The 70,663-nt window shown below is 55.0% G+C and overlaps 1 protein-coding gene across 1 annotated transcript; it reads right to left on the bottom strand.

Annotated features, from left to right (window-relative positions):
- Positions 1 to 12,942: 12,942 nt before the first annotated feature.
- Positions 12,943 to 52,629, bottom strand: HS6ST1 (heparan sulfate 6-O-sulfotransferase 1). The gene is made up of 2 exons (XM_068967894.1): positions 52,103 to 52,629; positions 12,943 to 16,345 (listed from the first exon to the last, which is right to left on the bottom strand). Exons 1-2 carry the CDS (start codon positions 52,627 to 52,629, stop codon positions 15,637 to 15,639), a joined length of 1,236 nt encoding a protein of 411 aa, XP_068823995.1. The 3' UTR covers positions 12,943 to 15,636.
- Positions 52,630 to 70,663: the final 18,034 nt, after the last annotated feature.

The following is a 70,663-nucleotide window of genomic DNA, read 5'->3' as shown; positions in this document are numbered from 1 at the left end:
TGCTCTAACAGAAGGTTTCACAGAGATTTCTACAGGATACCATTGAGTGAGAAAAATCAAGATGCAGCAAGCAGCAGAGTGTGAAACCAGATCCCTCTTTGTAAAAGAAATTTACCAAAATCCTCTACCATTGGAAAAGACCTTGATGCTGGGAAAGGTTGAAGGCAGGAGAAGAAGGGGACGACAGAGGATGAGATGGTTGGATGGCATCACCGACTTGATGGACGTGAGTCTGAGTAAGCTCTGGGAGTTGATGATAGACAGGGAGGCCTGGCATGTTGCAGTCCGTGGGGATCCAGAGAGTAGGACATGAACTGTACAGATATACAGATGTCTATATGTATGAAAATGTGTAAGTATGCTTGATTATTATTACACACAAACAAGGGGGGAATATGGAGACTAGATGGAATCAAATTATAATATAGGACAGGTGGGAGATGAGATGGGACAAGAGGGCCATATGTGGAGTCAAGCAAAGAAGAAAAATGATTAAATTAAAAGAAACCCTGTCATGCATTTCTGTAAAGTGTTTTAAATACACACACACATATATATTTACACACACACATACATATAGACTTTTTATGTAATTCAAGGTGTGCTTACCATATGATCATGGCAGAATGGCAGATGGGACTATCAACAAGCCTGATGTAAGTGGTGTAAAACAACTGTATTTCATGCTCACAGACTCTGTGCATCAGGTATTTGGGGAAGGCTCAGCTGGGTAGTTTCCACCTGATGTCAGCAGACAGCTGGGGCCACAGTCATCTGCAGGCTACCTGGGCTGGAGGATCCCCATTGCACATGGTGACCTCAAACGGCTGGAAGTGTGGGGCTGGCTGTTGGCTGGGAGTCTTGGTCCTTCTGAGTGTGCTTCTCCATGGGGCTAATTGAGTGTCTTCATGACAACATTTAGGGTGACCCCAGATGACCTGTGCCCAAATTGTTGGGCATGAATGAGGCTATGCTCTGGGGACGCCTCACTCACTGCCATGCCGGCCACCCCAGCAGTTCAGAGCTCAGGCTGCACAGGCACTGCCTCAGTCTGCGAGGGTTGGCAGCAAAATGCTACAGACTGTGACTTGAGCAGTAGAAACTTCTTTCTCACAGTTCCAGGGGTTAGAAGTCCAAGATCAAGGTGTGTGCAGGTTTGGTTTGTCCTGAGGCCTCTCTCCGTGACTTGCAGACGGCCGTCTTCTCACTGTTTCTGGTGTGGGCCTTTGCTCTGCGGGTGCGCATCCCTGGTGTGTCTTCCTTTCTTCAAGGACACGAGTTCTATTGGGTTAGGGCCCCATGTGTGTGACCTCATTTCCCCTTAGTTATCTCCTTAAAGACCCTTTCCCAAATACAGTGTGGGGCTTACGGTTTCAACATACAAGCTCCAGGTGGTGAGGGGGCCTCGGCCTTGATCTGGGCTCAGTGTGAGGCTCCGAGGGCCAGGGCTGTGCATCTGGCCTTGAGAGGGGACAGAATCCCCATGCTGTGCCACAGCGATGCCCGAAGTGTGGCTGGATGCAAGGGTCAGTCCCTTTGAAGTCCATGGTCTTAGTTGGTTCTCACAACAATTTGGGGACGAGGGAGGTGTTATTTGACAAGAGCGTTTTGCAGAAAGTTTTCACTTTCATCTCATGCTCAAAGGATTTGTTAACAAAATAAGCCACTTGTTATGTACAAATAAATAATACCAATATTTACTAGAGAATTATTTAGCTTACTTCCAATATACTAACATTAAAAGAAAAGGTAAGTAGAAACAGCAGAGGATACATCAGCAAATTTTTGACCAGCATCCAGACTTCAACAGTGCTGGGAAGTCTGGTGTCCTGGTACAACTGGAGGAACATCCTAGGCAGCACGTCCACTCTCAGCACGTCTCTTTTGAAGACACTTCAGAAATTACGGTTCAGGCTTCCTCTTATAATTCTAGGACCAGGACTCAAACTGATATCATCATCAATCTGTGAGCAAATTGCTGCTCTGGTTTCACGTTAATGCTGCTTGTTTTGTCATGTACAACTTGGAATGTTGTTAAGCCTGGGTTGGTTGGCCTGACCTCCCCCAGGGGCTCAACAGTCTCAAGAATCTTCCCCTATCTTATCTTTTCCAGTAGTCATGTATGGTGAGAGTTGGACCATAAAGAAGGTTGAGTGACAAACAATCGATGCTTTTGAACTGTGGCGCTGGAGAAGACTCTTGAGAGTTTCTCAGACAGCAAGGAGATCCAACCAGTCCATCCTAAAGGAAATCAGTCCTGAATGTTCACTGGAAGGACTGATGCTGAAGCTGAAGCTCCAGTACTTTGGCCACCTGATGTGAAAAGCCAATTCGTTGGAAAAGACTCTGATGCAGGGAAAGATTGAGGCCAAGAAGAGCAGGGGGTGACAGAGGATGAGATGGTTGGATGATATCACTGACTCAATGGACATGAGTTTGAGCAAACTCCAGGAGACGGTGAAGGACAGGGAAGCCTGTCATGTTGCAGTGCATGGGGTTGCAAAGAGTCGGACACAACGGAGCAACTCAACAACAAAATCATATCTATGGTGCTTCAAGGTTTGCTCTCCTAGCAGACAGTCAGGACACTCACAGTCTATCTCATACAGAAGTCAGGAAGCAGACAGGTTTAGGGCCAGTGTGGTGCTTTCGTGGTGTCTCAGGCTCCGTCTCTCTGTGGCTCCTATTCTCAAAATCACTTCATTGTCTGAGATGGCGGCTGGGGCTCCAGCCATCACATTTGTGTTCTAGATACAACCTTTCTAGAGGAAAGAAAGATGAAGGGCTCTGTCCTTTTAAAGGAGGCTTCCTGGAAGTCATGTATAACATTTATGCTTACATTTATTTGGCCAAAAGACAAAAAATCACTAACCACAAAACCGACAAAAATTTAATGATTTAGACTTCATTAAAATTGAGATGTTGTTGTCAGCAAAAGAGTGAACAGTCAAGCCAAAGGCTTAGAGAAGATATCCAGAATTCATACATCTGGCAAAGGATTCCTATCAAGAAGACATAAATAATTCTGACAGATTAAAAAGAAAAAGGCAACACAAATTTTAAAAATGAGCAAAAGAGACATTTTACAAAAGAAGATTCCCATCCCACAAGCATATGAAAAGGTACTCCACATCATTTCTTATCTGGGTAATAAAAATTAAAAGCCACATGAGATATCACTATTCCGCTGCTAAAATGATCAAAATGGAAATGATTGACATCAACAAAGGTTGGCAAGATGTGGAATGTGTGGGGGAAATTAGTTCAAAAATTTTGAAAACTGAAAGCTTTTTTAAGAAAAGAAACTGGAAGTTTGTTATAAAGTTAAAATGCACTTTTATATGGCTCAGAAATACCACTCTTTGGTATTTACCCAAGAGAAATAGAAACATTTTTCACGTAAGTAATTTAACAGCAAGTGCATTTATAAATAATTAAAGCTTAGAAACAACTCAGTGTTCTAAAACAGGAGAATGGATAAAGAAATGATGTACTTTCCTTTGTCACTGATCTACAAAAACAGAGCGGGGACTTGCTGTGGGCCGGGTTCTCCCCAGGCCCAGCTAGGAGCAGGCGGCCCCTGTGGGCCTGATCGGTTGTCATGTGACAGTACTTTGGCCGGCGGAGTTGGGAGTAAAGGGATCTCAGCGTCAGGGAGGGCACGGTAGGCAGCAGCCTGTGGCCCCTCCTCCGGGGAGACTGGAGGACACTACCAGTGTCTGTGAGGAGTTGCATATTAACACACATGGTGTATAATGTGCATAACACACAGCACACGTCACATATAACACACAGTGAAAACATGCAGAGCCGCACATATGTAAGACATAACATGCCCCTACTGTATGTAAAATAGGTGACTGATAAGGACCTACTGTAGAGCACAGGGAACTCTACTTAATATTATGTAATGACCTGCATGGGAAGAGAACCTGAAAGAGAATGGATATATACATACGCATAACTGATTCACCTTGCTGTACACCTGAAGCTAACAGAACATTATAAATCAGCTATGCTCCAACAAAAACCAAAGAAGTACGTGACATGCAACACATACTGTAATCATGCATAATGTGCGGCTCAGTGTGTGCATATGTGTAGCACACAACACAGAACATGTAGCAGGGTGTGGTGTATAGCATGTGACATGTAGGATGGAACACAGTGAGCAACACACAGCAGGAAACACGCAGAGCAGTCACGTGTGGGGCTCCCCTGCGGCTCAGGTGGTAACGAACCTGCCTGCAGTGCAGGAGTCCTGGGTTCAGTCCCTGGATTGGGAAGATCCTCTGGAGACGGGAACGGCAGCCTAATCCGGTATTCTTGCCTGGAGAATTCCATGGACAGAGGAGCCTGGGGGCTACAGTCCATGGGGCCAAAAAAAGTCAGGCAGGGCTGAGCGACTAACATTGTTACTTTTCATAACATGTAACATATATAGCCGGAGAAGGCAATGGCACCCCTCTCCAGTGCTCCTGGCTGGAAAATCCCATGGCGGAGGAGCCTGGTGGGCTGCAGTCCATGGGGTCGCACAGAGTCAGACACGACTGAGCGACTTCACTTTCACTTTTCACTTTCATGTGTTGGAGAAGGAAATGGCAACCCACTCCAGTGTTCTTGCCTGGAGAATCCCAGGGATGGTGGACCCTGGTAGGCTGCCTTCTACGAGGTTGCACAGAGTCGGACACGACTGAGAGACTCAGCAGCAGCAGCAACATCTATAGCACATAGGGCATAGTACACAGCACATACAGTACACGACACATTACCGTACCTGCTGCACAGCACACACGGTGTACAACATGCCTAGGGTGTAACGCATGGCATGCGACAAACACACACAGCATGCAGCAAACACATGTGCTCACGTTTAACATGTAACAGAGGGCATCCAGTATGCATGGCATATGCCACGTACAGCATGTAACGTACGTGGCATGAACCACTTGGCCTATAGCAGAAACCGCATGTGCACACACATGGCGTGCAAGGCACCTATCACAGCCCCCTCATGTGGCTTGCCCCCCACGAGGTACCTCCCTAGGGGTCTGGCCTAAGGCAGAGTCACTTTTCTGTTGGGGGTAACTAGGCTTGTTTTGCCCCACTGCTCACCCTCTACCCTTTATTTTGCCCTGGCCCGAATAAGCTGGGATAAAGAAGGGGGCATCTGTAACGTGGCTACAAGCAAGGGAGGCACGTCTGTCCTAGTCCCTGAAGCCGCGTGAGGTGGTCACTCTCAGAAGTGCCAGACCTCTGGCTGCCTTGCAGACCACACCCCCGGGCTGGCCTCCTCCCCCCAGCCCCCTTGGGGTTCCACCCAGGGAGAAGCAACGTGGAGAGAGGCCTTTGGTGGATGGCCCTGGAAGCAGGGTCTCGGCATGAATAGGCAGGCCCGAAGCAAGGATTCCAGTGCAAGCAGCGTGGTCAGCAGGTGCTTCCAGGAAGCTCCAGTATGTGGAGGAGGACGTGGCCTGGACAGAGAATGGGGTATGGGCCCGCTGGGACCTCGGGGCTGATCTTCTCTGTCCCAGAGCTACTGGTTCTCCAGTTGCAAACAGCATCTCACAGGGAGCTCCGGACAGCCACTGCCTACCTGCGTCTCAGCGCCAGTCTGAGCCTTCATCTTAGAGCAGAAGGACAGGCACAGTGAAAGCTTCAGTCATGTCTGCTTCTTTGTGACCCTGTGGACTCCGATGTCCATGGGGTTCTCCAGGCAAGAATACTGGAGTGGGTTGCCATGCCCTCCTCCAGGGGATCTTCCCGACCCAGGGATTGAACCTGGGTCTTTATGTCCCCGGCTTCGGCGGGCAGGTTCTTTGCCACCAGTGCTTCCTTGGAAGCCCAGTGAGAGCAGCGTTCTGCCCCAAAGCTGGCAGGCAGAGGGTCTGGGGGTCCAATGTCTACACTGTTTCCTAGGCTGGTGGGTTCAGAACCAGAGTCATGGGCAAGGCGTGGAAGGGGAGCGTGTGAGGAATGGCTGGGGGTGGGAGGATAGGGGCACACTCAGGGGAGCCCCTTTCTTACCAACCTACAAGCAGGTGAGTTGAGCTGGAGCTGAGGGGTGAGCCTATCATGCCCACGTCCTGGCTTAGTGCCCTCTCCCTTCACTTGGTCCTGCCCAGCCCTGAAGGGGAGCCAGGGCCTCTGCAGGGAGGCCCGGCATGTGCAGCTCCCCTAGTCAGGGACGGGCAGCCAAACCAGCGAGAAGCAGAGGTAACTGGACAGATTCTGCTTCTCACCTGGGCCTGCTGAGGGCGGAGCTGACTTGGGAGGGAGTCAGGTCTCTCTTGTGCTTGGGAAAGTGAAAAACACTCAGCTCAGGAGAGCCTGAGCCAAGCTTGCTCCCGGCGCCGACCTAAGTCCGGGCAGCAAGTGTGCCAGGTGGTCACTGCTCTACCCTCATACCCACGTTCTCAGGGCCCGAGGCCCTCCTTGTGGAGCCCCTCTGAACACTGGCCAGAGGAAATACCGATGCCTGTTCTGGGTTAAAAATAATCACTCCCAAAGGCAGCTTGGTTATGGTTATGTCTTCTAGACAGGAAGCTTCTGCTCTGGGAGTATGGAGTAGACATGCTTTCCCCTATTCTTCCTGCTAAGTTAAACCATATCTATGTATATATATAGAAAAATCTATCTATAATATATATTATACATAACATACATCATCTATATATCTTTCTATTATATCTAGCTATCATGCATGCATGCTAAGTTGCTTTTTGTGACCCCATGGACTGTAGCCTGCCAGGCTCCTCTGTCCATGGAATTCTCCAGGCAAGAATACTGGAGTTGGTTGCCTTGTCCCCTGCAGGGGATCTTCTCAACCCAGGGATTAAACCTGCATCGCCTGTGGCTCCTGCTTTGCAGGCAGATTCTTTACCACTGAGCCAGTGGGGAAGCGCGTCTGTCTCTCACATGTATCTATATATCGAGGCTCTAAATGGCAAATAAAAGAAGACACAAGAGCTAAGGACTTTGAAACCCAAGGAGTGATATGGTAGTGAGTTCCTGAATTTCCTTTTTGCCTCGCATATCCCAGAGTTGGAGCAGAAACAGCCAGGAACCCAGAAATACCACTAGGCATAGGCAGCAAAGTCCTAAGGAAACCTGCTGTCATAGTCAAAAGGCCAGGAAAGGGGCAGCCTAGCAGAAGGGAAAACCCTCAGGCGATAACCACCCCGTTCCAGCCAATCCTCACGGAAGAACCTGTGGCCCTGCCCCCGCCACCACTGGCCAAGGCCAAGTGGGGATCCTAGTTTACTCACGGCCCCTGCCAGGAGGCAGGAGAAAAGGAAGGCCAAGCAGGGAGCCAGGACTTTTTTTATCCCCATAGGCTGGTTGATAGGCCCCCTCACGAGGGTCAGTAGTGAGGAGCCCCCTGACTCCAAGTGTCAAGAGAGGCCAGCGGGGAGACAATTGGCGCTTCAGTGAAAGGGACAAACGGATGTGTGGGCAGGCTGGGCCCACACCAGGGGCCATCGCGACCGCTCCGTGAATCATCCAGCAAGACGATGTGAAGCAAAGTTTCCAAACCCCACATCCCTCAGCCCCACATCTCAGCTGGGAGTCCTCGGCCTTGCCTGTCTCCCTGGCTCCTTCCTGCATCAGGAGTCTGAAGCCTGAGTTCCCTGAGCTCGGTGCCTGCCTGAGTGCAGGCTTTTCACGATGATGATTTCATTTTGAGACATAAATCATTCAGAGAATACAGGGAATAACTTGACAACCTCCCTGCCCTGTGCCCACCACCCAGAAGTGACAATTGGTATTCTTTGATGAGCCTTGTTTTCTATCTGTAACACATAAAATCTTATAGACAAACTTGAAATTCCCTTATTCCTCCAGCCAGAGTCCCACCTGCTCCCTGCTCTGTCAACTCTGAGAAAATCACAGTTTTGAATTGTGTTTATCTCTCATTTCACTTTTGTTTTTATCTCAGCCATCTATATTTTGAATAGGTAATTCATTCACACATTTCAAAATTCAGAAGGTACCAAAGTATATACAGGAAAGAGGCCCGCTCCACCTGCGGAACAGATCCACGTGGGTGAAGGCAGGGCAGCCTTGGGGTGGCACACTCTCAGCTGCCGGTGAAGTGGCTGTGTTGCCCCTGGCTGGTGCCTTCAGCTGGCTCCCTCTGCAGGAATACCACCTTCAGTGGTCATGCCATGTGGCCCGCTGTAGATAGGACCAGGTTCAGTTGAGGGTGGAGGAAGTTCCATCTCTCTCTTACATGAAGCGGACAGCTCAGAGCTTGTAGGGCAGTTCTGTAATCATCAGAGACCAGCCTTGTTGCTCTTTTATCTTCAGCACAGGCTTCTCCCTCATGGGCTAAGATGGCTGCTTGACCTCCAGACATTGTATCTTCATCGTAGCCAATCTGTAGGAGGAAGGGTCCACTGCTTCCTCCAGTATTATTTCCTAAAACTGCACACGTCGTCTGCTCTTGCATACCGTCAGTCAGCGTGACGTGGTAGAGCCACGTGTCATTGTAAGGGGCTGGGAGGTGTAGTCTTGACCCTGGCTGGTTATGCTCCCACTGATCCATGGAGGCTGTCTTGCTTAGGAAGGAGGGGAGGAGCACAAATATTAAGGGGTAACCAGCAGGCTCTGATGACCGTGTCTGAAAATCTTATGGTGTGGAGATCACTTCCTGTGTGGAGTGCCAGCTGACAAGGGGCAAAGTCCAGGCCGTGGCAGGTGTAGGAAGCACAAGGGCACACTGCACCTTAAAGTCCTTCTTAGAGAGCAATGTGTGAGTTGTACAAGCCAGCTTCCACTGCACGGGAAGCCCTCTGGCCAGAGCCCCCTTGAGGCACCCCTCTGGAGACGGCATTGAGAAAGTGCCAAGCTGACGCTTCAGCACACAATATCATCTGGAGCCCTGAGTCCTGAATCTGGGCCTGTGGCTTCTGGGGAAGGGCATGTGCCACACAGAACAAAGGGACCCGCGGAGCCCCAGCCACGAGGCTCCAGGCCGGCTCCCTCGAGTCTCAGAGAGGCTGTGCCTTGAATGCTTGGCTTTTTGTTTGTTAAAGAAGTGTTTTACAGTCTCTTCTTTTCACAGAGAAATCTCAGGGTCCCATGACAGGTCGAAGAGGGGTGGGGTGTAAGGTGGGGTGGGGTGGCGGGGCAGGTGAGGACAGGCCCTTCAAAGGGAGAAGCTGCTGGGGCCTGGGGTGGGGGTCCTCTTAGGTGGAGATAAAGGGGAGGCCCAGCGGGCCTCAGTGCCCCACGCCCGTGGCCTAGGCCGGGCCAGGTACTGGAGACGGAGTGGCCGGGCTGAGAGGGAGGAGAAGGAAAGGGGGCGTTGTGTGACCTGTCTGGGGCCTTGGAGCTGTGTGTTTGCTGGACGGGTCAGCTGAGGTGGCCTGGCGGGATAGCCAGGGCAGTGAGCTGATCTCCCATGACTGGTGGGCTGGGGATACCTGTCTGGGGGAGTTTAAGAACCCTGTGCCTGCTGGTGTAGGGGTCCCTGTGGCAGGGGGGAGGGGCTAGAGGGCCAGACTTGGGGGAGATCTCTGTGCCTTGTCCAAGCTAAGGGGATCACCCCAAGTTCAGGCTGCTCTGGACACCTCAGAGTGGAGCTGGTGAGGACAGAAGCTGGTGGTCCTGGCCTGGCCCCGATGGCCTTCTTGACAAGGTGTTGTGGGGACAGCAGGGGGCATGCGTGAGCACCTTGCCACCCATCACTGGGGGATAGGAAAGTCCCCTGTGCCTAGACGCTTCCCAGAAGGGCGGGAAAGCAGGAGAGGATCCCTACACACTGGTTCTAACTGGGAGAGTCTGTTAACTTGAATGGACATATTTAAAAAATTCAATCATACTTCGAAGGGAATGGAAATTTAAAGTGAGTATATGAACAATTTCTTTAAAAAGGGCCTGTTTGGGAGCAAGTTGGGCAATGCTGTGTATTCAGACCCCTCCTCTGGGCTTACCAGGAAACTGGGTCCCACCTGCAGCCTGAGCAGAGGAGCCCAGGGGCTGGGTGGGCTGGGCTGGAGGTGCAGGAAGTGGGGTGCCCAGCAGGGGTGGGGCCAGGAGTCCAGGTGGCGCTGACAAGGTACAGATGGATGGTGCTGTGGGCAGGGGACCTGGAAACTCATCTTGGTCCTTTGAGGGGAAGAAAGCAAGAGGACCATCCTTGGATGTTTCTGCAGCAGACCCTCAGCCCACGTGGCTTCACTCCTTGTGGGGGCAGTGTAGTGGGTGAGACTGAGTTGGTCCTGGGGAGGGTCAGGAGTCCCCAGTGGCTGGCCGCTGGTCAGGGCTGACTTGTGGTTCGGCATGGCCCCACTCTGGTGTCTTCTCTTCCAGAAGCAGGTGAGCCCTTTCAGCAACCCTCCCTGTCATAGAGAGTGGCCGATAGTGGGCCACTTGAATCTAAACCTGACCTGACAACAGGCTGCTGCAGCACGGAGGGGAGCCAGACCCAGCCCCCATGCCAAGGGCAGACCCTCTGAGCCACACCTGCTAGGGCAGGAGCTTGTGTGTAGGGGGCCTGGCCTACAAAAGTGTTAGTCAGGGGTGCTGGCCAAGGCTCCCTGTGATCTTCCCAAGGCCTCTGGTCTTGGAGGTTCCCAAGACCAGGTGTGCGCTCTGGGAGGGGTCTCTCAGGGTTGGTGATGGCTCCCAAGGACCCCCTGTGCTCTGGGCTGGGAGGAAGTGAAGTGAAGTGAAGTCACTCAGTCATGTCCGGCTCTTTGCGACCCCATGGAGTGTAGCCCACCAGGCTCCTCCGTCCATGGGATTCTCCAGGCAAGAGCACTGGAGTGGGGTGCCACTCTCATTCCCATGCAAATTGCCTGGGCAGGTCAGTCAGCACTTCCTCCCCAGCAGGAACCTCGCTCGGAGTGCCGAGAGTCTGTGAGCTTGCCCCGAGGTTGGGGCTGAGGACCACCGCTGGGGTGTCTGATGTGAAGAGGAAACAGCAAGGGATGCAGGGGTGGGAGGCTGGGCTGGGGGGCAGTGGGCTGTGGGGGTGAGGGAAGGGGAGAGTGTCGGGGGTGAGATTGAGGAGCAGCAAGGTCAGAGGGCAGGGTTGGGGGGCCAGAGAGGTGGATGGACTCGCAGGCTGCAGCCAGTGCAGGAAGACCTGGGCGTGGCCTTCACCTTCAAACAGAAAGTGAAGATACCTCTGTGGGGAGGTGTCTTCAGGACTGATCCGGCCTCTGTCTTTTCACACTCTGGCCCTGCGGGGCTGCGTGGAGCTGCCGCAGTAGGAGGAGCCCCTTGGGTTTGCTGAGGGAGGTATCCGGGTGGGCTGAAGCTGGGGCTACACAGGGAATCCACTCTGGGCTCCCTATGGGCGGGCGGGGGGCGGCAGGCTCTGCCCCTCCCCAACACTCTGTGCTTTGCTCCCAGAGGACTTCCTCGCAGGCTCAGGTGGCTGAGAGCACACGCTGTATTTGGGTCTTAAGGCACAGCTGTGTCTGCTCCCCTCTCTGCCTCTCCCATGTAGGAGAGGGAGCTCGGGGGACCAGGAGGTGGCCACCTGTGCCCACTGGCACCTCCGTGGTCTCAGCTGTGACTGTCTTGTTCTCCTTGCTGCAGGCAGGGGTGGGGAGGAAGCCTGGGCCACCGGCCTTTCTCCTGCACGCACAAGGCAGGAGTACCCAGATACAGCCTGGGGGAAGGGGAGGGAGGGGGGTCCTGGCCAGTTGTCAGGACACAGCCCTTCTAGAGTCTGCATGTGGTTACGCCTGCAGGGGAAAGTGCAGGGGCTGGTTTCCTGGCCCTACGCCCTCCGGCAACAGCCAGACCCACATCCAAACCCAACGGATCCATGTCCATGGAGAAAAAGCCAGTGGGGCCTGTGAGCACATTGGGACCCAGAGATGCAGCAAGGGCCTTCCTCCCCATCCTGTGGGATTGAGAACGGAAATTCACCCGTGCTGGCAGCCAGGGAGTCACCAAGTCTGTGCAGCAGTGATGCCCCAAACCTTTCACTCAATCTGATCGTGAGAAAACACGCTCAGACCTTGGAAGAGACAACTGGCCTATGTTAAAACGTCAAGGCTGAGACAGATGCAGAAGAGGGCTGGGTGGGACTCTGCCCAGCTTAAGGACACAGGAGAGGCAAGACAGACAGCGCCATAAGGATCACACAAACATTCTGGACACAGTGTGGGGATAATCAGAAAATCTGGATGTTGCCTGCATATCAGCTAATATTCCTGTATGTTCAATTTTAGGAATATGATGTCTGTGTATGTGTGGAAGAATGTCATTTTTAGGAGGTACATACTGAAGAATTTAGAAATATTCTGGGGGTATTTTATAATGTTAAAGTGTATTTTATAATGTTATATTTTATTTTCTAATGTTTTGAAAAAACGTCCCTGTGAATGTGTGTGATGCATGTCACACAGGTGAGTGGGAGTGCAGGGTAATAAAACATGACACAGTGTTAACCCAGGTGAATCTCGGGCAAGGCTTCATGATGTCCATGAACCACTTTTTCAATCTGTCATTTGCAATCTTTTAAAATTAAAAGTTGAGGGGAAATAGGTACTGAGAAATAAACACACGGGGAAATAAACAGAGGGGAAATAAAGACACCGTGCGGGCCTTCCTTTAAGCTGGGCTCATCTTTTCAATGGAGAAGGAAATGGCAACCCACCCCAGTATTCTTGCCTGGAGAATCCCAGGGGCAGAGGAGCCTGGTGGGCTGCCGTCGCAGAATTGGACATGACTGAAGCGACTTAGCAGCAGCAGCTTTTCAAGTCCTATAATTAATGAGCTTTTTTTGGCCATGTTGCGAGGCTTGTGGAATCTTAGTTCCCCAACCAGAGAACAACTCCGAGCCCTTGGCAGTGAGAGTGTTGAGTCCTAACCACTGGACCACCAGGGAATTCCCCAAGTTATTCTTTGCGGTGATGACAGTCACCTCTCTTACTTTCACAAAGTGAGGCGTCGTGACGCAGTGTGTTAACTCCTTTTCCTGGGCCTCCTGCCCCCGAGGGAAGCCCGTCTGCTCCTGCGATTCCTGGCTCACAGACACATTTCAAAAATCAAACTGGGACGGGCACCACGCCATGTGGGCGGCTATGTGACCACAGACCACACATACCGTGCTCCTTTTCAGGGTTTATTTCATCTGCTAACATTCATCTTGACCTAGACAAAAACAGTTAGATGATTATGACTTGCGTTTCCATCAACTCATTGTTTTGTATGAGTCACCAAAAGGCTTCTTCTCAACACTTTTTTTTTTTTAATAAGAAGCTATAAATAAATAAAGCTTTAAACGCTCCTGGGTTCAAGTTAAAGACTTCCAGTTCCCAAAAGAGTTCACAGACTCACTGCTTGGACAGTACTGCTGTCCCTGAGTCCTCCTCCGAGAAAGGGTGCTGCAGGCTGGCACGGGGGAGCTGTCCGCGCACTGCACGCTTGCCTCTGTCCCTCGGCCCTGGGAAGAGGCCAGGGGCCACCCTTTCCTGAAGCCCCAGCCCATGGCGTCGGAGGAGATGCTGCAGGCATGAGAAGCCTTCACCTCAGAGCGGGTGTCCTGAGCAGGCAGCGATGGATGGGAGACCCCAGCAGCTGAGGGTGATGCCAGCTGGGACCCTCACTGGCACCCATCAGGGTGTTGGCCGGAGCTGGGACCGCCTCCTGGATGCAGCGGGGAAGCCGAGGAGACCGTGTGACTTGGGACAACAGGCCATAAGCTACAACGTTCCATTATGTACAAACAGATCCTGCACTCAGGCCCTCACACTCAGGAGCCCCCCTTGAGGAGGGTTGATGCAGCCAGGTTACTGGCTGGGTGCCAGGGGCTCAGGCAGAACAGCGCTGAGGTCTCCTCCTAGTGGGAGGCCACTGCGCAGGCTTGTGTGAGCCTCAGGGCGCTTGTGAACCTGGAGCAGGCCCACCGCATGTACGTATCAGCAGATCCCCACGCTGACCTCACATCCCTTCAGAAGAGCCACTGAGTCACCTGGCGCTCACCTCCTCAGCATGATGTGTCCACTCTGGGGGGCTGCTGACTGCTCTGCCCTTGAACCGCAGGACAAAGTGGCCAGTGGCATAGGAAGCCCCTGTGCCAGACAAGCGGTAACGATTCTGCCTCCTGGTAGCCACCTCATTTGACAACACCCTAACTTTCCCGGTACTGTGGAAGGGTCCCTGCTCCCACTCTCTCACTCCACAGAAGGGCGGCTAGAGGAGCCTGGGGTGGAGAACCCCAGGGGATCTGCCAAGGAGGCTGCGGTGGCCCGTGGCCCTCACCTCCTCGAGTCACGTATGAGTCCTCTATTGGACAGAAGAGGAGCCTGTCCGCCTCAGGTGTGGGGCTCACACTCAGCTCCCCAGACCTCAGGTCTTACATGGACAGGGGTACATCCAGAGGTGACGCTGGCCTGGCCCCCTCAAGTATCGGAGGGATGGGAATGGGGCAAGCATTTGCAACGGACTGAACATGGCTTCTCCAATCGGCAGGGCCGCGGGGACGGGCCTGACCAGCTGGTGTGGGCAAGGGCGCAGGAAAATGCGGGGAGAGGCTGGGATGGGGGTTTGTGTATCCGGGCACAAGGAAGCCACCCAGAACTTTCTTCCAGCTCTTAGCTGAGAATCTGGAAGAACTATGTACCCTATCCTGGCTGTGCTGAGCCACCATGGCCCCAAGCTAGTGCTTGTGGGGACGGCCACTGCTTGCAGTGTTCTAGCCAACGGAGCTCTGAGTGAACTTTACACACAGGGTTGCAGGGGCGATGGGGTGTAACCTCAAATAAATGTCCAAGTGGTGGGCTTGGAGCCAGGGGCAGTCCACTAACAAAGCCCAGAGGGTAGGAGGGAGACCGGGGTCAGGTGGATCTCCGGATTTCCACCCGCTTCCTGTCTGAGCTGCAGGCTGGGTGGTCTGCTCGGTCACAGGCTGCACCGTCCTTAGCCACGGCCTTTCTATTCCTGGGATGCCCTCTGCCCGTGGGAAGGGGCACTGCAGTGTGGGGCTATCTCCCCGCAGCTCCCCTCAGTCTAGGGATTGTGGACAGTGGGGTAGGGGACCCCAGGCGATGTGCTTTGATCTCCTCACTCAAAGCATGAGGCCACACTGGGTTTTGACCTTGGGCTAGAGAGGGGAGAGGGCTGCCCAGGGGCTAGACTAGAAATGTCTTGGCTTTACACGAGGTGGGCCCTGACCTTGAAGACAGGTGAGCTGAGAGCTCCATTCCTGAGGCCACTTCAGAGGGCTGCCTGTGTCCCTTGAAGGCCCTCGGGCAAGGGTTTCCCTGGAGGCTGAGGGGCTGCTGGGTGGCCTGAGGCTGGGGGAGGCGGCTGTGTGCCTGGTGGGCATGCCACACATCTGACCTAGCAGGGCCGCCTTCCACCACTACACGGGCCTTTTCTAGTCTTCAAACCTGTGGCTTTTGTCACTATGAGGTGGGGGCCAGGAGAGTGGGTCCCCGCTTGCTCCCAGCCCTGCAGGCCAGGTGGGGTATCCTTCAACACACTTCCCATGCTGATTTCGCCGACCCCAGCCTGGCAGAGCGGGAAGAACCCGCCCTCCTGGCTTACCCCGCTGCCACTCAGGGCGCCTCTGCCTTCCGGCTAGCGGATGGGGGTCCTCCTCCTTGAGTTCTGGGGGCCGTGTGTGCTGGCCAGTCTGCCCAGCCCCGCTGCCCCCGCCAGCCGCCACTACCACTTCTCCAGGATGTGGCTCATGTAGTCCTCCGTGGGCACGCGGCCGGGTTCCTCGGAGTCCCCCCGCGGCGGCGCCTCCTTGGCCCGGTGCAGCAGGCGCTCCTCGCGGCTGCGGAGGCGCTGCTGCCGGCGCTCCAGCTGCCGCTTGTACTGGTAACGCTGCTGGAAGAGGTCCCGGGCATAGTCGTACAGCTGCATGTCCAGGTCGTTGAGCTCCTCGATGCGCCGGATGGTGTCCTCGCCCACCTCCACGCCGCCCGCCCGCGTGCTGTTGTACTGCATGAAGGGCCGGATGAACTTGAGGTTGAACGTCCGCTCGAACAGGTACTGCGTCTTGCGCTGGAACTCAGTCAGGCCGAAGAAGGCCATGCCCCGCAGGTTCTTCTTGGCGCTGTCCAGCAGCAGCTGGGCCCGCTTGCCCTCAGGGATGAAGGACAGGTTGTAGCAGCCCACCAGGCTCAGGTCGGCCAGCATGCGCACTTGGCGGTTGTTGGCCAGGTTGTAGGGGCAGTCCATGAACTCCTGCAGCGTGCAGCCCGACCAGTCCGTGCCCTCGTAGCAGGGCGGCAGCTCCTCCGGCGTGGGCGTGCGCCCGTCGCACATGTGCAGCGACGTCTTCCACGTGGCCCCCCGCTGCACGTGCCGCCACTCGCTCAGGTAGCGCGACACAGGGTCACGCAGCAAGGTGATGTAGTAGAACTTCCTGCAACGAGACGGGGACGGGGAGGTGAGGCTGGCGTGCCCAGCAGGGGCTGGAAACACAGACACCGTCTGGGGGTGAAAGAGGGGGCAGGCTGCGGTCCTAAGTCTGACTGCTCGGCGTCTATACTGTAGGACCTCCAGGGAGTGCTGGCCCCCACATCTCACTTCTCTAACGGCCACGGCCAGATGAGAAACCCAGGTGTGAAATGTGGCATGACCTGGAAAGATTATGGACCACCACCTCTGATGCAGAGTGTGACCACCGCAGCGTCTTGTAGAGCCCAGCCCTGGTGCCCTCTTGAACCCTGGTCCCGGGTCCTCTCTAGGACCTTCTCCTGAGCCCCAGGCATCATGCCTTGCTAGGGACAACCTGACTCTGCCCCCCAGGGGGTGGAGCGTGATCCCAAAGCCATGTGGATCCAGCAGTTTAAAGGAGCTGTTCATGGGGGCAGGCTTGGTGCCACACGGAGGGCCACTCAGAAGTCACTCACAGACCCCCTAGGTCAGGGGCTCCCATTGTGCCCACTCCATTTGGCTCCTGCAGCGGTCCAGTGGGGGAGGGTTACCAGGAGATCACCCAGCTCAGGACCCACTGGGTGAGCCATAACTTATTTGTATCATCTCCCAGCAACTGTTGCAACCCCCACGTCCTTCAAGATGCCATCTGCCCAAACTGGAAGGAAGGGGCATCTGTGCCACAGGCCCGTGCCTGGCCACCTGCTGTCCTGAGCCCCCACTCCCATCGCTGCCCTCCTTTGCCCATTATACATATCAGCAGACACGTCAGCCATTTATGTGCTGGCTTACCATCTTCGGAAAGGGAGAGCGAGGGCACTGATCAAAGTGAGCAGAGGGCAGAAGACCCCCAGATGACCCACCCCCCACATCCAGGCAGCTGCCTGACCAGGATGAGACTGGATGTGTGTTTTCTGGAGGTGCTCATGGCTCAGAGACACGAGGAACTGGGCAGGCCACACGTTCATGGGAGGCCAGCCCCTGCCGCTGAGTGCCCAGGCTAAGCCGGCCCTGCCCCAGCCCCACACCGGAGGAAACTGCGGAGTCTCTGCCCAGAGCAAAGCTCCTCTTGCACTCACATCTGGGGTCCCTCACAAACAGGGGGCATCCTGCCTCTCACCCGCCAGCAGGATATGCCCATCCAGGCCGTCCAAGCGCTAGCCTGTAAGAGTCCAGAGGAGGGGAGAAAGGACACAGGGGAGGAGGTGACGAGAGGAACAGCGAGAAGTAGAGCACTCAATTCATCTGGAGAGAAATGGCTCACCCGCCGCCTAGCGAATGAATGTGGAGACCAGACCCAGGATCACAGAGACGACCCATGAAGCATGTGTTCAGAAAACCAGAATACGTAGAGAGGACTGGCTGTCAGAATGGCACTCAGTTTCTCTGTGGACCACCAGATGCTGAGTCAACGGAACAATGGCTTCAAAATGCTGGCAGGAAATGACCAAATGGATCTCAGGTCTAGCCAAGCCATTTTCACACCAATGAAGGCTTGGGAAATGTATTTTCTGTGACTCCTGCTCTAGGAAGACACTGGAATGAGTACTTCATTTAGCAAATTAAAAAAAAAGTGTAGAAGACAGGAGCTGGAACCCAGGGAGACCCTAGATATCCCCTGGGCGTCCCACTCGGCCTGTCAGGAGTAGAGGGACGGGGTTCTAGAAACAGGGGCATGGACAGATTGCCTCACACCACAGAGCACTTGTGGAAAAAAACACATGGTATGGTAGATACACGGCAGGTCTTTGAGATCATTCAGACAAAACCCAGTCTATGAAGATGGAAGACAAACTAGGTAAAAAGTAGGGCAATCATTACATCCAGGAAAAATGAAAAGTTACATAAAAAAGAAAACTAAGTGTACTACTGGACTCAGAAGAAAAACACTGGTTTTTGAGATATCAGGATGAAAACGGTGGTTACTAATAAAAACTTGAGCTTTAACTCTCCTTGGAGGATTGGGGGTGTGGAGAAGGATAAGGGCGTAAGAACCTACCTCATTCACCAGAACAGAAAGCGCACTGATAGTGTCTAAAGTAACCAATCAAGAAACAGCATTACAGGACTTCCTGGGCGGTCCAGTGGCGAAGACGCCGAACTCCCAATGCGGGAGGCCTGGGTTTGATCTCTGGCCAGGGAACTAGATCCCACGTGCCACAACTAAAGATTTTACATGCTGCGACAAAGATTCTGCATGCTGCAACTAAACATTCTGCGTGCCGCAATGAACATGGAAGGTCCTGCGACCAAGAGCAGCTAAACAAATAAATATTAAAAAAAAGAAACCGCACTAAACATTATTTAGAAGCATGAGAGTAAAAACATGCAGGCCATCCTCCGTCTATTCATTTATTTTCGGTTGCACTTGGTCTTCGCTGCTGTGCTCAGGTTGAAGGGGTGGGGCTCCTCTTGCACGGCAGTGCGCACGCTTCTCATTACAGTCGCTTCTCTCGCTGTGGAGCACAGGCTCTCGGCGCGTGGGCTGGCACCTGTGGCGAATGGGCTCAGCTACCCTGTGGCATGTGCAATCTTCCCAGACGGGGAATCAAACTTGTGTCCCCTGCATCGGCAGGTGGATGTCTAACCTCTCTACCACAAGGGGAGTCTGACAGGAGACTAGTGAAGAGAGCTGCAAGAGGTCCTTTGGGGAAGGTGGAAAAGAAAAGCAGACCTGCTGGTTTTTATCATAAACCTCCTGGAGCTATTTGTCTTTAAGCATGTGTGTGAATTCTTATAACTAAAACCATTAAAAGTAAAACAATGAGGAAACTGGCTATAAAGACATATGGAGAGATGCTCCCCTTCATTAGGCATCGAGGAAACAGCACCCTCAACCACAGTGGGGTACCTGCTGGAATGGCACATCAGAAGTGGGGCAATGACAGCTTTCAACAACTGCTTCTGGGATGTTTACTGGGGACAGCGGACACGGAGTGACTTCACAGGAAGGCTGATGGCACACACAACTACCCCATGACCCTCAAGTCCCCTCCTAGGCACACATGCTGGGCAACCCTTGTTCGTGAGCTCTGGGAGACGTGGACAAGACCATCACAGCACACTGCTGCTGACGGCCCCAAACATCCCCCGCAGAGGCATGCATCCACAAACGGGGTGCATTCTTCCGACAGAGCATGGCTCAGTGACAGAAGGAACAAACTGCGGCTACTCACAGCAGCGCGGGTCAATGTGATGAGTAAGATGTCGCAGGAAAAAAAGCAAATTAAGAAAACACAGAAGAGTACTACCGTCTGAGCCACCAGAGAAGCCCTGTGGTTTATCAAGCTTCTAAAGGTAAAACCAAAGAAAATACTGTTTAGTGGCACAGGAAAAGGTGATGCTAAAATATTAACAAGATGAGATGATGTGAGACACAGGAAAGCTCAAGCCAGAGGTCAGCTTTGGTCTGCTGGGGGGAGGTGGGCACGGTGGCTCCCACGGCACTGCTCACATCCTCGGGCTTAAGACAGGCAGCGAGGGGCTTATCTTTATACGTTATTCCTTACATACATTCAGGCAACGTATGTTTGGGACATATTTCTTTTGTGTGTCCCAAACACTTTATGATAAGGAAAGCTGTTTTAAAACCAAAGTTCTCCAGGGCAGCCTGCGAAGGCCCTAGAGGGCTTTGTCAGCGTGCTGGTTCCCCTCCACTCCTGTGCCAGCCAACTCCAGGAGTCTGCGGCTCCTCCCTCACCCACTCTGCCACACCTGCTAACGGGGACAGGCAGAGGCGCCACAGGGAGGGGAGGACCCCTCAGGGCACCACCTCTGGGGACCGTGAGGGTGGCCAGCATTCTGGGTCAGTCGGGGCTGCCCTGAGGCTTGTGAACTAACTACACGGTCAGCCAGCTGCTCCTGACTCGGGGAGGAACCACAGCTCCTCTGGAGCTGAGGGTGTGGGCTGCTGGCCGGCTTCCCGTCAAAGAGGGCTTTGGGGGTGCAAACAGGGCCGGCAAACAGTGCACTCTACTCCCTCGAGCAAAGGGAGAGGGCCTCACGCTCAGCCTCTCTGCCTCCAACACTGAAGCTGCCCATGGAACTCAGTGGGCCGGGGCTGGTCTTCTGGGAACTGGGAGGATCCACAGTGGGCATGACTGCAGCTGGGTGGGGAAGTGAGGAAGAGGAGGCGGTGGAAGCCCGTGGCCCTGCCCTGGCACTCAGGCCCCAAGGCACTCCATCAATGCGCGGCAAAGGGGATGAACCAGCAGCGTCCCCAGGGTCCCAACGGCCATGGCCGCCATGCCCACCACAAGCCAGGCACAGCCCAAACCCAGACACTTTCCCCCTTTCAGGCTCAGAGTGGGCAGGGCTCTCAGAGTGCTCTGGACTGGGAGGGGCAGAACCAACAAGCATGGGAGGAAGTAATGAAAGGCGCGGCTCACCAAGGGGGAGGTCAGGAGGGCTTCTCAGAGACGGTGGGGACATGGCCTTTCGTGACTTGAGAAGGGGGCAGTACAGGCTTGAGGCGCAGGCAGGGCCAGACAGAGAAGGGTCTTGTTCATTTACAGGAAAACAAGCTCAGATGGGAAATGGCACAGCGTGCAAAATTCACATGGACTTCAAAGACAGAACATGGGACTTCAGAGAAACTTCAGGCTGTGAAATAATTCTAGCTTGCATGGGCTGCAAGCAGCCGACAGCCTGAACACGAACCTCCTGTGTCATGCTTCCTTGCGTTTAATTACGCTTTGTTTAATGCTTTCTGCAACCCTGGCTGTTCTGACATTTTTGTGTGCCCTGGTTCAGTGCATCCCACAGTCACAGACGTCCTAGTGGACAAGCAGTGTGTTTTCGTGGGTGCAAACACCGCTAACAAGGATGGGCCAGCTCTACAATTTTAAGAGTCTGAGTTCTGGGACTGCCCTGGAGGTCTGCTGGTTAAGACTCTGCTTCCACTGCAGAGGGCGTGGGTTCAATTCTTGGTGGGGGGACTAAGACATCTCTTGCTGCTCGGTTCAACAACAACAAAGCCTGAGTGATGGGCTCTGGGAAAATTCTGCAAGATGCAGCTTTGTGATCCTTCCTTGGAAGGTGACAGCTTCAAAGTGGCTGAATGGCAGGGGCTGGGGAGCCGACCCAGCTGCAGGGCTGGGATCAGGGAGTGGACCTTTTTCAGTCTGTCCTCATAAGCCTGCTCCCTCCTGCACCTGCAGCGGGCATCAGGCAAGCTGGAGCCCACATCCCAATTGGGAGGTTGGCTTTGTATCCCTTGCACTTTATCAATGAGGAGGAAACCAGAGCCAGCACCTGTGCTCTGAAGCAGAAACAGCCCCTCCCCTTCCACAGGTCATACCTGCAGTGAAGGGGCTTTATTTTCTCTCGTCTGTCCAAGTGTGGGTTTGACCCAAACCCCACTCCTGACCCTCCTTCTGGGAGCCCAGAGCCGATGTGGGTACACAATTCTGTGGCTGGGTGAGTAATTACACTTCTAGAAGGCAATCTGCCCTAAAGAGAAAGGCTGAGTAATGGGGAGGTTGTTGCATGTTGGTGACATGTTGGCATCATGGGAGATATGGATGCATAAGTTGAGGGCAGACACACATGGCAGACAGTCCCGCAGCCAAGGGCACAAGGCACAAGGCTGCTGGCATGGAGCAGGGCCTGTGCCCACCTGTGTGGTGACACCTGTGACCCGTGACCCCCACCCAGGATGGGAAGGCACTGCAAAGAGGCTCTCAGGATGGTGAGACTATGGATATTTTCTAACATTTTATAATGAAAAACTTCAAACTTAAAGAAAAGTGAACACTCATATGCCCAAATAGGTGATTTAAAAATTTTCTTTCTTATACTTTGGCATTGCCTGCAGTGAGCACACATTACTTAAGTAGCTGAAACAAGTAATAAAGGTTATAAAACATCTCTATTGCTTGGGGTGCAAAGAGGCCATCAAAAAGGGCCAGCTTTGCAAGGGCTGTGCTTCTGTGTGCTCTGTGACAGGATGCCAGCCACCCTCTCCCCTCCTGGGTGGTGGGCTCTGCGGGCAGGCATTTGTGAACAAGGTCTAACTCACAGAAACAAACTCGGACCCTGAAACAAAGGTGGATTTTTCTACCTGTACTAACAGAGCTGTAGCTCCCTAATTGCAGGTGAGGACACTGTTATTTAGAATTAGAATGATAACAGCCCCCCCCTTAAAAAAAAACAAAAACAAATCTGCGTATTACTTCCAGATACACAGTCAGTGAAAAAAAAAAATTAATGTATAGGGGGAATGGCTTCACTGCCACTCCCCCCCCACCCCAGGACAGGCTTTGGGGTTCCAGAGCAGCAAGGGAACTCTGTGAGGGGCACCCAGCTGCATATTGTGGTCTTTCAGGGCCCAGAAGTCTCTTCATGAGGACAAAGGCCACACCGTGAAGCCAGGATCCAGACGGTTAGTTGTTTTTAAACCACACTCTGGGAAGTCTCTGGAACTTCAGAGGGAGGATCCAGGGGAGAATTTGCCATGGGGCCTGCTTGGGGGAGCTCCCAGCAAGAAAACGACAACCTTCAGGGGATCATGGCATGAACCACCTGAGTTAATTAGCTCACCGAGCTGAGCTCCGGCTGGCAGTCAGCACTGCTGACCTCAGGCCAGGCGCTCCCCAGGGCTTGTGCCTGGCAGTACCCCACCCCCTGCAGTCCCCTGGCTTTGGAAAATGCCGCATGTGCGTCCAGCCAGCTCCAAGGAGTGCATTCATGCCGTAAAACAATGCAGTGCAGAACTCACGAGGGGTTTGGTGCCTTAAAAAAAGCCCAAGCCTGACCTAGCTCTGATTTCCATGGTCAGGTGGAAGCAGCTGAGGTGCGGGGCTGGCTGCCCCCTCCCCTTCTTGTCACAGGAAGGGGCCACGGGCATAGCTCCCTGGGGGCATGTCACCTCCCTCTCCTCACCACGACTGAGCAGGCAGCACGGGCTCAAGCGAGTGGAGTTTGGTGGGAGAAGCGGTGGGCCCCACTCTGATCAGAGTGGCAAGGATTGGGCACTGGACCATTCCCAGGAGCACAAGAGTGAACCAGCTGATGGGTGAACGGCCAGCCCCCACTGGCTCGGACTAGCACTCACCTCCCTGCACCAAAGCATGCCCCCGCCCTAAGTGCTGGGCTGGCAGCACAGGTGGGGAGCCCCCTTCCATATGCAGGAAAGGCTGGTCCAAGGCCGTCCTTCCTGGCCCATGTGTCTGCACAGCAGCTGTGAACTCACAGCTGTTATTTTAGTCAGTTCACTGACTCTGCTTCCCAAAATACCTGGGGTGGGAGAGTGGCCCCACAGCATCAGTGGCTGGGTGCTGTGTGCAGGCAGGCGGGCCAGTTCCTGCCCTCCTTCCAGAGCCCCTATGCCCTGGATGCCCAGGGCAGACAGAACCTAAAGCTGACACCATCTATGGCAGAATCAGAATGGAAGCTCTGAGACAGGCCTGGCCCTTCACTGATCATCCTAGCTGGATGGGTGGGGAGGTAAATGATGGCCCAAGGCCACCTGGGCATGGGAGCCCACGTCTTCCTTCTCCAGCAGCAGGGACACCTGGAGGCACATGGCCTCCTGCAGGCTGGTGCTCAGCCGGTCTCACAACTCTGCTCCCTGCCCCACCTACCTCCAGCAAAGTGGGGAAGCCCTCCTCGGTTCACCCAGTGAGCTGAATTCTTACAGACAATGGGGAAAGTCCAGCTATAGGGAGTGGTGCTCACGTGGGCCTGCAGATGACTCCACAGGCTTTGGAAACAACATGGAAATCCCTGAGGAGGAAGACACTCACGAAGTGTCTTGTAGCCAGGTGTGGCTGTGTGACTCAGCCTGGCCATCAGGATGTCCTTAGAGACACCTCCCCATTGTTTGGCTCCTGCTGGCTGGAATGTGGATGTGACTGCAGAGTGCCAGCAGCCGCCTTGAGCCATGAGGCAGAACATTGCTTTCTGGGGATGGTAGGGCAAGAGAAAAAGCCTGGGTTCCTGGTGTTTCCTGTGGCTGCACCACCTGCCTGGCCTGCCTATGCTGGGCTCCTTTTCAAAGACAAAAAAACCCTGCCACCCTGTCTTGGTCTCTGAACCTTATCCATCTACTCTAGGACCAATGCATGAGAACCTGGGCATGATCAGAGGTGAGGCCAGCCAGGCCCAAGCGTCAGAAGTCCAATAACAACTTGCATTACTTAAGTGAACTCTCAATGCTTTACCCTGGTCATTCTGGACACTCCCAGACAACTCTTTAGGAAGGAAATATTCCCATTTTGCAGATGCAGAAACTGAGGTCCAGGAAGGTTAAATAGAAGACCCAGCCACAGAGCTGGCTGGTGGCACTTCTCCAGCCCCTGAACCCTGTCACCGCCTGGTGAGAACTGTTCACCTGCTGAGCTACGCCCTCCTAGAAGGCACACAATCATATAACCTGGCACGGCTGGTCCTGGCCACCTGCTGACCACTTGCCAAACAACAGTCAGCAGTGGTGGCATTTTAAACTAAACCATGGACGCAATTTATGATCCATTTTCTTTAAAGAAGAGTGAGTTAATGAAGAGTCAGAATGGTCTGCATAAAGGTAAAACACATCCAGGCCCACAGGGAGGATGAACTAGCAGGGCTGAGCGCAACCCCTTTCCCCAGCAGTGGGGCCATCCTCCTGACAGCTGTCCCGGATGGGGAAGAGCTGAGGCCCTGGCCTTGGGTGCCTCGCCACGGGAGCTGGGGAGGCCTCCAGACAGGTTTACTCTGGTCACAGCCTGCTTCAGCCCTGCCTCCTGCTGGCTAGTGACCCTGATGCAGGTGCAGAGCCTGGGCGGGGGCAGGGCTTGACTCTCATGAGGGTCGCGTGCCCCTGCTAATGCAGGAGGAGTAGGGCTGAGAGCCAGGCAGCCTGAGCCCTCACCTCAGTGCTTCAGCGGCTCTGCCCCTAGGCCCTCGCTCCCTACTCCAGGGAGAAGCCCCCAGGAGCTTCCGCTTGAAGGAAGGGGGCCTGGCTGGAGGCCTAAGTGTGGCCGGCGACACGTGAGTCCACACCTCTAGACGCAGGCCTCTCTGAGCATCTGGCTTCCAGAGCCTCTAGGATTCTGCGTCTCAAGGGATGGGACGACTTGCGGGGGCGTGCCCGTATGGCCCTGGCGCGCAGTGCGCCCCCTACCGGCCAGGGCTGGTATGTTCAGGCTGTTGGGAGGGGGCTGACAGCCTGTGTGGGGCTGCCTGAAAGGGGAACAGGGGAGAGGGCCTGTTGGCCTCCAGGCTGCGGGACCAGGGATGGGGCCGTCCCACAAGTCCACAGGAGCAGAAGGCCCTCCTCAGGCACCCTGTGCCTCACGCCTCCACCTGGAGGCTCATACATTGTCTTCCTACCCCTGTGGGCACCCTGGCCGTCAATGACGCCCAGTGGTGGCTCAGAGGGGCGGTGCTGGGAGCTAAGAGCCCCAACTCGCTCCCTGGGCCAGCACAGACACAGGCCCTGCCGGCGCCCAAACAGCTGTCCCGGCAAGGAGGCTGTGTGTGCAAGACACAGGAGGGTGAGCAACGGCGGCTCTGTGTCCTGGCGCTGTGATCCGAGGCATCAGACTCGGGCAGACCCCCACCTCCACCCATGTGGCCTGGGGAGGGTCACCGGCCCCTCTGAGCCTGTGACTGTGTCCAGCACCTCCCAGGTCCCTTCAAGGATCTGGTGAAAGGCTATATGTAACGGACCTCGCAGCCCAGGCAGGTATGGGTGTGTGAGCTCTGAGACCGCATCCGTCTGTGTCTGGGAGCGGCGCCCTCTGCAGGAGCCCACGGCTCCCTCGGGTAGGACTGCTCTGCTCCTGTCACAGAAGCACCTGCAGGACCAAGGCAGCTCCGCCCTCAGGCAGCATTGGAAGGGCTGGACCTGTGCCTGTGAGACGCCTGGATGAACACGCACCAAGTGGTCAGGTGCCTGATGCCAGGGTAGGGTCAGCTGGGCCGCCAGCGGGTGGCACCTGACCTGGGATCTGAAGGACAGGCAGGAGCGTGAGGGGTGGGAGGCAGCACTCCTCACGAGCCCCCAGGCCACAGAGGGTAGAGAGGAGGGGTCCAGCCAGGTCGGGATGGGCACACCAAGAGCACAGAGTGGCTCACCAAGTGCACGGGCGGCGGGGAGCGGAAAGGAGGCTGTGGTTTCAACAAGGCAAGGACATTGTCATCACTGAGAAAAAAGGAAATTTTCGTCCTTGTTTCAAAATCCCAAGTTGCTGAAAAACACATATGAAGAAAAACAAGTCTTCCTAGCTGAGGTGGAGGAAATATCCCAGTAGTCCCTTCCTCCTCCCCTGACAACATCCAGAGTTTCACAGGCATGTGAACATCTTCCCTCGGTTTATACACAAGGTTAGCACAGTTTCGGGGAAGCAGAGCAGGCTATCTCAGCCCCCAGCTCTGTGGCACAGAGAATCCAAGGAACTGCTGACCACGCGGGGACAGCAAGGTGTTCCTGAAGGCAGGGAACATTCCTGAGTGCACTCCTGGGCCTGCAGCCCTGCTTTCCCCCAGAGGCAAGTGACCAGGAAGAGGGATCCCCACGGAAGCCTGGCCCTTTTCTCCCAAGCCCCCTGACCTTCATGATCCCACTGGACCCTCACAAGGCCCCCTCAGGACACTCATGGGGCAGGGGTGTGTGTGAATTAACCCCCAGGCCAACAAACACTGTGGGTGGGCACAGCCCTGGGCACATGCAGGGGGGAGGAGAGACCCACAGTGAGAGCAGGGTGCTGCGAGCGGCCCGCCTCCAGTCAGGCCCCCGGCTCAGTCTGCCCTCCTGCTTCCAGCCTGTGGTGCCAGTTGCTCTCGAGTCTTGGTCAGGGCGATCACCCTTCAAGAACCTCTCAGGCAACACGGCCAGCGCTGGGGGCTTGGGTGCTCTGCCTGTGAAGGCTCAGGTGAGGCTGCCTGCAGATGCAAGCAGGAACAGACCCTGCTGTGCGGGGCAGGGCTGCACAGACCCACAGCAGGCCTCCCGCTGTGGATGCACGTCCTGCCAACCCTGACACTGAGGGACCCAGCGTCGACGCCCAGCCCTGACCCCCACTCCAGGCAGCTGATTGGAGAGGCTGTGGCTGACCTGCCTGAGGTCACCAGAGGGTCCACCGGTCCTGTTCTCCCAGCTGTGGCCAAGCCTGGGGTTATACTCCACCTGCCCAAGCACAGGTCTCTCCAGGGATGTCCTCTCTACCAAGCAAAGAACTGACTGACTGACGGCTTTTTGGGAGCTTGTCCGCTGTCCCCAAAGCCCCCACGGTGAGGGTCAGTCCCAGGCCTGGATCGGTCAGCAGATCATCAGAAGCGGTGCTCCGTCCGGGGCCATCCAAAGGCAGTAGGGAGCCTCCCCTGCCCTCCAACTCCACCAGGCGTCCATCCGCGGCTCCTGAGCAGGGCTCTGGCCAGGGAGGTGCTGCTCAGGAGGTGACCAGCCTGGCACCGGCAGGGCCCCACGGGGCTGCCGTTCACACACGCCTGCCCCCTGGCACTTTCTGGCTTCTGACACTGGCGGGGAGGTTTCACTCTCACCTGAACACCATATGTGCCCACCTCGGGGTGAAGTGCAGGTGGCCAGCCTGCTCCTTCCCCGGGAGGGGCTGTGTGCCCAGTGATGGGGCCTGAGGCCTGCTGCAGAGCCTTCGCCTCCTGCCATCAGCTTGAGTCTCGGGGCCACTTTCTGCGCTCCTCGGCCTCTCCTGGTCCTCCCGTGTCCTCTGAAACGCTACCTGCAGACCCGCTGTGGCCTGAAGAGGGCGGCGTGAAGGATGCAGAGTGTGGCCTGGGGGCACACTCCCTGGGGACACTCTCCCTGGCAGTGTCGGGCCCTGCCAGGGCGTGCAGCACGCATGCCCGGCTCCACCTGCTCCCATCATCTGCCAACCACGCCAGCCTCTGTGCCTCTGTGCCAGGGACAAACCCCACAGCAGCCAAGAGCAGCACAGAAGGCGCATGCAGTAGGGCCCAGCTCAGCGGACACCGGCTCTGCCAGGTCACAAACAGTTCAGGGCCCAAAGAGAGCTCAGGGAGCTTGAAACCTACATCTGATGACCCCATGCCAAGCGGGACAGCCCTCCCGGGGACCCTGCAATGGCGCAGGGGCCCACTTAACATACACATGATGAGCAAAGGCGCCGCATCAGAGTCTGTTACGACCTGACGCTAGCTCTGGACAGCACACAAACTGGGCACAGAGGAAGGCAGGGCAGAGACACAACACACGCCAAGTGTGGAGGGGGCCTGGCCCCAGGCTGGAGCTCCAGGCAACTTTTTCTTCTGCTTCCAATGTTTTGTTATTTTCCCCGTTTTATATAACCAAGCATGTATTACAGAGCAAACAAACAAAAAGATTAAAGGCCCTTTGTGCGCCTGATCTAATCTGATTTTCTCACTAGAGGTGTGAAGTCAGAGGCCTAGGAAGATCTGGGCCTTCCCAGCGGCTGTGCAAACGTCTCCAAAGCCGTGAGACCAGCAGTTACTGCTTATCTGGGGGCCAGCAGCGCCAGCACTCATCGGGGGACCACTGGGGGCAGCCCGATACTCCCTCCAGGCTCAGCCTTCTGACCCCACAGCTGGCAGCTGGCTCCAGGCTCCACGATACCCCTCTTCCCAGATGAATCCCCCTGGTCCCCTCCCTTGTGCCTGCACGAGGGCTTTGAGCAGAGAGGAGGGGCTGGCCTGCGGCCCCTGCTCCGTGCACACACGTTCTCCCACAGGAGCACAGGGGCATAGGGTGGAGCAGGACTGACGGTCTGACAGGCTCTTTGGATAGGAACTGCTCTTCCCTGATACAGAAGGTCAGAGCCTAAGCGGCACATGCTCCAGACGAATCCACGTGACGCCCACGCTGACTCAGCGTCCTGTTTTCCCCTGTGGTGTGGTCTGTGTGCTCCCAGGGGGGCGACCACCCGGGAGCTGGGAGGGTGGCCACCTCAGCAATGAACCTTGGTCCCTGGTCCTTTACAGAACAGGGACCCCCGGGCCACCTCAGGAGCCCCTCCAAGGGCTTCTGTGGCCGGGCCCACCTGGCACTCACTTGCTTTATTCCCACGACCTCTGGGGCGGGCACCACTGTCAGACAGGCAACCTGAGGCTCAGGGGGTCCTCAACCAAAGTCACTCAGTCACGAGAGCAATAACTGGTGTGTGTGTCTGCCACTGACCCCGGATGCAGGGTGTCCAGGAGGAGCTGGGGCAGGATGCACCAGGAAAAGGGGTCCCTGCCTGCCGGGAGCTCAACCCCTTAACTGCTATGTGGCCCTGATAGGCAACCCGAGGAACATCTCTGTATCCATTTCCTCACCGTGCAACACAGACTCCACGCCGTCCCAAGGACCCCCACCTGGCCAGAAGGCAGGAGAGGAGGGCCACAGGAGAGGAAACGGCCAGAACAAACTCACCTGCTCTTGCAATCCGTGGGTAGGGGCACCAGGAGAACGTGTGAGAGAGAGAGAGAGAAGCCGTCAGTCAGAAATAGAAAACTCACAAGCAGCCCCATAAGCTTAAAAAAAAAAGAAATCAAAGCAGTAGTTAAAAATCTTCCTACAGGTTTTTGAGTCCCGAGGAATGTCTGCAGCCTAGTTTTACACAGTTCTGCCAAAATGCAACAGAACAAAACCAAGCACAGACACACACACTGTACAATGTAGACACACATACATGTAGACACACATACATGCAGACACGCACACAAGTACACACATACACACAGACACAAGTGCATGTATACACACAGACCAAGCACATGCATACACAGACGCACACACAAGAGAACGGGGCAGTACACACATCCACACGTGTGCCGAAATGACAGACATTAACAGCAGTGTCTTTCTAGGGGAAAGGTTTAAAGTTTCACTACTATTTTAACTACTTTGTAGGTTTGACATTTCTCAAAATAAAAAGTGAAGGGACAATTCCTACACAGAAAATTTCTACCAAATTTTAAAAGCAGATTACTCAACTTTATGCAAACTCTCACAGATAATAAAGGAAATGCACACTTCCAGCCCCAGCTCATTCTATGAGGCCAACACAACCCCAATACCAAAATCAAACATACACAGAAGAAAGGAAAATTGAAACTCTTCATTCTCAATATAGATGTAAAAAAACTGTAAGCAAAAATCTTGTCAAATCGAATCCAGTAGAGCATATAAAATATGACACTATGATTAAATTAGGTAATCCCAGGTATGTAAGGATGATTTAACATGAGAAAATCCACACATGGATTTTCACACCAGCAGATTACAGACATCAACAGATATGTAAGAAGTTATGTAAAATTATGTTGCTGCTGCTGCTAAGTTGCTTCAGTCATGTCCAACTCTGTGCGACTCCATAGGAGGCAGCCCACCAGGCTCCCGCGTCCCTGGGATTCTCCAGGCAAGAACACTGGAGTGGGCTGCCATTTCCTTCTCCAATGCATGACAGTGAAAAGTGAAAGTGAAGTCGCTCAGTCATGTCCAACTCTTCACAACCCCATGGACTGCAGCCTACCAGGCTCCTCCGCCCATGGGATTTTCCAGGCAAGAGTACTGGAGGTTAAATTATTATTCATGATTAGAAGAGAATTCCTATAACCTGAAAAAGTATCCAAAAGAACCTAGAATAAACATGGTCCCAGTGGGGAAAGAGTCCGACGCATTTTCTCTACAACAAGAAATGGGGCAAAGAGGCCCCTCCTCTCCTCGCTGCATCTCTCCAGTCTAATGATGAAATGACAGGAAGGAGTCTGTCTACCGTGTCTCTGCTGAGCACCTGTGTCCAGGCTTCACCCTCAGAACCTGGCTCGGGGAGGGGGCTGCTTTGCATGTCCAATTCTCTCTGCTGGGACCTGGATTGACCCACAGGTAGGGTCTGGGTTGCTCTTGGAGGGCTGAGGGTTTTGGAGACTTGGGGCAGCTCTGCATGCTCCCAGTGCTGAGCCTCCTGGGGCCTGGACCTTGGGCAAGGAGGGCCCCTACCCCAGGTGAGCTCAGCAGATGCGTCAGCTGCCTGAGCGCCCGCTTCCGAGTGAGCTCAGTGGGCTGGCTTCTGGCCCCGAGCCCCTGGCTGTATGACCTGGGGTCTCCAGAGACTGCTGTGTCATCTGGAGCAAGTGGCCCAGGAGTGCCCCTACGGCAGCAGGATGTGGGGCCAGGCCTCTCCAAGCCCATTTCCTGCTTCCTGGCACCGGTCCTCACTGCCTCAATCGGCTGGCCCTTTCTCCATTTGCAGGAGGCATGAGTGTACTCAGGAAACACAGGAGGCATATGGACCGACCGGAGGGGACAGCCCCTGCGAGGATGAGTCCCAGCTGCTCTGCCCTAAGCTCAGAAGGCTCTGGCCCTGGGGCCTGCTCGCACTCCATCTGGTTTGGTTGAGGGGCCCACAGGTGCCGTCCTGCCCAAGTAGAACTGTGCCTCCTAGGAGACAGTTCTCAGCGCTCCCTTCCTTCCATCTAACTCCATCATGGCCTAGGATCACCTGGATTACTCCCCTCGACCTGCCCAGGTGAACCCCCGCCAAGCTCCTTGATCCCAGGGTGGCGGCAGGGAGAGGCTCTGACCCAGAAGGCCCCTGCATGCCCAGCAGAGGAGCCCTGTCTCTCTGGGGTGGAGGGAACCAGCTAAGGGAGGCTGCCCTGGGCAGCACTTGGGGGAAAGGGCCGCACAGGAAGAGCCGGGCAGGAAGCCGGCAGGCCGGGCCGAGCAGGCCCCAGGTCCTCCCCTTGCACAAGGACGAGCTCAGGTGAAAGGGGTGAGGCCTCAGAAGGGCTGTCCCCAGTCACTCACATCTGTCCTGCCCTAGAGGCTGAGCCCGGCGGGATTCTGGCTCCCCTACAACCACACACTCAGGCCCAGCAACTGAGGCGGGGACACCCACACCACGTGCTGACGAGGAAGCGCTGGGCCCAGGCCCACACGAGCCTGGATACAGAACCACCCAGGGTTGGAGCCTTGTACTAAAGGCAAAGAGTGTTCAGTGTCCAGAAGCTCAGGGGCCTGCTTCCGAGGAGAAGCCAGGCCAAACCGCCCACCAGCAGGGCTCTCTAGGTCTGGCGGTGGGGCAGGACAGGGCGGATGCCAGCACCTGATCTAGCACCCTATCCCTGGTGGGGGCACTGCCAGTCTGCCCAGAAACCCCTCGGTATGATGCCGACGTGAACGGGCGGTAGCAGCACACGGGTCGCTCCGGGCTGCGGGCACTAGGCAAAGGCCCAGGCTGTCCGGCAATACAGGGAGCAGAGTCTGAGTAAGCGAGCAGGGCCCCGGATTCAGGGCCTCCCAGGGCTGTGGGTCAGGGCATGGCGTGTGACTCACTGGGCACGGGGGTGGGGTGGGGGGCAGTGGTGGGTGGGGTACACTCAGCCGACAGGCTCCACCTGCAAAGGACAGCTTGACTCATGTGGGACAATGCCAGACACAGATCCCAATAAAGAGTGTGCGAGGGAGGCAGCCTGGCAGCAGGGCTGTGGTCGGGGCTCTGCTGGCCCGCCAATGCCTCTGGTCACCGCTGCTCCACTTCCGCGGTAGAGGACACGTCCCAGCACTGACAGGCTGCCCACCGCCCCACTGTGGCAGCAGGCAGGACCTGGGGGGCCCCCTCCTGGCTCACAGGCAGGGTGCGGCTAGCACGAGGGATGTGAGGAGGGAGAGGTCACAGCTCAGGCCTAGAGATCAGGGCACTGGGGGGCCCCGATGGCGGGGCGCCCACACCTTCAGGGCCTCTCTAGACAAGTCCAAGGGGCTGCAGCACAGGGTTATCCACCCCCTCCGGAGGGCAGGCTACCTTATCTGCTTCCCCCAGACACGCATGGTTGTCCCAGAGTTCCCCTCTGGTCATGTCTGTCTCCCCAAGGTTCAGGGAGGGCAAAGCCCACGGCCAAGGCCTGCCTGTTGGGCTCCATGTGGGCCTGGCCCGCTGGGCACTTGAGGCGGGGCTATGGGGAGCCACCCCCATTGCTGTCGACCTAGGCCCATCCCAGCCCAGGTCTTCCCAGCCCTTCCAAAGGACACAGGTCTTTTTTAGGACCGGGGTCCCTGTGCCGTCGGAGCTCACTCAGCCCATCACTACCCTCGGAGCTGGGCTGACAGATCGAGGGCAGGTCCCACACGCCTGCCGCAAAGAGCGTGGCTGATGGCTGGCTTCTTTGTGCCAGGGCCCTGGGGAGGGGGCTCCCTCAGGGATCTGAGTGCAGGCTCGCCTCCTTCCTCTCTGGCCCCGTGCTCTTCACCCACTGTGACACTACCTGCCTCTCCTTCCCAGCTCTGACCCCACTCCTGCCCCAAACAGTCCCTGGAGACTACCCTGGGGACAACCAGGCCCAAGTCTGGGGTCCTCTGTATGGTTGCAGGTTCCTAGCTGTGCATGTGCGGCCTGGTTTTCTGTCTCAGGGGCCCTGGCTGAACTGCTCCCCTGCTCAGTAACCCTCCAGGCTGCTCCTTCTGCCCCAGTAGGCAAGCCCTCTGTGTGCAGCAGGGACTCCGTGTGAACCAGGCACCCAGCCCCCAGCTGCACGTGCACCTCCGTGCCAAGAAGCGCTGCTCCCCAGTCTTGTTCCAGGGACCCTCCTTCTCCCCATCTTTCCCCTCAGACCCTCCCTGCCCTTGCCCACCTCTCAGCCATGGTGTGGTTTTTTCCTTCTCCTGGCCTGTCTCCCACTAGCCTGGCCCATCTGCCCTAGTCCCCAGGGCCAGCATGGGGCCTGGGCAGAGCAAGGATTCAGAGGATAACTCAGGCTCTGAGGCTGGAAATGAAAGTGATCAGGGAGCCTGACGCTCACTCCCTGAGGCCCCGAGCAAGAGCAGTGAGTTGGGGTGGGCTCGGCCACCATCGTTCACCCATCAGGTAGCTTCTGTGCACAGAGCAGGCGGTTAGGACAGTGGATCCCAGACTTCCCAGAAACCACGCTCTCCGACTCCTAGAGAGGAAGGACCCTGGAGGCTGAAGAGCGTCAGCAGCAGGAAAACCATGGGCCCCCAGGCCCTGGGGGTGGACTCCCTGCTGGCCGAGAGCACACGTCAGGCTGTATGTAGCCTGCGTGGAGAAGCAGGGTGGGCCTGGGGGTGGACGGCACCCATGGGACCCAGACGAGGGTGCTGCAAGATGGGGTCTGAGTGCATCCTGAGGGCAGGACCACGGCCCCTGCACGGGCTCTGGCACCCCCGCCTTCTGTACACGACAGTGGACCCCACAGGGGCTCTGCAGGGAGGGCTGGGGACCCATTAGGGGGCCACACTGCCTGGCAAGCTTGCCAGGCCCCAGGAGGACTCAGAAGTGGGTATGTGCACTGTGGAAACATCTCCCGAGGAAGGAGAGAACCCGAACTGTGTCTGGACGGTCAGCCAAAGGGCTGCGGCCTCCAGGCCTCCAGGGCGCTGCCATCCCGCCTCTGTGCAGCCAGGGTCTCGGCTGCTGAGCGACAGCCTCAGAGGCAAAGGCCACTGCGCTGCCCTGATGGGGCGCGAGTCCTGGTGGGAATCGGGAAGCAGGAATGTGAAGGCAATAAGCCTGCGGGAGGTGCCAGCGGCGCCCTAAGTATTCTGACTGCCATTCAAAGTCCTGCGCCCAGGAGAGGGGCAGCGACAGCGCGGTGGCCTGAGGCCTCTGAGCCACGGACAGCCCGATGCAGTGACGCCGCGTGAGCCCAGTGTCCCCAGCACCCTCGAGCCTGCCCAGCATGGTGTCCCAGGGACAGACGGGCAGAGAGGACACTGGGGTGGCCTGACTCAAGAAGCCCACGTGTGCGCGACCGCAGGTCACTGGGAGAGTGCAGGCCACCCACCGGAGCAAAGACACAGGTCACTGGGAGAGTGCTGGCCACCCACCGGAGCAGAGACACAGCCGCCGCCCGGGGTGGGCTGGGGCCTGCCTGCCACACAGGGCAGGGGTCCCTGGCCAGGACGGGGCCTGCTTAGTCTTCCAGCTGTCCTTAGACGACCAGACGGCCACGCTGAGCCCGGCAGAAGCGGACTAGCCACGCTGGGATTCCCAGGGTGTGCGCCTGGCCCCGCCGTGGGTCCACATGGAGATCACCACAGGGCCAAGCACACCACGCTGCTGCCAGTTGTCAGCTCAGAGCTGGAGCCAGTGTGGGGGGACATACCCCCTCCTCTCTGCACCTACCCAGACCCTCCACTAGACACCTGCCCCCAACTCCACACAGCACTGTCCCCCCACCCTCCAGCCTTCCCCAACTTCCAGGCGCATGGAGTTTGAACTTGGCTTTGCCAGACTCCTCCTGAGGCCATAAGCAACTCCCGTGCCATCATTCTGGACCACATTCTAGACTGTCTTGCCCTAGGTCACGACCAGCCAGTCACCAAGCAGCAGAAGAAGACATGTTGGCAAGAATGGGAGAAACTGAACCTTTATGTATGGGCATTCTTGATGGGAAAGTGAGGCAGGATGGCAGTTCTCTAAAAATATTAGACATATAATTATCCTGTGGCCCAGCAGTTCCACCGAAACAACGGAAAGCAGAGATGCGGACAGATACTTCTGCAACCATTCCCAGGAACAAGAGGTGGAAGTAAGCCAAGTCTCCATCAAACAGTGAGTGGAAAAGCAAAGCATGGTATACACATGCAATGGTGTGCTGGTCAACCTGAAAAAAGGAGAGAAATTCTGTCACCTGCCACACATGGATGGACCTTGAGGACATCATCTTCAGCAAAATAAGCCAGTCACAAAAGGACAGATGCCATCTGATTCCACTTACATGAAGACCCTTGAGGAGTCAAGTTTACAGAAACAGAGAGCAGAAGGGGGGCCGTCAGGGTAGGTGGACGGGAGTGGGGAGTCTGCTTAATGGGTGGAGCTTCAGCTGGGGGAGCCAGGCAAGTTCTGGAGGCGGATGGGGGTGCTGATGGCTGTACAAGAGTGTGACTGCACTTAATGCCGCTGAGTCACACACTTAACAACTGTTAAAATGGTAAATTTTATGTGACGTGTATATCACCACACACACACACACACACATACACACACGCACACAGCTCTCCTCCAGTGGAGTGTCTGCAGCCAGTTCTGGCTGGGCAAGTTTCAGGCAAAACCAGACCAGGCTTCTCAGGAAAGAAGGCAGCCCTGCTCTCTGTACAGCCACTCCAGAAAGCCTCAGCGACGAGGTGACAAGTGGAACTCGCCCCGTCTAAATCTGCCCCCAACCACGGTTGACGGGGCACATCCTCAGCTCTCCTGGCGGGGGGTGCACAGGACCAAGATGAGCCCAGAGCGTGACCTTGCTGAGAATCCCGCTTCTGTTCTTTGGCTGAACAGAGCGAGGGGGCAGCAAGCACCTGCCTCGTCTGGTGGGGACAGGGGCACACAGCCACCCTCTGCACACCATGCCAACGATGGGGTCCCTAACCCCGACTGCCTGTGAGGTGGGGCTCTGCTGTCCCACCCTCCTGACAAACCAACTAACTGGGGCTCCAGGCCTCTGCCCCGCTGGGCGGCCCAGCACTCTCAAAGGCAACACGGCACAGACCTCAAGCTCAGCCCAGGGCGGCAGGGAGACAACTGGTAGCCCTTTCAGGGTTCCCTGGTCTCAAACCTATGACACAGGGGTGGACAGAAGGGATGGCGGGCAATGCCCTCTCCTCTGGGACCCCCCCCCCCCAGGTGCCAGGTACCCCAGCAGGCCATGCTTCTTGCCCTCAGGGGTATTGAAGAGCAGCCCTGGCCCTGATGAACAGATGGAGAAACTGAGGCACAGACTCATCACATTTTCCCGAGAGTGCACCTGGTGAGAACACAGAGCCCTTGAGCTAGGGTGCCTCTAAGGTCACGACCTACTCCATGCTCAGGTCCTCAACCAAGAGCTGGGACCCACAGAAGAGTTCCGGTGGCCTGGGCCTGACTTGAGGAACCCCGACTGTCGTGGGACAGAGGCCAACAGGCAGGGGGCTATGGTGGAGAGAAGCCCATGGCCTATTCCCGACCTCTGGCTCTGCAAACACTGTCCATCTGCCAGGCAGAGGCTGGGGGGCTGTTGCAGGGGGCTGCACACCCCACCTTGGGGCCAGCGGTCCTGCTGGCCTCTTCATGCCCTCCACACGCAACCACCACATTTCCATTTCATCATGAACCAGGCCAGGGCAGCGAGGGATATCAGGCCCCAGCCAGGCGGGGGCTGCCCGGGTCTGCCTGGCAAACGAACTCTAGGGCCCCTTCAAGTAAACTGTGACCCTGAGTTCTCACAGCTAATTCACAGGCCCCTCACCCCAGTCACACTTGCCTGAAACCAGGACAGATGTCATCGGCCAGGGGCCCTACTCCTGGGAGGCAGGAGAGAGGCAGGCAGCTCCGGCGCCCAGCTGTTGAGGAGTCTGGCCTTTCACCCCTAGAGGGCCTCCTGCAGAGCCCAGGCCCAGGTCTCTGGGGGCAGGGGGCTGAGGGCTCGGCCCTACTTTTACGACAAGAGCGAATTTTCCATGAACACACTATTTCCTTAATGTCCCGGCCTGTTCTGAGGTGGCAGGGATGAAGGGGTGGCCCAGCCATGGAGTGGAAAAACCACTCAGCTCTTAAACATGGCTAGCGGGAAGGAATCAAATGGGAGAAAATGTCTCAAACATTTTCCTTCAAAGTGCCAACCACTTGGAAGGAAAGAGGAATTCTTGTTCCAGGGTGTTTCTGAGTCACCACTGGCCCTGCAGCACAAGCTGCGGCCAGGCGCGTGTGCGGCTGTGTGACCACCTGAGTGTTCGGGTGCCCTGCACAGCCTGTGGTCAGTCCTGGGAGGCTCCTAGCCCCTAACCCTGCCCTCTCCCTGGGGAGGGGCGCGTGTCCTTGAGGAATTCCGGCCCCAGCCCGAGGTTGCTGCTCCATGAGTTGGAGCAGACATCACAAAAAGGGCCTCCGAACTAGAGCAGGGCATGCCACGCTCCCCACAGCTGCGCCTGTCAGCGCTTACCCTGGAAGTGTGCAGGGCAGACGTGGGGCTGGGAGCCGGGTGCAGACCCAGAAGGATCAGCCCAGGAGCTGCCGGGTGTGTGCACAGGACGTAGGGGGAGGTGCTGGCTCTGACCTCAGGAACACCAGTGCGCAGGTCCAAGGCTGTGGCCCTGCCAACCAGAGCCTGGCCCCCCAGCGTCCTGCAGCACCTGTGGGAACTTTGGTGCTGAGTGCCCTCGGGATTCAGCTCCCTGCGTCTCCCCAGCCAGACCCACCGAGGTCCCAGCTGGGCCTGAGGGTGGAGGCAGGGCAGAGTGCCAGCCTGTCCATGTGCCCACCATCCTCTCCCTGGGTAAAGTCGATTCCCAGTCAGTCAGAAAAGACTCCCGCCTGGCCTCTTGCAGCACGCAGTGTGGCCAGAGTGCAGAGGCCTCCCCAGAGAGGCAGCGTGAGAAGGAGGCCCTGTCCGGGCCCCACGACTCCCAGGCAATTCCTGAGCTATGATACGTATTGCTGTTTTAGGGAGAAAAATGGAAAGAAAATATTAAAAAAACTAGTTTTCAGGCCCAACACAAAATTATCCACAACCCTGAGCTTCCCTTTTGCTGTATGTGGGACAGAGTGGACTGGCTCCAGGCACCCTCAGACGCCACCAGGACGCCGGCTGCCTCCCTGTGATGGCCTCTCCCTTGCTCGCTGCTACCTGGGCAGGCCCGGCAGGCCATCTGAGCATGGCCCCTACTGAGTGACAGCTGCTAAGGGGCTGCAGCCATGGGCATGGATGGGAAAGACGGGATCACACCTATCTGGATACTGGGTCTGAGCCTGGGGGCCCTCGGCAGCTCCCTGACTGTTCTGTGCCTCCGCCTCCCCACTGGTAACAGGAGAACTGTGGAAGCATCTCACGGTCCACCTGGGACAGTGCCCGTGGGTCCCTGCAGGCCAGGGCCAAGTGCCCAGAGTCCAGCAGAGCCACTGGGGGTACAGGGTGTGTGTGTGCAGGGACCCTGACTGGGTGTCACTTGGAGAAAACCAGAGTGCAGGCTGGCAGTCACTAACTGAGGGGCCAAGGCCCTCGTGCTGCCCGGGAACTCGAGGGGGGCTGCAAGCACTATCCGACGGTGGTGCTGGATGCCGTGAAGCCTGGGGCCTCCTGCTTCTGGATGCCCGTCAGACACAGCTGGGCAGCCCTGGCAGGGACAGCTGGGGGCCAGGATTCTACACCGGCACCCTTCTGGAGACTGCAAGGAGTGAGTGTTCAGTCAAAACTTCCTAAACGAATTTAAGGACTCAAAGAGGTCCATGTATAGAGCCCCAGGTGGTCGAGGCGACAGCCGGGGGCCCACAAATCTCAGACTCCTGTGCCAGCTGACTCTGGGGTCAGGGGTCAGAGCTGGGGTGGACTGGGCGGGGGGAGCGACCGAGTGCCACACACAGCGCAGGCTGTCCCCTGGGCTCTGTGCTAACACTGACCCTCTGAAGGGCAGTTCCTCTGCAAACGCTCTGCTCGTGTGTTGCACTAGCTGCACCGGCCGCTCTGCAGGAGGCCCACCCCTGCCTGCCACCCTCTCTGGCCCACGGTGGGGGCTGGGCTCAGTCAGCCCCCCTCCCCACCCAGCAGCTCTGCGACTGCCCCTCCATGCCTGGTACCACCTCAGGCTGCCTCTGGCCAAAGACAGCAGGGCTCTGGCTGGGGGAGGGTGACAGAGGCTGGCACACCGCCTTGGCCCTGCCATGTGGGGTGCAGCCCGTGCCCTGTGGCAAGTCCTGTCTGATGCCCACTGGGCCCCCTTTCGATCCAGTGATTGGGGGTCCACTTCGGCTCTGGGGCAGCCCTCCCACCCCCTACCATCCCGTTGCCTGTCTCTGACCCACTTGTCTGAAATGTGACTGCATTTGACTTGATAAAAACAGTATTTTCCGCTGGGCACTCTGCCAGCCAGGCTTCCGGGAAAGCAAAGGACAGACCTCTCCTTACAGGCCTGGGCTTCCTGAGGGATGGTCTGAAAGCAGGAGGCCTTGAATTTCTGCAGGGTTCAGACCGCGGGCCAATGAGCAGCCTTCTGTCTGGGCTTGTCTGAGTGGAACACGCTGCCTGGACCTGCCTCTCTGCCGACCTGCTTGCTAAGGGAATGGGGGGTGGAACCTGTGCCCAACCTGTGGTCTCTCCTTCGGGACAAAGGCTGGGGGGCTATAGCAACTGGGGGAAGAGGACTCAGAGTGGCAAGGCTGGAAGGCTGCACAGGCGAGGCTGCGGTGCCCAGGCAGGTGGGAACTGTGCTCCCATGCTGTGTACTTGCCTGGCAGGGCCCCTCTTCACAGGTGACATCAGAAACCTCCAAACCCCTGGAGCCCATGTGTTCTGCTTGACCTGGTTCCACCTGCCTGCAATCTTTGGGGAGCAACACATCAGACTTTACGGCTCAGCTGCTTCCAGAGGGTGGCTACTCACTTGGCTGGGCCAGAGGAGGGGGCTCAAAAGTCACCAGAGGTCTCCCCCAGGACCCTGTACCATCTTGGGCTGCTGAGAAAGCCCACCCTCAAAGCAGCCACGTCTCCCTCCATGACAGGCAGGCAATGTGGTGAGTTTGAGCCCTATAGGCCTGGGTGATGCCTGGCTCTCCCCTCTCGGGGGACCCTCCCCTCTCCCTGCCACTGGGGAGAGGTTAAGAGGAAACCCTGGGGCCACAGGCCAAGCATGAGTCCCAGCCCTCTGATGTGTGACCGTGGGCGATGAGTCATTTAGGCTCTTGGTGCCTTGGTTTCCTCATCTGCAAGGGGAGGGCCCTAACGGTGAGGCGGGAGGGAGGCAGGCCTGGCGCCCAGGCTGCCTGTCGTCACAGCCACTCTCTGTCCCCGGACTGTGCCCTCTGGGTGAGGACACCTGCTCAGCCTGCTTCCAGCACGAGCACAGCACCCTGAATAAGCGGGGTGCACAGGGAACTGGGCTTTCCCCAGCCCCTGCCTCCCCGACCATGGTCGGGCTGGAGGACTTCCTCCCGCTGAGTAGGATCCCCGAGGATCCTACTTCACCAAGGGCTTGGAGGAAACTCTCACTGCTTTGAGACAGTGAGCCAGCTGACCCCACCTCCTGCAGCGGTGATGCAAACACAAAGCCTCCATGTGCACAGGTCCTCGTTTTCCAAGGACACCAACGCTCCAGGGAGGTAAATATTTACATGTGAGCCTTTCAAGCGCGTAACTCCGAGGGGAGATGCTCGCCCACTACTCACGGGCCGCAAAAGCCTGCTGTGCTTGTTCTCGGGGCCTGTGAGTTCTGTGGTGGCTGGAGCTAACTCTTAGATGAACGGTGTGGGAGGTGGTCCAGGCGGTGGCCAAGTTGGGGGTTGCATGCCAAGGCTGCCCTGCCCCAGGTGCCTTTACAGGAGGATGTGGGAAGCTCTGTTATAGAGGGTCATGCTGGGGTTAGGTCTTGGGGTGTGGCTGCTGCAGATGGGGGACCCAGCTGGAGGTATCGTAGGCTGGGGGGTGCTGGAGTAAGGCCTCTGGGAAAGCCCTGCCCAGTTCCATCAGGAGGGGCGGGAGGTGCCACAGCCTCAGAGCACTGGGCTCCAGCTCTGGTTCTGGCGGCAGGATCCTTCTTCTAGCCAGTTCTCACCGGGCGCTCACAAAGCAGAGCTGATGGGTGTGAGATACGGCATGAAGACCACCTGTTTGGCTTTCTGGGCTTGTACAGCTGCTGCTCTGGGTGCTGCTGAGGACAGACTCAGATGAGGGTCTGGGGCCTCCCTGCTGCAGAGGGGACGGCTGGTGAGCCGGGCACCTGTCTGCCCACTCACCCTTCCAGGCTTCTGGCTGGCTCCCCGCCACAAAGGGGTCCTGGAGGAGTTCCGAGGTCGGCAGAAACATGCTCCTCCCTCCCCGGCAGGGGAACTTGGGGCCGTTGGCACGAGGACAAGGACACGTCTGGTCCATTGGGCCCCTCCGGGTCCAGGCACCAGTAAACCAAAGGCCTAGGTCCACAGGCTGGTCAGGAGGAGAGCCCCGGCAAGCACAGCACACACAGGACTTCGTACCAGGACACACAAAGGGGACGAGCCACCTCCCGGGGAGACACAGCCCAGAGACGGGAGTAGGTGAGCGGCTGGAGGGAACCTCTGCGGCCAGGAACCACACAAGGGGATGCCCATCTCGCCTGTCATGGGAGAAGAAATGTGTGCTAAGACCACAGTGGACCATCTCACCGGCTTGGCAACTCCTCACAAGCCAAATGGTGCGGGCCTCTGGCACGGCTGGGGTAGGGAGTGGGGTGGTGTGTCCGCGGAGCCGGTCTGGGGAGCGCTGGCCACGTCCAGCAGCGCTGAGGATGGGCCGCCTTCCCTTGCCTCACTCCTGGGGACACGGAGGGTGGGCAAGTCTGGTCACTGTCACCTGGCCTGCAAAACGCGGCCCCCATCTCCTCTTGGAGCAAAGCACAAGGAAGAGGATGTGCCTAGACAAAGCCGCGAGTCGATGCACCACACACGCGCGTCGTGGGGCCACACAGACAAGCCGCCCCAGCAAGGCTGCGCGAAGGGAGGAGTGGCAGGCCGAGCACAGCCTGACACAGGCTCCAGAGTGTGTAACAGCCAGCGGTGCTGAGCGCTCGCCACAGGGCCGTGTCCACACTGAGTGAACGTGTGGGAGGGGCGCAGGTATGACTCCGGATGCAGGCCGCAGAGCGGCGGAAGGCAGCGGCGAGGCACAGCACGGCACGCGGCGGTCGCCACGGGAACGCACAAGCCCGCTGCTCCGCTCCTGTCAACGTCCGCGCCCAGAGCAGACGGGGGCCAGGGAGGGGGACGGACCACCGCACCCCTGGGCTCCTGCGGGGTAGCAGGGAGAGGAGCAAGACCCGGGGACCCAGCTGGCCTTTCTGCCTCTGCCTGCACTCTCCACTGAGCTCTTCTGGCTGGGTCTCTAGGGGTTTCAGGGGGGCAGGCAGGAAAGTTGCTGCCAACACAGACCAGACACCAGGCCTAACCTGCACTGTCCCCACAGGCCATCATTACAGACAGGTGGGGGCTCTGTGGCGATCCAGGGAAAGAACAAACCCTTTTGTTAAGTGGGCACACAGGGAGGTGCCCAGTGCCACAGCCTGGGTGGGCAGGAGACCCCTATGGCAGAAGCAGAGCACGCCCAGGTCATCCTGTTAGAAGGCCACTGATGCCTGTGGACAGCCCAGACAACTGCCCAGACTTTAGCAGCTGGCCCCTAAGCTGTCCCCGATGGGGACAGGAGCCAAGTTCTCAGCCGCTTCTGAAGGGCTCTTTCCTGTCCCCAGAGAGAAAGGACATGCTATAGCCTCTTGTAAAATGTAACAGAGCCCCCAGCAATAGGCACAGTTCCAAGTCCTTACCTATGAGGCAGGCACTGTCGGCAGACCCATGTTACAGATGGGAAAATCAAGGCACAGAAGTCAGAGTTGGCAGGTGACAGAACTGGGAATTCAACCTAGCTGCTGTGGCTCCAAGCCTGGGCCCCCAGCCTGGCTCTGCCGCCACCCGCGGTATGGAGCTGGAGTTCCCTGGTGGAGGCAGGGCCTGGCCACTGGCTGCTCCCGCTCCCCCACTGGTGGGCAGCCCAGGGACGACCTGTGTCCTTCCTTGTCCTGGAGGGCAGAGATAAGCTGATGGAGTTGACAGCCTGCTGGGGAACAGCACACTCCACTGAGTCCTCCACTAGGCGGGTCAAAAAAATGATGCTCAGAGCCGCATGAGGATCCAGGTGGGGAGTGGGGCCAGACCTGGAGCCCAGACTGGTCTGACTCAGGTCGTGTCCACCTGGCGCGCTGGGGCCAGCACAGACTTCTGTGGAGAGGCATGGCTTGCAGAGAGGCCGGGGTCCCAGCTCCTGCCTGTGACCAACGGGCAATGTGCGTCTCCCACACCACTGACCCGCTTCAACTCTACACCTTTATAAACCGGTAACTCCAGAGTTTTTATTTTTTTAGTTACAATTAACACATTTCCAGACAATTACTGATTTGCTCTGATCCCCTGCCCCAGGCCCCTTGGGGCCTTTTAAAGTTCTCCACATAAAAGAGGCTACTGCGCTGCTCACAGGGGACTCTCACAGACAGCCGGATGCTCCCACAGGGCCCCAGGCCCAACCCTCTTCCACATTCGTGCAGCGGGAAGCCGCTGACAGCCCCCTGTACAACTGAGGGCCTGGACCTTGCTCCCGGGCACTGAGGCTAGCCTGCATCCCTGGGCTGAAGAATTCTGTGGGGTTACCAGTGGCTGTGGCTTCAACAGGACACACACAATCTGGGGCTGGAGGGCCCAGGGGCCATGGGCGACAGGCTACTGGTTCCTCTACAGACTCAAATGATAAGCTTCCCATCCCTATTTTAGAGATGGGGAAACTGAGCCTCAGACGGTTGTTTCTCTGTGCCCACAAGACCCACCAGCTCCAGGCACAAGGTTAGAGAGGATCCCGGGGCTCCTCTCTCCTCCTCTGGGTCCCAGTCTGGGCTGCTGGGGCCCAGAGCTATGGGCTGGGCTTCCTGAAAGGAACCCGAGGGCTGAGTCCCCACATACCTCAGGCCCTGGAGCCTGAGCCTCGGGGCACACAGAGAGGGCGGCCTTGCAGAACTCGGGGTGTGTCAGTCCCTGCAGGTAGCCCTGGTGAGCCAAGGTTCCGGACCCTGGGTAGCTGGCTGAGTGACTGAACAGGCCAACAGCTGGGGTGGGGACAGGGCCTCCAAATGGTCCAGCTGTCCCGGGGAAGCCTTGAGAGAGATGCACATGAGCAGTGCTACAGGAAAGGCCGCTGGCCAGCTGGGGAGCTGCATGGCCTTAGCAAAGCTCCCAGCACCCAGAGCCAGCTGGGAGCCTGGCTGAGGGCTGTTGATGGTGGTGGGAGCACAGGGCTGCTCGGGATAGTTTCTGCGTCCCCATCAAGGAAAACAGGCCCCGGGTCGATACGGAGGCTGGGACAGGGTGTCTGTAGTCCTCAGGGGCTGAATGCCTCCTTCCTGGGCCCACCTGCTGACCCTGAGATTCTCCCATGGTACCCACCTGGGTGGGTGGGGAGGAGCAGTCCGGGAGCAGCGGTGGGAGTATGTTCACACAACACTTTTCCAAAATAACAGGCCCTGTAAGCTGGGGACTTGGGACAATGCCACACCAGGAAGGGGACACTTCACCAGGGAGGGACAGAGAGTTCAGGCCGCATATCCCATAGCCAGACGTGACAGGGCCCTTCTCCACGCACACCGCCTCCCTGTCCCCAGTGCCCTCTTTCCTTACCACCTGCTTCTGTGACTGCTTCTGTGGGTCTCAGACAATATAAGTAACCTTGGTTCTAGAGCACTGCTTTGGTCTGTACTCCTAGTGACCCTTCTGCAAAGCCCTGTGCAGAGGTGCCTCCTCTCAACCCCTCAGATACTGCAGGTCACACCTCTTGTCACGACTCACATTCCTATTTTTGTGATCAGGAGTAATTTTTTTCTGTTATGCAGAAAAAAGGTCCAAATACCAACCCCCCCCACCCCCCGCCCCAAACCAAAAAAATAAGACAAATCAAACTGACAGCAAAAATGTAACAGCAAGAGGAAGAGCGAACTGAGCTCTGGAACACTCAGGACTAAGAGTCTTGAGAGACGGAAACCCTGCAAACGTGCCTTCTGCCTGTGAGCGCAGGCCAGTGAGGCCAAAGGACAGGCCCCCAAAGAGGAGAGTGGGTGGCCGCGAGATGGATCTCTGTGCTATAAATCCCTGCCAGGGAGACCACTGTCTGGAGGGCCCACAGCCCCTTCCCATCCTGTCTGCCCCACAGGCCCACTCAATGAGGTCCTGGCCTGAATCCCACAGCCCTTCCAGCAGGCCCTTCCTGCGGCTGCAGGCCCAGGACCGCGCGGGGAGGACCTGGTCCCCAGGACAGGTGGTGGAGCACTGGCTTCACTGGGCTGGGAGCCCCTGCGCTGCGCCTGGTCTTAGCTGCCTGCCAGAGACAGGAGCATGTGGCCTGATTCCCACCTTGCTGCTACACAAGTCAAGGCTGCCAGACGTCCTCCGATAAACAGACAGCCCAGATCTGCACTGTAAACTGCCTGTGTCCGCCCAGGGTTTGGGGAGCCCACACCTTCTGCCTGGGTGGGATGCCCGACAGCGGGCAGTGGTTCTCACCGCAGTCAGCCTTTCCGGGTCGGGGCACCATGGCGGGGGGCGGTGCGCAGGGCACACAGGCCTCAGAACAGACAGACATTGGGACGCCAGCTCCCTAACTCTTCTGGATCTCGACTTCCTTGTGGGGGAATATAGGGACAACTATGGTGCACTTGCTTTGTGGGATTGGGGGAGCTAAACAAGATGGACCGCCCCCCCCGCCCCGTTCCAAATACCCACTGAGCACTCAGGGGACAAGAGCCAACATCTCGTCTATACCCATCCATCTGCTGACCCTGGCTTCCCAGCCTTGGGCCCTCATGGCCCATCAGCCTCCCCTTTAGCCCTACATGGCAGACAGCTGGACCCTTGCTCTGGGCAGGGGTGAAATGCAGACATCTGTGACCATACAGACTGGCATTTGGGGTGTCCACACCCTCCACCTCCAAAGTGATGCACCGCCCTCAAGGGTACACTTGTCAGGCAGGACTTCTCAATAAAAACCAGGCACAGTTTAGTCATTTAAGAAAGTCAACTCTTTAAACCCAGAACGTATTTAATATCAACGAGATGGGCACTCAAATACCATTCATGGCTACAAGATATGGCCTTTCTGAGAAGTAATTTGACATATATGTTGAGAGCATTTAAACATTCACACCATTCAACTCAGAAATTCCACTCCTAGGAAATTCCAAAGGAAATCAGGGCTATGCAAGATATTTTATGGACAGGGGTGTCCACTGCAGCATTACTTATGGGAGCCAGAAATGGGAAATATGCGCACTCAGCACCAGAGGAGAACCAACCACAGTGCACCCAGAGGTGAGTCACCGGCAGCCAATAAATCACTAGGATTTTAATGACACGGAATGATGTCTACAGACAATTCACACTATGGTTTTAATTATAATAAAAACAATAGGTATGCATAGAGAATGGGCTTCCCAGGTGGCTCAGTGGTAAAGAATCAGCCTGATAAGCAGGAGACCGCAGCTATAATCCCTGGGTTGGAAAGATCCCCCGGAGAAGTGAATGGTAACTCACTCCGGTATTCCTGCCTGGAATATTACATGGGCAGAGGAGCCTGGCAGGCTGTAGTCCATGCGGTCGCAGAGTCGGGCAGGACAGCACACGCACATGCATAGACAATAGTCATTTTCCTTTTTTTACTTTCCTTCTGATTGTCTACCATGATCGTTACTTTATAAAAAGAACAAAAAAACGAGAGAATGTGGGATTTCCCAGGCAAGAATACTGGAGTGGGTTGCCATTTCCTTATCCAGGGAATCTTCCTGACACAGGGATCGAACCCTGGTCTCCTGCATTGCAGGCAGACTCTTTATCGTCTGAGCCCCCAGGGAAGCTAAGGATGATGAGACCAGGCCCCAACTGACAGCCCACCACTCTCCAAGGGCGACAGCAAACTTCTCAGTCCTGCCACCAAGAAAGAGACCCTGACTCCACAAAGACCAGGGGCTTCACCAGTGCCTGGGCCCTGGGGCTGTGCCCACTAGGAACGTTCTCTGAGCTGGGGGGGCAAATAAGCCCCCCACCCTGTGTCCAGCCCACTGTGTACTGCTCAGAGGAAGCAGCTGGGAGAATAGAAAACCCTGGTCCTACATGCTCTACGGTGCCTCAGTGACAATAGGAGTTGTCGAGCCCGATGACTTCGCAGGCCGGGCACTATTTAAAATGACTGCCAGAAAGTCATTTAAAAGTTTGTCTTACATATTTGCTTAAAAAGAAGAGGTTTCTTTTCCCGAGGAAAATCTAGCTCTGAATGTCTTGACCTTAGATTCCTTTTGTGTCAGGGCGACTCCCCCGGGGGCCAGTCCCTGCCGCATGCTCCGGTGCCTTCTGCTCCCCTGCAGGCAAACGCAGACTTTGTCTTTTGACTGCACTAAGGCTACGTGAAGGCAAGCTGCGAACTGTTGGGTGCCACAGCAATGCTCCAAGCTAGCCTGTGTGGGGCCATCGAGGTTCCCCGGGAACCGCAGTGCACTCAAGGCTGACTCCTCGAACCTGACTCGCCAGAGGACACGTGGCAGAGGGGCAGGCTGAGTAAAGCTCCCGGAGGGCCTGCAGGACCAGGCAGTGAACTTTCTTCTTGTCAGATTGGGCAGCACCGATCTGGCCTCTGGCCGGTGCTCAAATGCCATGGAGACGCCAGGATGGCAGATGGAGAGCGGCCCAGGGCACCTAAGGAAACAACGGCGCAGCCAGGGAAGGCTTCTTGGAGGAAGGGCAGCAGAACGGAGGCAGGGAGGAGGGTGTGCTGGGCAGAGGCCCGCACAGAGCCAGCTGCCAGCACCAGCAGGTCTCTGAACCCAGAGAGGCCTCTGGGACGGTGGAGCAGTGTGAGTGGCCAGAACGAGGCTGCAGCAGTGACACGGAGATGTCTTCTTCCTGCCCGGAAGCACAGCTTCTGCCGGGGAGGGTGGTGGGAGCTCAACCAGGGGCTCCCGGGGGGGGTCCCTACTGCAGAGACCCCATGAAGGTGGCCCAGAAGCCACACTCGAGTCCCCAGTGCCCTCTGGCTCCAAATGAAACCTGCCCAACTTTAGGGACACGTCCAGGGCAACTCAGGTGAGATCCTGACCACGGCTCCTCTTCCATCTCCTCTGGGGTCACTCTGGCCCTTAGGAGCACCATCCTGACCCTACAAGGTGACAGGGGAGCAAGGGGTGCTGAGACGCTCTAACCAGTGTGGGCCTTGGCAGCGCTTCGCCACCAGCCTGCTGCCATAGACAGCCACACCTCTGAGGCCAGTCCTCCCTGGGGGCCTCACAAACATTCCTGGCAGACGCCAGCAGGTGTGGCAGTTCTCACCGTGGACACAAGACCAAAGAGGGAGCTGCCAATGCTTGTACCCACACCTGTTCCTCTCTGCCAAGTCAGGAAGCACTCACAGATGCTGGAAGTGCCAAACCATATTCCAGCAAAGCGTTGGAAACCCATCCATCTCCATTTGTCACCTCGACGCATGCCCAGCTCAGAGGCACCCAGGCCGATGACGTGCGGCAATGAGGCACAGGAGCCGTGAAAACCCTCACTTCCCTGCACCGCAAGCCCCAAACACCGCAGACACTGGCACCAGGAACTGGGAGAGGCTGGGGGAGAGCTCCTAGAAGCACACCTCACAGCAGTGAGACATCTGGCCACCCTCCACCCCGCCCTCGGCCCAGTGCAAAGTGCTTGGCTCTAGGGGCTAGAGAGGAGGAAAGAAGGGCGCTTGCCCAGGGCCAGACCCCAAAGTGCCCGGTCACTCCTCAGTTCACCAGTCAGGTGGTCATTCCAAGCACAGGGTGACATCTGAGACTCCTGAAACCAGGCACCGCTCAACACCAGGCACTGCTTGGAGGTTGGGCACTGCCGCTGCCCTTCTGGGTGCTGGGTCCCTGGGCAGATGAGGGAGCTGCACCCTGACCCCCGAGCTCTCTGGCCCAGCCCCAGACTCGGGGAACACAGAGGCTTGTAAACACACAAAGCAGAGATTTCCCTGGTTTCTCCAGGAAGCTTGTTAAGAAAGCCATCTACCTAGCGCCTGGACCGGAACTGAAGGGAGTGGTGGGAGAGAGTGACAAAGATTGCCGGCAAGGCTCCATCACCTGCCTGGAGGCACAGCCCACTCCCAGAGCAGACAGCAGAGGGCGGGCCCGCCAGGACCCTGGAAACCCCTCCTCCACGGCCAGCCGGAAGCTGCTGAGCTCAGCAACTTCCCAGTGTGGCAGGCAGCAGGCCAACCGCGCACGGAGTCTTCCATTCCTGCTCCTCGAGTCCACCTGGAGGAGGGGGCGCCAGGCATCCCTCCCTCCTGCAGCACCTGGAAACTCTAGCTGGCTTCCCCACTCCCCCCACTCCTGTCTGTGGGGTGGCTCGGCCTGTTGCTCTGGTGGACAGGCTCTGGAGAAGAGAGACCAGGGGCCTTTCACCCTGATGAGCCAAAGAGAAAATCAGCCTCAGAAGATGGGGCTGTAGGAAAGTGTCCTGGTGGCCAACTAGGGCCGAGGGATACGTCTGCTGGGCAAGCTCGACTCAAGCCTCTCGACAGTGCCCAGAGGGAGGCCGGCACACTCTCCCCTCCAGGGCTCTACCTAGCTAATTCCCTCTGGCAGATGGGACTCTTCTGACTCCCACTCCTGACTGCTACAGGCAGAGAGGTGCCTGTGTGTGTGTGTTAATAGCTCAGTCCTGTCTGACTCTTTGGGACCTCATGGAATACAGCCTACCAGGCTCTTCTGTCCATGGAACTGTCCAGGCAAGAATACTGGAGTGAGTAGCCATTCCCTTCTCCAGGGTGAGAGGAGCCTACCCAGGCCTATTTGGGCTGCTCAGTGTCCAGTTCTGGGGGCCTACGGTTCTGGTGAACAGGATGGATGGGCAGGTAGCTGCAAGCCCCTGTGGTCAGCTCAATCTAGCACAGAGGGGCTGGACCCCGGGTAGCAGCAGGGGGCAAGGAGGTGGTACAAGGCCGGGAAAGCACACCTGTACACATCAGACCAAGTGCTGGGCAGCCATCAGTGCTTTCAAGACCCCAGACAGGCTGACCGGTAATTCATGTAGCCTTACATGGCCCAGCAGGACACTTCTCAAGCTGAGAGCTGCTGCTGGTGTGGGGACAGCCAAGGGAAAGTGGGAAGATCCCTTCTCTTCCCCTCAACTCTGACAGCCTAGGAAACACTACAGGAGAGGGACTGAGTCGGGCAGGGAATCCAGAGCTGGCCAGATACCAAACCTTCATCTTCCAAACACACCCAAGACCTTGCACTTTCGACCCAGGAGTGCTAACAAACAGCTACCCAGGTCACACAGCGCCCGAAGCCCAGCCCTCGCATGACCGCAATCTTAAGGCAAACATGGGACATAAACAAAAGGCAGGCAAGACGACCTCCCTTCTGGCCCTTCCCGCTCTAAACGTCCTAGGGAGACGGCCCCACACCAGAGAAAAAGAGACCCAACTTTAACCCTTGGAAACCCTGCACCGTGGGGAGGGAGGGTGTTTCCGGCTAAAAAGTCCTTCCCATGAAAGCTGTCCCTGCGACAGGTCAGCCCTGTGTCCCCAATCTCTCAGGGGAGGTGTCTGGGTGCCCAGGTGCCTCCAGCCAGCTCAGCTCCCCTCAGCCTGCCCTTGGCCTGCTTCTGCTCCTCTTTCAGAGCGAGTTTGCCCCCAGTCAGGGCCCAGCTCGCAGGGGCGGGGCGGGCAGCACCGCTTCCTCCCCGCCCCCAGCCCCAGGTGACACTCGGGCCTTTGTTCTACCTGCACACCTGGGCTCGGCAGCTCCTCCCCAGCCCTCTCAAGGCAGGCTGGCGGGCCGGGGGTGGGGCGGGTGGCCCGCAGGTGCTGGGGAGAGGCCCCTCACTTCTCTCACTTTCGATTTAGGCGCGGGAGCCGCGCGGGGAAGCCAGGTGGGTTACACGCGCACAGAAACCCGCAATCCCGCCCGACGACACAGGCCAGCCTGGACGCAGAGCTGAGGCCTGACAGGTGACAGCCCGTGGGCAGGGGGCGGTGACCCCGGGAAGCCCAGACTCCGCGCAGCCCGGCGGGTGGTGGGGAAAAGTAAAGAGGTGCCGAGCAAGCGGGGAGAGGGGGCATGCGAGCGCGGGGACCACAGCGGGCCGCGGCAGACGGACTGCGGGCTCCGGAGCCCAGAGGTAAGGAGGCGGTCCAGAGGGCTGCGGCGAGTGGCAGCCCCCAGAGGGCAGGAGTGCAGGGCAGGGAGCGAGGGGCGGGCCCGGGGGAGCGGCCACGAGCCGGCACCCCGCCGTCCCGGCCCGTCGGTGGACGCTCACCTGGGCGTGCGCAGCGCGGCGGGGTCTCGGCGGTCCAGCACGCCGGGCACGCAGTTCGTGAGCTCGGTCCAGTCGGCGTGCAGCCCGCAGCTCCAGCCCGTGGAGAAACGGGAGAAAAGCCAGGTCTCGCGGCGGTTGGGCCGGTAGCAGGTGCACTTTTTCTGGCCTGGCCGGCAGTCGCAGGGCACCTCCAGGCGCACGTTCTGCACGAGGTGGCGGCCAAAGGTGGTGCCGCCCGTTTTCTGGATGTGCAGGAAGACGATCACGTCGTCGCCCTTCATGTCGAAGTGCAGCGAGCGCTCCAGCTCGCGCACCGGGAAGTAGTACTTCTTCTCGTAGTGCGGGTCGGGCGTGGGGAAGAGATCCAGGTCGTCGGGCGGCGCGCGGCCGCCGGGCGCGCCCAGGCTCAAGCCCGGGCCCGCGTACTGGTAGAGAATGAGCATGAAGCACGCCGAGCCCACCACCACCAGCAAGAACTTGCTGGCGCGCTCAACCATGGTCCTGCCGCCGGCGCGCCGCCGCCGCATGTGTCACCATCGCCAGCGGCCCGGGCGCGGGGCGCGGGGCCTGGGGGGCGGGGGGGCGCGGGCGCAGCTGCTCTGCCGCCACCGCCGCTGCCCGCGCTCCGGCCCGGCCCGGCTACTCGGCGCCCAGGCCGCCCGCAGCGGCGCGCGCCCCGGCCCTTCGCGGCGCCATGGCTGCTCTCTGCCCGGCCCCCGCCCTCCGGCCCGACCCCGCTGGGCTCCGGCTCGGCTCCGGCCCTGCCCCGGCTCGCGCCCCCTGCGGCCCCACGCCGGTCACTCGGCTCCGCTCCGCGCCTCGGCCAGAACGCTCTGCGCCGCCCCGCGCGCCGCCGCGTCTCCGCAGTCCGCCGCCGCCCCGCCCAGGCCCGCCCCCGGCCCGCCCCCGCCGCGCCTCTTGCCGTCGCCGCCCGAGTAGATCCTCGGCCCCGCCCACAGAGATCCGGGGCTGCAGGCGGGTCCGACCCGGCGCTCGGACGCTGGTCTCTGGCCTTATCGAGGCCCATCTGAGACGGGTAGCGAGAACCGGGAACTGACTGATGTCCGCAGAGGCGTGGGGAGCGACTGGAGAAACGTGTAGCGGGGCGCAGATGGCCCTTCTGGGGTGCGTGGGGGGCGGGGGCTCGCGGCGACGGGTTCGTGTGGGGACTGAGTCCCCCTTCCCGCTTCACGGGAGGGAACGCCTTGACTTTGCAAGCCGGCCGCTTTGAAGTTCCAAACGCGAGGGGTCGGGGGCTGGATGGACTTGGTGGGATCTGGGGGCGGTGGGTCAGGGCGCGGGTCGCTAAAGGAAAAGGGAAGGTTGGGGGCGGGGAGCCTGGGGTCCACGACGGCAGTCGACCTTCCTCCTCTATCCCCGGCACCCCGGCTTTGGGACCTTGACCCAGAGCCCCTCGCGGAGAGATGCTGAAGTGTCCGCGGAAGACTTCGGGCAGCCTTGTGCAGTCTTTCGTTCTTTAGCCAACGTGCATTTTTTCCTCCTAGTTTAATTATAATCTCAATGAGAAAGTTATAAAAAGTTGAGCCAATATTTAAAGTTGTGAGCGTCCACAAAAACATTTCAACTTCTGGCTTTGGCACATGGGTCAGAGGGTCTGGCTGCTGGGCCTTTCCTGTCCGTGGTGGTGGCCCACCGCCCCCGCGGGCCTCTCTCCTGGTTAGCCCAGCCTGCCCCCACGCCTTCCAGCTTGGGCCCTGAGCCGCACACCCTGCGCTTTCCTCGGAACCACACAGCCTGGTCCTGACTGGGCTCAGACGCTCTGGCGTCTTCATGGAACAGGAAGTGCGCCAGATTGTGAAATGACCTGTTGAGAGTCCCTGCCCTGCCTCGCTGAGGGTGGGCGCTAGTGTTTGGACTCAGGTCCAGTGGTCTCAGAGCGATTCCACCTGTCAGGCCTGGGTTCAAATGTCCGCATAAACCTCTGCCAGGGCCTTCCCTGGTTTCTGTGATGTGGGTCCTGAAGAGGCTTTGTGAGGATTTATTGTGTCAATCATATTACAACTAAACTGTTGAAAATATTAATATATAAAATCATACCAGAAATCCCTTCTGGAAGCAAACCCAGAGAACTGGAAAACCAACCACTGACACCCCCAAACCCAACTAAGAGGGGAGCACGCTATTTTCAGAAGGGCTGAAGGCTCATCTGCTCTGCTGCAGCACCCTGAATACAATACAGGGTGACCTAGGGCCCACTGGGAGTGTGGTGGGGTGGCCAGTCCCCAGTGTGACCCAGGGCCTCAAAATCCCTGCCCCCTCTGTAGCTACTTTCAAACTATCTGGTCCCGGAGCCCTGTGGGTGGCCTGGTTAGCCTTCTCCAGTGAGGATCCATTCTTGCCAGGAGTGGAGGCTGGCGCAGAGGAGAACCTGGGGCCGCCTGCCTGTCTGCAGTCACGTGACCCCGTTTTGGCCTGAGGCCTGAGGAGCCTTCCTGCAGGACCCGGGAGGCGGCAGTCCAGACTTGGAGCGCAGCGCTGACCTGGGTCCGCCCAGCGGTGTCCTTACCCAGATGCCAACACTCTCTCATGTGGTGAATCGTGATTAAGTCTGCTCTTTATCCAGAACCACTGGGTACCAGTTACTGTAGCTGTGTCGTTTCTGATCCCATCAGCAAGTCTGCAGAGAAGACCTTGACACACATTTTACAGAAAAGAAAGCTGAGGTCCGAGAGGTGAAGATGTTGGCCAAGATCTCATGGGTGGCCGGTGGTCTCTCTTCCTGACCCACGAGAGCAGGGTGCACAAAACCTGAGCAAAAGCCTCCCCCTCAGGCACCCTGCTCCGTCAGCCCTGGGTGTCTAGGCCCCCTGTGGAGATCCCAGGTGTCCCCCAGGCCTGGCTGAGCTCCTTTCTTGTGAAGTCAGCAGAGCTGGGATTCTGATCCTGGCCTGTCTGGCGCTTACTCACCCCTACACTCCACTCAGCTCCTGAGATCAGGGGCCAAGGCTGGAGTGGGGCTCAGAGAGAGGTCTGGAAGGACCACTCCTCAGCTCCTCATGGTGATCTCTGCTGCCACATGGGAATATGGTCCAGAATGTTCACAAGCAACCTGGACTGTTACCGAAAGGCCACCAAACCATCTGTGCTCGGCCTGTGGCCTCATCTTGTGACAATCTGATTGTTCCAGTGGAGAAACTGAGGCCCAGAGAGGGTAGAGAGTCCCAGTACAGGGTCCCCAGTGGGTGGTTGCCCTGCCCATAGCTGCCTGACCCATGGATTAGCAGCTCCCCCAGGGAAGCTGGAGGCCTCACTGGTGGCTCAGTGGTAAAGACTCTGCCTGCTAAGCCGGAGACAGGAGTTTGATCCCTGGGTCAGGAAGATCCTCTAGAGAAGGAAATGGCAGCCCACTCCAGTATTCTTGCCTGGGAAATCCCATGGACAGAGGAGCCTGGTGGGCTACAGTGCATGGAGTTACAAAGAGTCAGACATGACTTAGTGATTAAACAACAATAGGGAAGCTGTTTAATCCAGCTTTGTTTCTGCCGGAATGGTCATAGGGAACCCCATATTTAGCTTAGAAGCCCTTTCTTCATAGAAATTCTCTTCAGGGGGAAGAAACTCTTCCTAGGTGGCCATAGGATTTTACTGTTTTTCCCTTTAAGTGCTGCACACACACATTATGAGAGCCCACGGCTGTCGGGGAGTTTCTCCATCTCAGAGTTGAGTCAGAGGAGCCGTGGATGGAGTCAAATTGCTTCAGTGACTCAGTGGACCTTCGGGAAGGGAGGAATCCAGACTTTCCCTCGCCCCAGCCTAAGCCTCATCATGCCCATCATCCCCTGACAAGCTGGCAGAGACACACGCACCAAGGGGCAGTGTGCGTTTCGTGTGAGGTCGCAGCATCGCCAGGTGCCTGGCGCTCAGGGGGATCCTCCTCAGCCACTGTTTCCTTTGTTTCCCCACTTGATCAGCTTGGTAGCCAAGATTCCCCGTAGTTCTAAGATCGGGTATGAGTATAAGGAGGGCTAATAGTTTGCTGGATGCAGCGCCCAGCCTTGAGTATTTTCAGGGTTCAGGGAAAAGCAGTCGCCGCCCTCCCGTCTGTGACTTTCTTTGTCCTCTGAATATTCACTTTATAAAGTCTTTAATGTATAATTTCTGGCTTAATGTAGAAGAAAGGGGAAAGAACATGGCTAATGGTAGGATGTGATGATCAAATAAAAACAAGTCACTGTACGTTTGCTTTGGGAAAGTGCAAGAAGTGAGACGATTCAGGCTTTAGGAATAAAATGTAATTTCCTTTGAGCCTAAAATAGCCTTAAGAATCCAAACGCAAGCTTTCCCTCCCTCGCTGCCGTGTGTCCTCAGAGTCTGAGAACCAGGAGATCAATCTACGGCGCCCCTCTCTCCCGGGCTTGTAGTTCCACCGAAGGGCGCGTGGGGGCAGCGCCGCGGCCACGCGCCCGCCTGCCGGCCGTGCTCAGCATTGACATTGCGGGACAGGGGGATTTTCCACACTTGATTCCCTCCTTCTCTGTCGGCCGGTCGCCTATTGTTGTTTCTGAGGCGGGTGGAGGAAGGCAACCCGCCTGTGTCCTCAGACCCTTCTCCGGGGATGGCCCCGCTTCCCACGGAGGGGCGGAGAGAGAGCGGGGTTTGTCTGGGGACAAACTTTTAGAGCCGACCCTGGATCGCGGTGGAATCGGCGTAGCTGCGGTTAACCCCGCCTCGGGGGATGGGAGACGCCCGTCTTGACCCCAGTGGGTCTGGGTGGGTGGGGGTGCCAGGGGCTGAGTTGGGCGTCTCACGGGCACTCTGGTTTAACCTCGCCTCTATGAAGGCTTCTCTCTGCAGGGGTCCCCACTCTGCTTGCTCCATCTGTGCCTCCAGTCTTGGCCCCATCTACCCTCTCCCCTGGTCTGAGGAGTCCTTCCTGCCGGTCTAAGGTGTCCTCCTCCAGGAGCCTTCTCACCTGCCCCTTACACCGCAGGACTGTCCCCTTGTCCAGGGCTGGCTGGCACTGCAGGCTCTGCGCAGTACCCCCTTCCTTTTATCCCAACCCAGGGTTATGGGTTGAAGGGCAGTCCCCACCTCTGCCTGAACTTTGGAAGCTTTGGGGCCTGTCCGATCTGGGGGAGGGGCGCCCGAGAGCCGCACTCTCTCTTTGCGTGTCTTGAGTGCTCAGTGGCCAGTGTCTGGAGGGCAGAGCAGAGCCTGACAAGCAGGACTCTGTAAATGCCATTCTGAGATGAAAATGAATTAGTCCGCATCCTCTCCGTGCCCCTGAAAGCTGAAGTTTGTGAACTAGCTGTGGCCCAGGGGGAGATGGGTGTGAGTGACTCTTCTGCAGCTCCTGCCTGGGTCAGGGCTGCTGACAGCTCCTGCCTGGGAGCTTGGCCTGCTCCTCTGCCTGGTCCCTGCTGTGTAGAGGGGACTGATGGGGGGGCAGGGGAAGGCAGGGACCCACCTGGCCTAAGATCCATTTCTGAGTCTCTCTCCCCAGCTGGCCCACAGGACAGCTGTGAGGCCCACCCTCCTCCCTGGTGGGCCCTTCGTCTGCCTGCCTCAGGTTGTCGACAGGGCCATGTCCAGCCAGCTTGGGGAGGCGTGGATGGGCATCACGTTATTCTGAGGGCATTGTCCCCTTTCTTCTATGTGGAAACTTCTCATAAAGGGACACACCTTTGGAAATTCCAGGGCAAAGGAAGGGTGACGTGAGAAGTGTCTGTGTGTCCAGCTCCAAATGGGACCTCATTCCAGATTCATATGATTTTTTTCTTCCCAGAAGGGGCCCTGGCCTAGCTGGTGTCGGGGGAGCCGCCTGGAAGGGCAGTGAATATCCCCTGGGGGGACAACGACCCTTTGGAGGGCAACATGGAACAGATGGGGGTGAGCCCCCAGGACCATGGCTGGGGGCCGGGGCATGGGGCGGGGGTGAGGGAGGGTGTGTCCAGGGCCACGATGCCTCACAAAGCTGGGAGGTGTGTGGTCAGCACCCTCCACTCCATGCGAGGCTTGTAACCAGCTTGCGGCTCTCTGTCACCAGCTCAGCTGGTCACCTCTCACTTAGTGTGTGCCCCTCACCAACTTCTCTGGGAGCCTCGTGGGGGTGTGTTTCCCACTTTTGCTTCAGCCGTCCTTCCTGCCGGATAATGGCCTGCTCCTCCTGTCTCTGCCTCTTTTTTTTTTTAAACAGATTCTTTTGTTACTTTAGGCAGTTATTTAAGATTCACCCTCCTGATAGATTCAAGTTGGTGTGACATTTGGTTGATTTTTCTAATGGCAGCTTCTCTCTGTGACAGGCCCAGGGCCGTCAGTGGGGCCTTGAGCCAGGGTGGGGACACAGAAGTGGGGATGCTGGCAGCTTTACGGAGAGGGCGGGGTGGCAGCGAGGGTCCCTGGGCTGCTGCTAGTGTGGGCGGCCTGCCCCAGCAGCAGGTGGGGAGGGGGCTGGTCTGTCCTGGAGGCTGGACCCTGGAAGGCATGGCTGCTCTGTTCCCCCGAGCCAGCGTCTGGGACCTGACTGGCCACAGTGCCCACTCCCGGCTCTGCAGTGACCACCTGTCTCTCCAGATGGGAATGTTCTTGCCACTCATTTTTCTCTCTTCACTTCTTTAACCCCTTCTTGCACAGAGGAGTGTTTTGTGACCCAGGCCTAACCAGGCCCTGGCCGAGGGGTTCTGAGCAGCTAGTAGGAGGCAGGCGACACCCTTCTGGGCACCACAGGAGGGATGAAGGTGCTCTTCCCTGGCCACAGCATCAACTTCAACTCTGTGGCTGCTAGGGGGCAGGGGTGACATTGTGGGTGGGATGAAGTGGGACATCCGCCTGGATGAGGCCTGGGCTGTGGACGAGGCCCGGCGGAGGCTGCATGCAGCGGATGGTCAGGAGAGGGGTCTGCTTCTGGCTCAAGCAGGCAGCAGAGCCTGGCAAGCACAGCACAGACCCGCTGGCCCCGGGTGGTCAGCCTGCTTCTGTGCCCAGAACCAGCCCGACCAGCCTCTCAGGCAGCTTCTCATGGAATCTGTCAGCGCACACAGCAACTTTTCAGGCAAGTCTGGCTGTTGCCCCCATCTCTACAGATGAAAGTGAGACTCGGGGAGGCCAGGCCAAGGCCACAAGGCCAGCTAGAGGAGGAGGCAGGCAGGGAATGGAGGGCTTTCTCTGCAAGGCAGGGAGAGGCTGCCCATCAGAAGAGTAGGCTTGGGGAAGGGGGCCGCCTGCAGACTCTGGCTGCCCTGGGGCTGGGTAAGAGCTTCCTTGGGGACTTTTGGCTTTTGGGTGACCAAGGCTTGGGACACTCCTTCACTCCTCAGGCTGGTCCCTTGAGGCCCCCTGGGCTGGGATCCCAAGGAGGAAGGTCTCCACCTCTGCCATATAAAAACAGTGGGGCTTCTAGGAATCAGAGTGCTGTGTTCACTTCTCAGCTCTGTCCAACCAGCTGTGTGACCCAGGGCAGGTTTCTTAACTTCTCTGAGCCTAGATGACTTCATAGGATTGTTGTAAGGAATAAGTGAACTAACATACATCAGGGGCTAAAGATCCAGGTAAACACTCCATTGAATACAGACCACCAGCTGCTCTCATGTGCTGGCTTCCTCAGGACATTATCTTATCCAGTTCTCTCAGCTGCCCTATGGGCACCATTGTACCCTGGCAGAGAGGGTCCCATCACAGCTGGGAAAGTCTAGGCTGAACCAGTGTAAGTACTTGGCCAAGGTTGCAATGTTACCTTCCTGGTGAGAACTGTGGCTAAGGGTCCTGTCACTTTCCCACTTCTGGGCAGCCAGCCCTGGGAGAATTCAAGAACTTGGTTCTGGGTTGGGGTCTAGCCTTCCCCTCCCACTGGGCTGGCCCAACTCTCCCTGGTGTGGCAGGTTTGGGACTCCCGTGTTCCCGCCCTGGGACTCCACCGAGTGGGCCTCCAGGCTCTTGTTTCCCTCACACAGCCTCCATCACGTCCTCATGGGAATAAGACGTTTTGAATATGTTAACACACCCATCTTATTTGCACCCTGTGGTCCTGACATCTCTCTCGTTTGCTGGAGGCATCCTCTTGCCTTGGGCAGTTTGGGCATGCAGGAGGAATCTTCAGCTTCAGAACTCCAAAATGAGGCTTTCTGACTTTGCACTTGGCCAGTTGGCTTGATGGAGAAGGAAATGGCAACCCACTCCAGTATTCTTGCCCGGGAAATCCCCAGGACAGAGCAGCCTGGCCGGCTATAATCCTTAGGATCTCAAAAGAGTAGGACACGACTTAGTGACTAAACACAAACAAGTTGGCTTAAAAGGCAAACTTCACTGAGAGACACAGATGTTCTAAATCTTTTATCTTTAACATTTCAAGATGAAAGTAGGTGTTTGTGAATGCTGAGGTGTCTGTGAGGGGCCCAGTTGCTTCAGAGCTGCTTGGTGGGGTAGTCTGCTCTGTAAGGCAGCCTGTGCCAACAGGGGCAGGCCCCAGTAGGGTAGAATTTGTTCTCCTAAGGAGCCTTTGGTTTCTTTGTGGCTGAGAGGGGGCCCAGAGGCTTCTGGTGTCCCTTCTAGGGATATAGAACTTGCCTGTACCCCAGAGCAAGGTGGCTTCCCCTGGGCCATCTGGGGCCAGGCTATTTTGGTGACAGGCAGGTCTGGGGCTGCAGCAAGGCCCATGCCCATGCATGCGGGGCGCCCCACCAGCCTTCCCTTGCAGGACGATGGCCAGATCCACCCCAGCAGCCAGCCCGCTTCCTGTGCATCTCATGTGCTCTCTTGCTCTGGGCCCTCCTAGACTCCTATGAATTCAGAATTCTGAAAGAATTTACTTGAGCCATGCAAGTAGAGATCAGGTTGTCCAAAGGGAGGGTTTGAGGGTCACAGTATGATGAGAGACACAATTTGAATGACTTATGGAACTTGCTTTTAATATGCTGGAATATGCTTCTGTGGAGAGGGAGTGCCTATGAAACATGATGGGTGTGGGTTGCTCTCTGTAGATGTTGCTAACTGATGAGCAGGAGCAAGTTCATTATACTATGCTCTCTACTTCTGTGTGAATTTCTACTTTTCAAAAACAAAAGCTAAAAATTAAAATAAAGACTTAACAATGATTGGATCAGACTAGAATGACCGGATGGGGCTAAATCAGGGGTTCTCTGCTGTAACCCTGGCATGGGGCTGTCAAGCAGATTGGAGCAGATGGAGAAATCAAAAGCAATGCTTCAACTTCTGGTCTGGACCTGTTTCTTCCTACTGCTTCCTGCTAAGTACAGCTACGAACCCTGGAAAAGCATAGGAAACCACCTAAGGGGGCTTCTGGGAGGTGGAAGGGGAGGGTAAGCTAGTGTGAGACCCCAGGACTGGAGGGCAGCACAGGGCAGGGCCACACACAGACCCCCTGTGACAGAGGAAGGGACCCGGGCTTGGTATGTCCTGCCCCAAGACTGGGAACATAAGGAGCCTGGATGGGCTCATCCTGCTCCCAGAAGACTGGCAGTGGGCCGGTCAGCACCAGGAGGAGAGTCGCTGGGGAGGTCCCTGACAGTGAGCGGTCAGGTGAGATGCTCTCTTTTCCTGCTGGGCCTCCACTCTTTCCCGTCCTCCCCACCAGCCCACAGTAAGGGAGAGCTCCACCTCCACAAGGGACCCCATCCTGGGGAAACCCCATCTGCCTGTCTAGCATCAGCAGCAACCAATGGGAGCTCCAGCAGCATGGGTTTTAACAGACAGAAATAGTCCTGTCAGTCGCTAAAAAGTAGATTCTTATTGGAAACCCAGGCCATAATGGTAGGCCAGAACCTCCAGGCTAAATCTAAATTGGTGACTGCTGTGGTGAAATATAGGATCATATAGTCGCCAAACATAATAAGGAAAATGTCAAGAATATCATAACAGTCAGGCATCATACAATGAATCAGGAAAATCACAACTTGAATATATTAAAAAAAAAAATCAATGCCAACTCAGGATCAGATGTTGGAATTGTCTGGCAAGGATTTTAAAGCAGTAACCATAAGAATGCTTCAACAAGCAATTACAATCAATTACCAAATTTTCTTGAAGCAAGTGAAGAAAACAGAAAATCTCAGCAAAGAAATCAGTTTTAAAAGCTATACCTGAAAAATGCAATTACAGAAAAATTTTTAAAAGTCCACTTGTTTCGGTAAGTACTACAGTTTGATGACAGAGGTTAGGAAATCAGTGAATGTGAGGACAGAACAATAGAATTCATCCAATCTGAGCAAAAGAGGGAAAATGGACTGAAACGAACAAACAAAACATCCCAAACAGAAAGCCTCAGGGACCCACTGAACGACAAGAGATCCAACCTTCGCATCATGTATCGTTGGAGTCCCACTGGAGAAGTACAGTGAGCTTAAGAGTACTTGGAGAAATAATGACTGACTGTATTTGTCAAAATACAAAACCATACAGACTCATGAAGCTGAGTGAGCCCCAAATAAGAGAAATCCAAAGTAATTTGTGTCAAGACATGTCATCATTGAACTTGTGAAAATAAAAGTAAATTCTTTGTAGTGGTCAAAAAGAACCTTGCTCTTTTTTTTTTCCTTGGGATTTCCTGAAACTCATTAAAAAACAAAACAAAACAAAACACTTTTCCTGGTTATTTTGGTGTTTCTTTTGATTTTGAAACATTACTTCTAGGTTAATGAGTAATATATGGTGATTGCAAGAAAATTAAGCATATTATTTATTAAAGAGAGAATCACTACAATCCCACCACTCAGCAGACACCACCATTCGTGTTTTGATATTTGTATTTCCAGACTTTTTTCTACGTACACAAATGCATATGAACAAACATTTTAGCTAAAATGTAATCATAAAATGCATATCATTCTATAATTTCCTTTTTTACCTTAAAAACATATTGTGAACCTCTTTCCTTGTCAAGAAGCATGCAAGTATATCATTGTTCTTAATGTAGAATTTCCTTGTATGAATAGACACAATTTCAATAACCACACATGTTGAAAGTGTAGGTTACCCTGTTTTATATTTTATAATATAAATACTAAATATTTATATTATTTTCTCAACAGTAAATAATATTGTGATGAATATTATTCTATGTATATCTTGGTGCATTCATCTGATTATTGCCTCAGAAATTCAGAAATTTTGAATTTTGAAGTCAAAGGATACGTGTAGTTTAAGGCTTTTGATAATGGTCCGTAGTTTGTCCTCCAAAGAGTTCTGCCCATGAATTTTTCTGCCAACAGTGTGTGAGAAAACTAGTTCTGAGGACTTCATCATTGTTTGCTCGACTTCAGTCCCAGACAGGATGGCTTTCCTACCGTTAGAGTCTAAGTGTTCCTAGCATATCCTGCCATTAGGGGCTCATCCCTGACTTGACTTGCAGATCCCTCTTGAAATATTTTTTCCTCGAAAATCCGAATAGCCCTCACTGTCTTCAGGTCTCTCCCGAGATACTGTTTGATTAGAAGTGCCTTCCTGATTCATCTCATGTAAAAGAGCCACCCCCTCCCCCCATCATCTCCTTTCCTGTTCTTTCAGGCCTCCCTCTCTGTCCCCTTGTCTTGCCCATACCTGGCCCTAAGTGCAGAGATTGCCAGTTCACCCTTCAATTCCAGCTCCCAGGGGTACATACAGATGGTGCATGTAGAAGATGCTGAACAGATATTTATTAAATGAAGGCCTCGTTATTTTCAAACTGTAGTAGGCTGACAGGTGATAAATGGTATCTCACTGTTTTAATTTGTATTTATTCAAGTACTATTTACAATGAGCCGTTTTCATTCATTTTGGTCATATATATTTTTCCTTTTGCAAGTTACCCATTCATTGAACAGCATTAAATACTGAAATGAAAAAAAACAAAAACAAAAATAAAAAACCTTTTCACCCCAGATCATACAAATATTGAAGTGATAATGAGAATATTGTGAACAACATTATGCCAGGAATTCAACAACTTAGATGAAACTGACAAATTCCTTGAAAACTGCAAATTACTGAAACATACAAGAATAGAAAGTCTAAATAACCCTATGTCTATCATAGACATTAAACTTATAATTAAAAATTTTCCTACAAAGAAAACTCTAGGCCCAATGGTTTCTTCAGGAAATTCTATCAAATATTTGTGGAAGCACTGTCAATCTGACAAAACTCTTTGCAGGAAATAAAGGAGGAGGGAATGTGTCTCAAATCATTTTATAAGACCAGCTTGACCCTGATACCGAAACTTGACCAAAAATTATAATTAGACTAATATCTCTCATAAACATATATGCAAAAATTCTTAGCAGAATATTAGCAAGAAATCAGCAGTACTAGAAAGAGCACCATATAATGATCAAGTGGGGTTTATGTCAGGGATAAAAAGAACTCTATCCCTTTAATATTAATTACGAAATAAATCAATGTAACTCACCACCATAAAGTGATGAATAAAGAAAACTAAATGACTAAAGGATAAACAATGTATCATTATTTTTAAAAATGCAGAAAAAATGTGATGAAATTCAACATATATTCATTATAAAAGAATCTCTGCTACCTACAAATAGAAGAGAATGTCTTCAATCTTATAAAGAAGGCATACTAAAACTACACAAGTGAGATGAAAAATGCTCAAAAACAACATTAAAATACCTGTGAATAAATCTGATGAAAGATGAACATGACCTTCATGCTGAAAACTGCACAAACATTGTTGAGAGAGATTAAATAAGGGTCAAGGTAATGGAGAGATACACCACGTTCGTGGATCAGAGTTCACAGTATCAAGAAGATGCCAGTTTTCTCCAAATTGGTTTATGGGCTCAGCACAACACCAAACAAAATTCCATGCAGTCATTTTGGAGAAGGCTGATTTTAAACTTCATATGAAAAAGTAAAGGATGTAGATGAGCCACAGTGTCTTGTAAAAGAGTGATATGAAAGAGGCGCATACTTGGTTTAGAACTTCCAGCTGCAGTAACCGAGGGGGTATAGGGTGCCATAGGGATAGATGAATGGAACCGTGGAACAGAACAGAGAGCTGGGAAATAGACCTATGTAATGTGGTCAACTGATTTTTAAAAAAAATTTCCTCCTTTTCTCCATGCCCCAAACCTTAGTATTCACTATTTCACTTTCTGTTACTATGAGTTTGGAGTTTTAAAAGAATACACCGCATGTAAGTGAGGTCATACAACATGTTTATGTGTCTGGCTTATTTCACTAGCGTAATGTCCTCCAGGTTCATATATATTGTCACAAGTGACAGGATTTCCTTCTCTTTGAAGGCTGAGTAACATTCTGTTTTCTATGTGAAGCACATTTTCTTTATCCATTCGTCTGTGGACAGATATTTAGGCTGTTTCCGTATCTCGGCTACAGTGAACACAGGGCGGCAAAGGCCTTTGTCTTTCAGTTGATTCTTTATCAAGGAGCTAAATTAATTCAAAGGGGAAAGGAACACATTAAACATATGATGCTGAAACAAACCAGATATTTGTATGAAACAGTGCCACTCAGAAAATAATTCAAAACTTCATCTAAATGTGGCCTTAGAACCATCAGTCTTCTAGAAGGAAAACAGGAGACGATTTAAAACTTTGAGGAAGACAAAGACACTGACCGGATTAGCACAAAAAACGTGAACCATAAATCAAAAAATAATAACCGGACATCATCAAGAGCATCGAAAGATTCTATAAGAAAAAATTAGCAGGCAAGCTACAGATGAGGAAAACATTAGCATGATATGGATATCTGATAAAGGATTCATATTTATAATATGCGCTGAAGAATTCCTAAAAACCATTAATATTCAGACAATCCAAACTAAAATGGGCAAAGAGTTGTAGACAGTTCACGAAAGAAGACATATAAGTGGCCAATAAGCACTTACGAGATGCTTAATATTAGTAGTCATCCAATAAAAGCAAATTAAAACCACGCAGAGTTCCCACTATATACCTGCTGCTGCTGCTGAGGCACTTCAGTCGTGTCCGACTCTGTGCGACTCCAGAGACGGCAGCCCACCAGGCTCCCCCGTCCCTGGGATTCTCCAGGCAAGGACACTGGAGCGGGTTGCCATTTCCTTCTCCAACCAGTATACCTACTAGGTTAGCTATAACTTCTAGATCAGTATATAGCGGTAACTGAGAATATAAAGTATGGAGTAACTGAAACTCTCATACGTTATACATGGGTGTGTAAAATAGGATGGCAGTTCCTTATGAAGCTAAATAAACACTTATGACCTGGCAATTCCACTCCTAGGGACTTAAAAAAGCCTTGCACATAAATGCACCTTACAGTTTTATTCAAATTACCAAACTCTGGAAATATCCTAAATCCATTCATAGGTGAATGAATTAAACAATTTTGTTATATAGTTTTGGAATGCTACTTACCAATAACATGAGCTATTGATATACATATCTCTGTGGTTGAATATCAAAAATATGCTGTGTGAAAGAGGCCAGATACAAAAAGTGCATATGGTATGTTTCATTTACATGAATTTCTATAGCAAGCAAAACTAGTCTCTAGTGACAGAAATCGGAATGGTAATTGATTGTCAAAGTGTGTGTCAAAAATTGGCAGTAAAAGAGCATGAGGAAGCTTTCTGGGGTGATGGAAATATTCTGGAACTTGACTTGGCTATTTGAAACTGTCAGAATTCTTGAACTCGAAGGTGAATATCTGTGCATTTGGTTGTATGTAAAAGATATATCAATTAACAGAACAGTACGGTCGAGAGAAATTTAGATACTTTATTTGTATTGCTGCTATAAATAGAATGCTTTTTTCTGTTGCAGTTTCTCATTGGTGCAAGCAATTTTATAGTTAAAATCTACCAAACTTTAGGTAAATTGTTCCCATAGCATTTCCTTGATGTCAAACTTGATAAGGTCAGCACCTATGTGTACATGTGTGTGCACACACACACACACACACAGATGCACATGTGCATATAACTGTAGACGAAACTCACTTTTGAATATAAGTGTAAAAACAATAAATAGGAGAAAATTAAATCTAGTAATACTGAACTATGACAAAATAGGACTTATACTAGGAATACAAGGAGAAAAAGTTCATGATTCTCTTAAAACACACGCAAAAACCTTCTGCAGAGGATGTGACATAGGATGGTTCGGAGACGAGCTTGACGTTTTGAGGTTAGTGAGCAGGCACGGCCTCTCTGCTCGCAGGATGGGCCCCGTGGGGCAGCGCCTGGCGTGTAGTAGATGCTCAGTCAGCGCTGATCAGACAAAGAAATGCTGTCAGCGGTGTGTGGCCACGTGGCACGCTGGGCGTCCCACCAGGTCGTCTCTGTAGCCACACCTACACTCTCCTCATGTCTTTCTAAGAAAACTCTTAATCTTAGCCAACTATGTTTGAAATCAGGCTGGTAAAGCAAGGGCCTTCCATGGTCTAGCTCACCAGATCCAGGCATGTGCCAGCCCGCTGCTGGTGGTGTGGGCAATGCTGCAGTCATTGGGGTGCTGTGGCCATTCACCCCGGCCACGTCTGGTTTCACTGGCTGGAGGTGTTTGATGGAATGGAAAGCCCACCCGCTGAGTGGTGGGGACCCTGGGGAAACTTGTCTAGAAGAGAACTATTTAGGTGGTGAGACGGGTCCTTGAGCACCAGTGCGGGCGGGCACCGTCCCTAGCAGCCTGAGGAGCACCTCCTCCACCATCCTCCCAGCGGTGGCCCTTCTGTTGTCCAGCTCAGAGAGGGGAACACCAAGGCCCTGGATGACCGGCCCACCTGTGCGAGTCTGACCACGGTACTGTTGCAAGGTGTTGGTTTTGTGTGAGGACATGAGCTTGTACAGTTGAGGACAGGATGTTGGGGTGAGGGGAGAGAGGGATCGTGGAGAAGTGGCCTTGATTCAGGCCTTCACAGGGCACATCCTGGGCTAGAGCCTGGGGTCAGGATGTCAGGACTGTGGGGCCGCGGCCACCGAGCCTGCCCACTCACCCTGCCTGTGTGCCCTCTACACACCTGCTGTGGACAAGCCTGCGGAGCAGGGCTCATGGGGTTCCCCCACCTACACTTCCACCACGGGGAAAGCAGCTCGCAGGCAGGGCTAACTGCTGGTCTACCCCTTGCCAGGTGGGTGGCCTGGGAGACATCCCTTAACCTCTTCTGTAAATGGGGACAACAGTAACAATGTAGTTACCCCCTGTGCCAGCGATGATCTAAGTCTGAGCACAAACACCCTGTGGTCAGGAATGCTTCCTGCATTGCTTTAGAAATAAAGAAACTGAGGCTCAAGGAGTCAGGGTGCCTGGCTAAGGTCACCCAACAAAGCTGTTCCAGGACTCTCTGGGTTCCTGTACACTGCCAGGTTGGGGAGCAGATCTCCACCCCTGTCCACCACCCTCACCATCTGAGCCTGCTGCCCACCCCTCCAGGTTCTGATGACTACCTGGGCACCTGGGGCCAAAGCCAGGGAGGCCAGCATCTGCATTTCCACCTGCACCTGGTCCTTCTCTCCTTGCCACCCCTACTGCCCTCCACCAGCCCCTCTCTGGAGCATGAGCCCGTCTCTTGCCATCGGCTGGGAGCTGCCTCTGCACCTCTTGTTTCACCCCCAGCGAGTGGGGTCATGCTGTTCTCACCACCCCTGGCACCACCCACTCTGAAAGAAATGCCCCAGCCCTGGGAGTTCCCCAGGCATTCAGACTTGTAGCCATGGCCTTGAATATCTGTGTTAATTGGTCTCAGTTGTTGGAAGTAAATTCAACACATCACCAACTGGAATACCACAAAATTTATGTTAAAAAATGGAAATTGTAAGGAACTGGAACATTAGTGGCATGCAAATATATCTAAGTTGTAACATCTCTTTTTCTAACACAGACTTTCAGCATTTTCAGCCAGTGAATTTTTCTCCTTGAACTTCATTTGCTCTGTCCTGCCTTTGATAGAGTTTGTTCAGTCCTTTGTAAAAGAAAAAAAAATCAAACGGCTGTTTAATGACCCAATGGTTTTATCACTTAATTCCATAAAAATTCAGTGTGAAAGCTTTAGAGTCAACTTTCACCAAGGACTCTAGCCTAGACAAAAGGGTAGTGTGAACAGTTGCTCCTACCACCAACGATGCTTATGGATCATCCGCTTCTGGAACTTTCTCCTGGTGGTTTTTAATATCAAACCCAGAATCAACAAAAGCTTGTGACTTTGAGCCCATTCGGGTGGAATTTTTGACAAGTCTGAAGTATTAACTTCTTATAAAATTTTATTGTTTTCAAATAAGGACAACTTCCTTATGTAAGCCAATGACCAACAGTAGACTTCTTACCTGAAATTTTATATTGTTTGCCTTCCTACTAATTGTATAAATATTACATATGACTCATGCTTTCATGACGATTGTGAACATGATTGAGGAGTGTGCCTTTATGAGCTGGTTAAACATTACTTCCCACTGTTTTACTTTTAATAACACTTTTTATTTCTTCAGCAGGTCCCTAAATCCACCATTAGTCAAGAAACTTTCTGCCCATCCTCTGTTGTTACACATGAGTCTTCTGGAAGGAAGTGTCCCAGGGAGAAGAAGGGTATCTGTAAGTCAGAGGAAATGAAGTGTGTGGGGGTTATGGAAGACCTGTGGATAGCCAGGAAAACTGGACCTTCGCCTCCGGGGCCAATTGCGGGAGGGTATGGCTTTACTTTCTATCTTCTAACTTTTTGTTTTACACTGGACTGCAGTTGATTTGTAACATTGTGTTAGTTTCAGGTGTACAACAGGGTGTGGTGTCATCTGCATAACTGAGGCTATTGATATTTCTCCTGGCAATCTTGATTCCAACTTGTGCTTCATCTAGTCCAGCGTTTCTCATGATGTACTCTGCATATAAGTTAAATAAGCGGTGACAATCAACAGCCTTGATGTACTCCTTTCCCGACTTGAACCACGTCCAGTTCTAACTGTTGCTTCTTGACCTGCATACAGATTTCTCAGGAGGCAGGTCAGGTATCCTGGTATTCCCATCGCTTGAAGAATTTTCCACAGTTTGTTGTGACCCATACTCAAAGGCTTGGCATAGTCAATAAAGCAGAAATAGATGTTTTTCTGGAACTCTCTTGCTTTTTCAATGATCCAACAGATGTTGGCAATTTGATCTCTGGTTCCTCTGCCTTTTCTAAAATCAGCTTGAATATCTGGAAGTTCATGGTTCACATAGTGCTGAAGCCTGGCTTGGAGAATTTTGAGCATTACCTTACTAGCATGTGAGATGAGTGCAACTGTGCGGTAGTTTGAGCATTTTTTTGCATTGCCTTTCTTTGGGATTGGCATGAAAACTGAACTTGTGCAGTCCTGTGGTCACTGCTGAGTTTTCCAAATTTGCTGGCATATTGAGTGCAGCACTTTCAGAGCATCATCTTTTAGGATTTGAAATAGCTCCACTGGAATTCCATCACCTCCATGAGCTTGGTTCATAGTGATTCTTCCTAAGGCCCACTTGACTTCACATTCCAGGATGTCTGGTTCTAGGTGAATGATCACACCATCGTGATTATCTGGGTTGTGAAGATCTTTTTTGTACAGTTCTTCTGTGTATTCTTGCCACCTCTTCTTAATATCTTCTGATTCTGTTAGGTCCATACCATCTCTGTTCTTTA

Source organism: Capricornis sumatraensis, chromosome 3 (genome assembly GCF_032405125.1).
Source record: "Capricornis sumatraensis isolate serow.1 chromosome 3, serow.2, whole genome shotgun sequence".
NCBI classification, from domain to species: Eukaryota; Metazoa; Chordata; class Mammalia; order Artiodactyla; family Bovidae; genus Capricornis; species Capricornis sumatraensis.
This window is presented reverse-complemented; position numbering and strand designations above follow the sequence as displayed.

Bases quoted from the DNA above. Each gene is read 5' to 3' on its own strand.
- HS6ST1 (XM_068967894.1), bottom strand. From the start codon at position 52,629: ATGCGGCGGCGGCGCGCCGGCGGCAGGACCATGGTTGAGCGCGCCAGC. The intron at 16,346-52,102 runs GTGAGCGTCCAC...GTCTCGTTGCAG, and splicing joins GCCGCGCTGCGCACGCCCAG to GAAGTTCTACTACATCACCT.